This window comes from Quercus robur, chromosome 6 (genome assembly GCF_932294415.1).
Source record: "Quercus robur chromosome 6, dhQueRobu3.1, whole genome shotgun sequence".
In the NCBI taxonomy this organism is placed as follows: Eukaryota; Viridiplantae; Streptophyta; class Magnoliopsida; order Fagales; family Fagaceae; genus Quercus; species Quercus robur.
Window position 1 is genome coordinate 26932752 of NC_065539.1, and position 72089 is coordinate 27004840.

The window sequence follows — 72089 nt, forward strand, 5'->3', positions numbered from 1 at the left end:
TTTGTCGCAATAGTTTTGCTCTCATTGGTGGCACAGCTCATAGTCATAGTGGCTATCATCTCTCTCTCTCTCTCTCTCTCTCTCTCTCTCTCTCATAATTTTGGATTCTCTATCAATTTATTACTCTCATAACTCTCATTAGTCACTTTTTGCCTTTTTATTTTGTTAGTAGAAGAAATTGTAAATTTAATATATTTGTGTCTTTTTTTTATGTCGAAATATTCAAGTTTTCTTTTTGATCACTCTAAAAAAATTCCTGGAGCTACCACTAAAAGCGATGTTAGGTTCTAACTAGATTTTAATAACATGATAGCATGCTTTGAAATTCTCTATAAGTTTTTCTTTCTTTCTTTCTTTCTTAAAAAAAAAAATAAAATAAAAATTCTATTTTGTTTAAGTTAATTTGATTTTTTTTTTAAAGAAAAATTTTAGGACCACAACCAATTTAACACCAATTTTTACAACTATCCTATATGACAGACTATGACTGACTACCTATCACTTTAACTTGGATCCACCATTCATAGATAGCCATATCAAGATAGTTGTAAAACTTGATGAAGGTTTAGTTATGGTCCTAGAATGACTCTTTTTTTTTTTTTTTTTTTTTTAAAGCATAATTTTTTTTTATTATCATCATTAACCACATTAATATTTTTCATCCATTATTTAACAATAGTAACTATTTTGAAACAATATCAAAAGATTATAAACAAAATTGACACATTTAAAAGGTTAAGAAGTATTTTGAAAAAATATGACAAATTTATTTACAGTGTGTTTGAAAAGGGTGGAAAGGAAGAGAAAATATGGAAAAATGATGGAACAAGGATAAGAAATTACAAATGTTCTAATATATGAATTTCTCTATCATTAATAAGGGCACATAGGTAAAAATAATCATTTTTATTTTCTCTTCCTTTTGCAAACCAAATAAAAGAAATATAGGATTCTCACATTTCCTTCTTTTCTGTTTTACCTATATCCAAACACATCTCTGATGGTTGTATAAGAGATCTGGGGTTCAATCCCCGCCTACACCAAAAACTGATTGGTGTCTTGGTCTGATAATAAAGAGCTATTATCAGGAGCGGACGCCATAGGTTAAAACTCTCTCTCTCTCCCAAAAAAAAAAAAAAAAAAAAAAAAAAAACAACAAACATAGTATTAATGTCATCAGCCCGTGATTTGGGTGTACTGTTTCCCGTCCACCGACAAAGTCACACTATTTTCTGAATGCGGGACCTGCTTTTCTAAGTTAACGGGTTTTGGTAAACCGTGATGTAACATGCAGGAGCCGTAATTTAGATTTGTGCCACAATTTACGGACCTTGAATGGAAAGAGACACATTTCCTTCTGACTAAGCACTCTTGAAAAGAATAATTAGAAACATTTAATATAAATAAATAAATAGAAACAAATAAAAAACAAAACAGATAGAATTCTTTTTTTTTGGTAAAAAAACGATAGAATTCTGTAATAAAATATGGAAAATGTTCTGGAGTGTTTTTAGGGTATTATTAGTTAACAATCTATTTTAGAAAAATTTTGATATTATTTTTATAAAAAATGAAAAAAATCTATCAAAATATTAATTATTTTTTCTTTTTTTATAAATTTTTTTAACTGAATGGTTAATTAATACCTAACAAAACTCGTTCGAATAAAATATAATAAAAAAAAGTAATTCTGACACACAGTAATTTCTTTTCTTTTCTTTTTTGTACTTTTAGTTTCTCAAAAAAGTAACGGACGTTTGCTCCCTACTTTGCACAAATCCAAACCCAGTTCTCGTCATCCAACGGACGCCACTCAATCGATCATTAAATCATTACCCACAAAGTTAATTTTGTATTCTTTCCCCATTCAGCTTATCGCACGGCATCATTAGCGCAATCTCACCCTATGCCTATACACTTCTCAGCTATCAGAAAATCATAACATATTTTTTGGCAAGTGAATGAGAGTTAATTGATCTGCATTGATTTCCCTGGAAAATCCCTTCAAGAGGAGAGAGAGCATATGGAGAAATCAATGACCGGAAAATGCTCTCATCAACTCTGGTTAGTCATCCTAATTCTCTCTGTTCTATGCCTTATATTGTTCAGTTTCGATTATTCAATTATGATGGGTGCCAACAATGAGGTAGCCTTTTCAGTCAAACAACTAAACCCACTTACTATTGTCGAAAACCAAACCAATTCTGCCACCAATCAGTCTTTCACCGACCAAAGTTTAGGAACATACAGTGATATAGATCCCTGCTCGGGGAGATACATATATGTACATGATCTTCCTAGCCGATTCAACCATGACTTGCTCAAGAATTGTCGGTCACTTACCAGAGGAACCAACTCTAATATGTGTCCCTACATGGCAAACTTAGGTATTGGTCCAGAGATTGAGAATTCCCAAGGGGTATTATCAAGCAAGAATTGGTTTTCCACAAACCAATTCTTGTTAGAAGTCATTTTCCACAATAAGATGAAGAGGTACGAGTGCTTGACCAATGATTCATCACTAGCTTCTGCGATATTTGTACCATTCTATGCTGGTCTTGATATTAGTCAATACCTTTGGAATCCAAACATATCGGTGAGAGACTCTTCTGGGAAAGACCTTCTCAAGTGGCTAACAGAAAGACCTGAGTGGAAGAGGATGTGGGGCAGAGACCATTTCTTTGTTGCAGGGAGGATTTCATGGGACTTCAGAAGAAAAACAGACGAATCTTCAGACTGGGGTACCAAGCTTAGGTTTTTGCCTGAATCCAAGAACATGACAATGTTGTCAGTTGAAGCAAGCTCTTGGAACAATGATTATGCAATACCATACCCAACAAATTTCCATCCTTTAAAAGACAGTGAAGTGCTGGAGTGGCAAAGGCGTATGAGAAGCCAAAACCGGAGTTATTTGTTTACTTTTGCAGGTGCACCACGTCCTGATCTCGAAAATTCTATTCGGGGTGTGGCTATTGAACAATGTAGAGCTGCAAGAGCTTGCAAATTTATAGATTGTAATGTTACTAATGGGAACAAATGTGATGATCCGGTTAGTGTTATGAGGGTGTTTAAGAGCTCGGTTTTTTGCTTGCAGCCTCCAGGGGATTCCTACACTAGGCGATCAATTTTTGACTCTATTTTGGCAGGTTGTATTCCGGTGTTCTTTCATCCGGGTACTGCTTACGCACAATATTTATGGCATTTACCAAGGAATGGTACCAAGTATTCTGTGTATATACCAGTGAAGGATGTGAAACTTTGGAAAGGCAATGTGGAGGAGATATTGCTTGGGATTTCGAAGGATAAAGAATTAGCCATGAGAGAGGAGGTTATAGGGCTTATTCCAAGGATAGTATATGCAAATCCCAGGTCTAAATTAGAGATTTTTGGGGATGCATTTGATGTAACGGTGGATGGAGTTCTTGAGAGAGTAGAGAGTCTTAGGAGATTAATTAGGGAGGGGAGGGATCCTAGTGTTGGTTTTGCAGATGGGGATGATTATAAGTATACTTTTTCTCAGTGGGAGAGATTTGAATAGAATCTCCATTATGAGGAAACCTTGTAGTAGCAACTGTAAGAGAAAAAAAATTCAATGAGAACAGAGCAAATCTTATATTTACAATTATATCATTCAATGCAGTTATTCCTTCACTTCAGCTAGCTTTCTGTTTTTTCATATTTTTATTTTTGCTGAATTTCGCACAAGCTAAAAAACACAAGGTAATTCTACAGTATCCCGTACCCATTAGTAATAGTAGGTAACTCACCTTATCAAATTATTAAAATATAACATTTGATGGTTCTATCATCATATTGTACAATTTTAATACTATATGTGACAGTTCTTTTGTCACATTCGATAGTTTCTTTATTTTTTATCATATTTAATGGTTTCATTTTCACATTGTGTAGTTCTAACGTCATATGTAACAATTCTTTTGTCACATTTGGTGATTTTTTTTTTTTTTTAATCACATTTGACGGTTGTATCCTCACATTGTGCAGTTCCAACATCACATTTGACAGTACTTTTGTCACATTTGGTGGTTTTTTTTTTTTTTTTTTTTTTTTTTTTTTTTTTTTTTTTTTTTCTCACATTTGGCAGTTTCTTCCTCACATTATGCATTTTTAACATCACATGTAACAGTTTTTTTGTCACATTTGGTAGTTCCTTTATTTTTTCTCGCATTTGATGATTCCATCCTCATATTGTGCAATTCTAACATTACATTTGATAGTACTTTTTTTCACATTTGGTGGTTTTTTTTTTCTTATATTTGATGGTTCTATTCTCATATTGTGCAGTACCAACATCACATGTGATTGTATTTTTGTCACATTCGGTGATTCCTTTATTTTTTGCTCACATTTGATGATTTCATTGTCACATTAGGCAGTGAGAACATCACATTTGACCGTACTTTTGTCACATACAATGGTACCTTATTTGTTTCTCACATTTGATAGTTCCATTATTACATTGGGTTGTATCAACATTACTTTTGACCGTACTTTTGTCACATTCGTTAATACCCTATTTTTTTTTCTCACATTTGACCGTTCGTCATACTGGGCAATACAAATATCACATTTGACTATATTTTTACATTTGGGCATATCACTAAAGTCACTTTTTTACTTACTAATAATTGCTCATCACAATAACAATTTTTGAAAAAATTTGTAGCTCTAGCAAATACCGCTGAAACCCTCAACAATTTCTAGAATACTCTTATAACCTAAAAAATGACTGAAATAATCACGAAACTTAAAAAATGACCAAAATACCCTTAGAACAAGAAAATGACCATAATGCCCCTGATACCTAAAGAATGTCTGAAATACCCTTAGTACCTCAAAAATGACCAAAATGACCCCGGAACCTAAAAATGACCAAAATACTCTTGAAACATAAAAAATGACCAAAATACCCTGATTCCCTCTAAAATTACCGGAATACCCTTAAAATCTAAAAAATTATCAAAATACCCTTAGAACCTAAAAAATGATTGTAATACCATCAAAACCTAAAAAATGATTGAAAGATTCATAGACACTAAAAAATGACTATAATGCTCCTGAAACATAAAAATGACCAAAATACCCTCAAAACTAAAAAGAAAAAAGAAAAGAAAAGAGAGACCAAAAATTACCCCCCCCCCCCCCCCCCACCCCAAACTCTCTAAAATTACAAGAATAAGTTATATTTTTTGTATTCTTACTGAAATTTAAAAGATGATAAGTTATCTAAAAAAACTATCTAGCATGTATGGTTTTCAATAAGTTTGGTATGAGCTCATAATTTCAAAATAATATTATGTAAAAGTTCAATGTTACATTGATGGTTTCTCTTTCTTCTTCTTTTTCTTCTTCTACTTTTTTATTTTTTTATTTTTTTTTAAGGTTAAATGAAATTACTAAGTTAGTTAGCTTTAAATGAAACTTCAATACAGAACATTTCAATTAATTAAAAATTATCTTCTGTTAACACTACTAATATATCTTTTAAAAAACTAATAAAAGTTAGATTATTTACTTCTACTCATTTTTATTATTTTTTTTTTCATCCTCTTACTTCTACTAACTCCATCAACAACTTTTGACACCCCCAAATTTAATGTAATGAACGAAATTTTTTTGGAAGCCAACATTAAATCCCATGTTCACAACCACTGAATTTGCCAATTTGAACTCTAATCAAACCTTCACAAAATGAAATTTCAATATTCAAATAGATACATGTTTGTTAAGCACTAAGATTATACCATCAAAAAAAAAAAAAAAAAATTGATGGGAACAAAGAATTTTCACGAGTGATGGTTTCAATGGCACTTCTTTTGCATCCATATCATCTTATAAAACCAGATCAAATAATTTTGCATGTTCAAATGTAGGATTGTTTTGCCATTTAACATGATTTTCAAAACAATTTTGTTAGTTGGCATGTTTTTGAAACATATTTGTAAACTAGCATTTCAAGTTTTAAAGACTCGAGTACAGGATCGAGTTCTAATGATTCATCTATATATATATATATATATATTTATTTATTTATTTATTTATTATCCTTGTTGAACTCTAGTTTTATAGGCTCGAAAAATGAGGTGCTAAAAAGCCAAGATTTTAGGTCTACAACATATGAAATAGTAAGACTTCGAGGGAGATAATTGTAAGGTTGAATTTATTTAACCATGTATTAGCTTTATTCCGTGCTAAATTTGCTTGTAATTTAGCAATTAGTAACCATGTATTTAGGTGGGAATAATGTAAGGGTTGTGTGTGAGAGAGTGTGAAAAACTGATCAAATGTGTGCATTCAAGAGCATTCTCACGACTGGAACTTGCGACTAACTCGTGAGTGGTGACTCGTTAGAAGTGTCACACTTGTGAAGCATGCAAGAAGTTGAAGGATCAGTACAGTTGGATCACTACAAGACAAAAAGTACAATCTAACCATTCTGTTAGTTGGAGATTGGAACTTGCGACTCATCTCAGTCGTGAGTCACACGCCAAAGCCCCCCTATTTTGCAAAAAAAATGTCTTTTCACATTCCTTCTCATACCCTACTATAAATTCCTTTATACCCACGAAATGTAGAGAGATTTCAGAGAGAATTTTGAGAGAGAAACCCTAGAGAACAATAAGATTGATTCATCCACAATCTTATACATTTGACTCTATAAATTCCTCTCCTTACCTCACCATATTCATATCAGTGAGAATGTTATTTGGTACTTAGAAAGCAGTTCAGAGATGACCAATTCATTTGGTTGATGCAATGGGTTTATTGCGGGATCCAATAAACTAGAGAAGACAATGTTAGGCTTAACTCTGTTGGAGCAAGAAGCTTGGAGGGCTTAGGTGCATCGGGTAGATTAGGCTTGGAGAGTCTATTGCTATTCATGTATCCCAACTGATTTTCTAGTGGATCATTTCACCGCTTGGAGGGTGGCGGAGAGAGTTTTTGCCGAGTTCTTCGATTTCCTCTTCTATAACACATGCCGGTGTTATCTTGCATTTGCTTTTCTCTATCCTTTACTCTTTGCATTTAATTACTGTTGTGTTGTGATTAAATTGTGGCTTAGAGTAGTTTGATTGTTTGGGTATAGCTTATATTTATCATTCCACACATACATTGTTTGAATATAAGCTTGTGTTAGTTTTGTTTTAAATTGGGAGTCTAAATATTCACTAGTGTTTTACACACTAAGTGAACATTCAATAATAAATTTAGCAGATTATAAAGTTGGGGGTGAAATTTTTTTGATGAATTAACTTTCCCAAGACTACAAATCTAGGATAATAACCACGAAACATGAACCGGTGTATGACAAACTACAATTACAAGGGAAAAAAAAATCATTTGTAGATAGGACCATCAAAGTACTTACTAGTAAGCCCATGAAAGGCTCTATTCCAGACCTTCACTCATTTGATCATTCTCTCATCCTACCCATTAGCTCTAGACAACTTAATAAGTGTATTGGATAGGGGAAGAATGGTAAAATAAGAATTTAAGTTTACATAACATTGTACTATAGCTATAGTTAACCATCTTGACTACTCAAAAAAAAAAAAAAAAAAAAAAAAAAAAACTCAAGTTTCAACAAATAAATATAGAAGGAGAGACTCTTGATATGTAATCCTTGTTTTCAAGAGAATAAAAGTCACGTGAGCACTTTGATATAATTTATCTTTTTAATTCATCCTCAATTTTAGAACTTGCTCCAATCATATTCATACATAAAGAACAACATTTAGACTGAATAAAAATTTAATATGCAATAGGACTTAGAAGGCTAATTACAAAACTCATTCACAATATGTTATTTGCAAAATATATATATATATATATATATATATATATATACATTTTATATATTCATGAAGACAAGATTAACTACGACATAAAGATGCAACAACTTTGCTCAATGATTTGATTATACTATAGCAACAATAAAAGGCAAAAACAATGTCATAGCCATGACTCATGACAAGTCTATTCCATAGTCCATACTTCAACATTTTTTTTCCTAGAGCCAAAACTGATTCTTGCATTCCTTAAGGCCAAAACTACAATCGACCAGTTGGAATAAAAAAAGTGTTATTAATTAGACATGTAGGAGGTTTTGGCAGGGCACAATCCAAGAGCTCCCTGACTTATCATTCGAAGGGTCCAATAGGAGCATAGTAAACTTGAGAGAGCTCTTGCAATCTGGTGCATTTCTCAATCTAACGAATCACCTTCAAGACTGTATAACATGCATATAAAATAACTTAACATCATTTCAATGTTTTTAACAGATAATTTCACAATATTGCTAAAAGGCAGTGAAGGAACAATATTGCTAAAAGCCTTAAAGTAGAACTGTCAATAAGTTGAACCATAAAGAGATGGAAGAGATCCTATGATTTTACCCTTAGATGCAAATTGCATATGTTTTCAAAGCAATCCAGATGTAATCGGCATCAATTGGATATCTCCATATGTACGAGCTTCTCACCATAGCTTAAAATTGACTTGATTGTTCTTGTGCTGCAGGAACGAAGATATCAAAGTCACCACACCACTTCTTGATCAAGTGAAAACATTGATAGATAGAAGTATAGAACTACCATGCTCATCTTTGAGTTCAAAGAGCAAAATAGCATAGCAGTTTAAAAAAAAAAAAAAAAAAAAAAAAAAAATTCCTTTTTGAATTCAAAAAAACTATGTTGGAACAGTTGTTTCGTTCTTTTTCAGATATGGAGTTGCTTAGCAAAAACATACAGCGTTCAAGATCTTAGGCAATAGCAAGAACTGACAATACATTACACAAAGTTTAACAAGACTTATCTCTCAACAACAATAAACAATAACTTATCATTATTGTTAGAATAATGGTTATATGCTTAAATTCACCAGGTTTTTTTTACAGATTAAGCTTTTGGGACAAGTGGTAAATTATCAATTATTATACCTAAACCCTCTTAACAGACTAGTAGGACAATTAGGAAAACAAGATTACAGCCTAAGATTTCCTTTTGGGAAAGGACAGAGTAAATGGAATACTATGAAGAGTAAGAGTGTCTTGATATGAACAAAGTTCTCCACTCCGTCTGCATTTTTATCACTTACAAGGCCAATGAAAAATAAGACAGCTACAACCACATAACATACAACCTCATATTACATCCATGCAACAAGTTGTTAGAGGCCACTGTAAATCGGTAAGCATCTGGGTCATTAACCACTGTCAATTCTAATCCAAGAGAGAAGAGGTTTTACTTGTCAACTATAAACAGAGAGTATTTATCTTGCCAGCAGGGGCCGTGAACATGTTACACTTAGTGAACAAAAACCATAACTCCAAAAGGAACTTAAATACCAGTGAGGAACTAAAGCAACACAAAACACACAAATGAAGTGAGAGTATCATTCCTTACTAAATCAGACTGTTTCCCCAACTACCAAACAGACCAAAAATATTATTTTAATTTAAATATTATTTAAATGCTGATATGGCATTTAAAAAATGTTAAATATTTTTTTTTATTAGCTACATCAGCAAACAGTGTATTCCATTTGCCACCTCAGTATTTTCTGTCATTGGGTTGACGGCAGGGACTATTATAAAAACGATTTTTAAAAATCAGGGATTGACCTAGGAGCTAAATCAATTTAGGGATCAAATTGAAAATAGATCCAAAATGTTGGGACCAAAAATGCATTTCCGCCAAAGACAATCAACAATTCAATGGGGGAAACCCCAATGATAGTCCAGAACACTAAATTTTCTAAAGGTAGTGCCGTGGCTATGGCTGAATGCCCACTCAGTCAATCACATATCACAAAAGCCATCTAGAGTAAGCCTAAAAGCCGAAACAATAGTATAATTGTGTCTAAGTGCAGAACAAGTCCATCAAGAGCTCTAAAGAAGCGAAAAAAGAATACTTGAACTTGAATCATCCTCTCCATCACCTTGATTACCAATATACCATGTTCTTCAACTTGAATCAAACCATTTCTTCTCATAGATGCATTAACATTATTGGTACCTACATTTTTTATGTCTCGTCACTTGATTTACAAAGAGAATTATGGCCAATTTACTAGGGTGATCAACGAGTGATGAAAGCCACTAGAATAGTTACAAGAACTGGTGTTAACAACGGATAATTACAAGAGGTGAATCAATGAACTACAGTATGTTAGATCGCCTAAGTTTTTTTTTTTTTTTTGTTTGTTGAAGCCAATCGCCTAAGTTATTAAAAGACTTTCTTTCTGCATTCAGAACCTAGTAATCTCATTTTTTTCCTTCTACATAATTATATGGTACTCCTACATAAATAGTCACTGCATATAAAGAAACTTTCAATGTTAACACTTGGACCCCGTACAAAAGGCTATCACAATCCCACTATTGATATAAGAAACCACCAATAATCACCAAAGTAGGGATTCTCTTATACATTGCAGCTTCATTCTTCATCCTTCAGTTGGTGTCCATTAACGAGAGGAAAAAAAGAAAAACTCAAATCCAAAATTTAACCAAAACAGAACAGCATTTGAGTTCATCAATCTTTAGTCTGATCACCATTGAAATGCACTCCCCTTAAGTTAGGTGTTGTATCCCCCCTATGCCTAAGGTGAGACACCTTAAGGGCCTTAACTTGAAGCAGCTGCAGCAAAAGTTCCCTGCAACAAACAAATTTTAAAATCATAAGACCCCCAGGTTACATAAACCATTAATTTTCCATATTACATTCTACTACAATTATATACTACCAATTTCTTGAACAATTTCAAGCTAAACCCATGTACCCATTTCACATAAAAATATCATTTCACCTATCGCTTCCACCATCCCTCCATATAAAATATGAGGAAAATAGCATAAAAATTTCCAAATTTTAAGTATAGAAGCAACATACAATCCAGCATTGATAAAACCCACTTGCTGAAATGAGAATCACTTACTTTTCAGTTTACATGAACTAGCAAAAAAGAAAATGTTACTGTAATTTCAAGAAGAGTATCTGAGGAAGAGCGCTGCTGCTACAAATAGTGTGAGACTGGAGGCTAATGCAAGAGAACAAAATCACTTCACCTGATATATATACTTTAATTTCAAGTCCCAAATTTAATTTTTGTTTCATTTGTAATTTCCATTAATTTATATGAAACAATCAAGCTCACATAAATCCTTACCCCTAAAATTATCGTCAAAAAATTTAAAACCCATCAAAAATCCTACCAAACAACCAAAACCCATTAGAGCACTAGCCATATCTCTCTTAGGCATTTCAACAAACATCTGTACAGCATACTCAAGACTAGTTTGATCAAATCAAAATTTAATCTCAACCAACTCTACCATATCCACCACAGACATTGAAACATTTGGATAATTGTAACTAGCAAGCTTTATACATTGGGCAAGCCCGAAAATTAAGCCAAACCAAAAAATTGCAACAGAAAATGCACAGGGTGGATTGGAAAAATAGAGTAGAAAGAAAGAAAAGAAAAAACATACCGGCAGCAAGACGGCGGCGAGACAAAGACTCCGGTACCCGAAAGAAGGTTGCTGATGGTGGTTCTTTGATCGGCCCCCTCTCTCTCTCTCTCTCTCTCTCTCTCTCTCATCCTCAACCAAAAAAAAAATGTCAAGACTCGAGAGGGAGAGAAAAAGCTAGCTTTAGAAAGAGAGAGAGAGAGAGAAAGAGAGAGGGATCAGATGAGTTTGAGTAAAGTTTGATCGTTTTTGACGTACTTGTTCGTGAAAAAGTGCATAAGTATGTTTAAAATACTCAAAAGATTACTTGAAATACTCTACCAAATGGGCTGGTAGGCTAAAATTTAACCGGCTGTCTGATAGTGTATTTTAAACAACAATATTTAATATTTAAATAATATTATATACATTTTTACATAATTTTTTATTCATATGTATTTATAAAAAATATAAACAATATTACTACCATATTACCTCTTATAAAAGGGAAAAAAAAGCACAATATTACCTAAATCACGTGAGTTAACTATTAGTTTTTTAACACCAAACTAATAGAGAGATTGATTTGGTAGTCGTGTATGTAGGTTACGTAGTAAATTGATCAATATAAAAATTGGGGGTGTATGGGTTTTTATTATTTTTAATTTTTTTTGGGGTTAAATTCCAATTTTTGAGTTTAATTAACCGGTTCGGTCCTTTTTTTTTTTTTTTTTTTTTTATAAATTCGGTCCAATTTTTAAAAGAATTGTTGAAGGTTGAAAGTTGAAACACATCATTCTAGCTCTCTGCCTCTCAGAAGAAGCAAAAGCAATGGCGGCAAACTCTGAGAGTGAGGTGAGCTTAAACCAAATACGCAAATATGCCTAATTTCATTTCCAGCTATTTTCTGTGTTTTATTTATTAACTTTATAATGAAAACGTTGTTCTTCATTCAGAAACAAACGTTTCGCTTATTCTCAACCTCCACCAGTTTGGGTCTAGGGTTTCTTGATTCTTCAGAAAACCCTCTCCCTCCTACACCTCCACCTCCATACCTCGAAGTAATTTCCACTCAGGTACTATTACTAATTCTTATTTTATTTATTTATTTATTTATTTTGCTGTTTGATTGAGATTTTTTTTTTTTTTTTTTGGGTGTGAATTCAATAGATTTCTTCGTCTGTGAAATACACTGTGGAGCCAGTGAACTTGGGGGAACTTACTTTGCTCAAGGTAACTTTTTCCTTTCATCTGTTTGTTTACCGAGAAAATGTCATGCTTATGTGGTTTTTGTTTATGTGCCTTTGATTTCTGGCCAAGAATTAAAATGTTGAATCTTTTTATGTATCTGAAGAATCAATTTCTGAAATAACTAAAGACTCAGAATTTTTTTTTTTTTTTTCCTACTCTTCACATGTCCTTGGAAGCTTCATTAGAAATTATCTTAGAAATTAATAGTTTCTTGAATTTTAAGTTAGTTTAACTTAGATGACCAACCAATTCTTGTTTCTCTTTTAGGGCCGCGTTAATACGCAAGAGGTTTTTGGTTTATCAAACTCTGATTTAGTCCCAGGGAAATATGAAGGTGTGTAAGAATTCTCCTTTCTTTGCTTCTTTATATACCTTATTACATTAAATTCAGATATAGTTTTCATATTCCTATAAACTAAATGATGATTGTTTTGGTTATGTTGCAATGGTTGACAATTGACATAAATGTGAAATTGTGAATCCATATGCTTGCTTTTGGGGTTCAGGGGGACTGAAGTTATGGGAAGGTTCACTGGATCTTGTTAAAGCGCTTCACATGGAGATTAAAAATGGCAATTTGTCACTCAGGGGAAAGCGAGTTTTAGAGGTGGGCTCTTGATTTTCAGGTGATTCTATGCTACTTAAGAATGCATACTCATGTCCATACTTGGGATGATCATATCTCATTGGTTTTCATCTTTTATTGGAAAAGGAACAAGACTCTAGCTAATTAATGTTAGGGTTTATGTCCTAAAATCCAATTTATTGGCATGTTATAAATAATTAAATTGTTTAATTATATGAGACTGTCTGTAAATGAACTAATAGGACATTATCATAGTCTTTGAGTTGCATTGTTTGTGATTTAGTTACAGAAGATATAAATCATAAATTCCTTGTAAACTCAAAATGTAGTTCGTAGTTGGTGATGAAATTGGGCATTTCATCTGCGAAGACTACATATCAACTAAGATAGTTTGTCTTGATCATAGAAGTGTCTTAAGTGTGTAAGATATATTGAATCGGACCACTGTGAGATTAATTATTCAATTAACAACTATAATCTGAATAATAAATCTCACGACTTCTAATTTCATAGACTCTCAATCCTGAGAGTAATTTATTCATGAAATGTAGTTTACTTTGATATAGTGAGATCAAATTTAATGGTCAAAACCTCAGTATGTTGGGTAACCGCACATAGTGTTGAGGGAGCACATATTTTCAAAATAGAATCCATAATCTCTTTCTATAGAGACACGAAATATCTCATTGAGATAAGTTTAATGGGAATTAGTTATTTAGGGCTAGCCACTTTAGTAAAGAGTTACTAAAGTTTATATTTAATGAAATTAGGTTTCATAAATATGAATAAATAAAATATTAAACTGGAGACTTGAGGAATAAAATAGTTGTTTACAAAGTGACAGTTTAATTATGATTTTGTTCACTATGGATATTTCATGGGGGTCAAATGATATTATATTAGAGTCTTGGGATATAATTTATTAATAAGGCCTAGAGTGCAATTATATTTCCATAATGGTACTTGTTATATAATTAATGGTAATTTTGGGCTTGTTAAGAGTTAACGGATAAGTTTGAAACCCATAGCTAGAGCCTTATTAGTCATTTTGGTCCCATTCCAAGCCACATAAAGCCTAATTGGGTTGGCCCAAAAGACTAACCCAATTAGATAACCAGTTGTTAATTTAATAAGAGTTATTAAATAAAGTAACTGTCAAGGTTGTTAAAATGTACGTATGATTAAAAGAAGAGAAAAATAGTTTTTCTCTATAGTGTCTTTTATATACAATTCTTTTGAAAAACCAACGTACGTAAGAATTGATTGAGGGACCACTCATGTTGGGCACTATGTGGAATTGGGATGAAAATTGAAGGTATTCTCAAGTCTTGTCTTTGAATTTCACTGCATCAAGGTACACTTTTTGTTCTTTGTTCTAGAATTCAAGGTTATATGTTATCTCTCATAATTGAAGTAGATCTTTGTGTTGCTTCCGTTGCGGGTTTTGTATGAGATGCAAAACCAATTTTTCCAACAATTAACTCAACACTGTGATCAAACAAAACACAGATATAACCCAACCATAGCAAAAAAACACATATAACCTAAATCAAACCCATGCATGACTGACATGTGTGACCAATCCATATAAAAAATAATAGTAAACAACAAGATTAGATGAGATCTTTCATTTTCTTGTCAAGTCCATCAACTTAACATTATCTTCTCAGCCACACATTTCTCACATATTCCCAAACACAGTCATGTTGAGGATAAAAAGAATTGGCCACCTCAATAAGCTTAGGCTTGACGAACTTCTCCAACTTCTCTTTCACTTGTAAGATGAGTGATAAATCCATGAAGGGGAGCTAGTGCGTGATGGCCAAAGGACTTGGTGTTTGAGAAATGAGAGGATTAGAGTGAGATTTGAGACAGAGAGATTACAAGAGAGATGAGAAAAGGCACCAAAGAGAGGTTAACTGCATACCAGCCGAATCTTGCATTTCAACCGAAATTCACTGAAATGACCTGGAACATTTGAAACACACCGAAATAGTCTAAAATTTGATCCGAGGTGGAACATGGGGTTTCTCTTTCTGGTTTGCATACAGTACAAATTTTTCCAGCCGTCTCGGCTGGAATAGAACTGTATTCATAACGATGCCCCTCCCCAAACTCTTGAATTATCAAAAGTTTTGAGCACAATAATTATTTTTCATAAGTTTATTATATTGACGACAATGACAATTACTTTTATGGAAAACGGAGGGATGTGCATTAGTAGTATATGTGGTAAATACAGAGAAATGAATTAGCATGTTAATATTATGTAGGGTTTGTGAAATATCCTCAAGGCATTTGGCCATGCCAGCAATCAGTAAAAATAAGTTAAGTAACACAATTTTTGCTCTCTCTCTCTCTCCCTCTCTCAAACACACCCATATGTAACTACCAACACACTGCCGCACCAAACAGCTGAAACTTGTAAATTAGAATCCTAGAAATTGCAACTAGCTCTAGCTCAAATGGTGCCTCCTCTTGTAAGAGCAAGGTGGATGGTAATGTTTTGGGGTTCAAGATCCATCAGTTGCATTTGAAACTTACTGAAGAAAAAAAAAAAAAAAAAAGAAAAAAAAAAAAGGTAATTACCACAATCACCCTCAAGCGAGAAACCCACATCCTCTTAGTAGACACACCATTAAAACATCATCACAAACCTTTGTCATTCTCACCAGAAACCCATGGGTCCCTTATCATGATTGAAACTTCTGATGTCCCTAAGCTTCCAAATTCTTTTCACATCATCTTGACACTACCAGTTATACATACCAATCATGTGCAACTTGTTCTCAACTTCCTAACTTCAAATGAAAATTAAGAAACTTTGGTCCCCAATTGTGCAGCCTCAAAGGCCCCCCTTGAAATACTTGATTTTTGATCCCCTAATCACCAAAAAAATTACATTTGTTGTAGGGGAAATTAATTGCATGCCCATTTTTTACGGCAAAATGCACTTTTCCTATGGTACTCTGTACTTTTAGTGTGGATTTGTAGGAGTTTCATGTTGTCTAGATTATATCCTATAGGTGGAATATTCTCAAATCCATTTGAATTTTGTACACTAATAAAACTTGCTTTTGATTTTAACAACATAGGTATAGAAGTTCAATAAATCTTAAATTTGAATATAATATCTAATTATGTAATGATTAAATTCCAGAATTTGATTAAAATTTGGTGAACCAAAAGAATTGACTGCTGAGCCATATGAGGTAGGAAACTCTCAAGTACGGCTGGCTCAAAGGGAAGGAGTTTACTTGCTATTGTAGGTGTTGTTGCTTTGTGGTATTTTATGTACATTTTTGAAATCACGTTGGAGTAATTCCTTCAGAAAATTGAGACTAGAAATTAAGACACTATCTTTTATCTTTTGCCGTTTCCTTCCTCATTTCCCCTAACTGAGCTGCCTCTAATTTTTTCAGCTTGGATGTGGTCATGGACTTCCTGGGATCTTTGCATGCCTTGAGGTGAAGTTTTGCTTCAGTTGCTGTATATTAGTTTATCAAAAATCTACAGGTCTGTTAAGCTTCTCTGTTTTTTGTGTCAGGGTGCAGCTGCTGTGCATTTCCAGGACTTCAATGCTGAGGTCCTACGTTGTCTAACCATTCCCAATGTAAATGCCAATCTTTCAGAAAATATTCAACCCTTGGAAACAAATGAGATGAATGCTGGTGGTGAAGTTCGTTTCTTTGCTGGTGACTGGAGTGAAATCCATAAACTTCTTCCACGTGTACAAGGCAATGAGAAGAATCTAAACTGTAGCTCAGGGCACAGTCAAGTTGCTAGTTATGATATTATTTTAATGGCAGAGACGGTTTACTCAATCTCCACTCTCCAAAGCCTTTATGAACTTATAAAGATGGTATCTGTTTATAGAGCTGTTTATAGAGTTATTGAGCATCTATTTTTGGCATTTTGAATTCTGGCTTGAGCTCTAAAGGGTTTTTTTCATTTACAGTGCACAAGCAGTCCTCATGGAGTTGTTTACATGGCAGCAAAGAAGCATTATTTTGGGGTAGGTGGGGGAACCCGGCGGTTCCTATCTTTAGTAGAGAAAGATGGTGAGCTAGTCCTCCTGAATATGCTTACTGAAAATGCAAAGGAACTATGTCATACAAAAAGTTGCATGCTTTTTCTTTGTGCCTCTGAACTCTTTGGTTTCATATTTTTTGCTAATTAATTAATTGGAAGGAGGAACGGATGAAAGTCTAAAATTAATTATCCTTACCTCATTTTAAATCTTTGTTCTCCTTCTAGTAAGGATGGACCAATGGAGATTAACTCTGGGCTATTTATCACAACATACCACATTAATGCACATTAATGCATGGATAGGCTTTATCATTGTAAATTAAAGATCTCAAAAAATTTAGCATTTAGCATCTCAAAAACTTACTTTATCTGTTTTAACATCTCATTTTACAATATACTCAACATCAAAGGTTTTATATTTTTTATCACTTCATTAATATATATATATATATATATATTATTTTCAATCTCATCTCCCTCTCTCTCAAGCCGTTTATCTTTCTCTGCAAAACAGAGCTCTCTGTTTTTTACTCTGTCTCATAAGTTCATTCTGAGTTAAGACTAGGCTCTGTTCCAACGCAAACCCAGTCACCTTCAGCCAACCCAACCCACAACAAACCCAACCCAGCAAACCCACAGTCACCACTCACCACCAGCCACATTCACCCACCCACCTGCCACCACTGTACAACCCAACCCAAAATCAACCCACCACTAGCCACCACCACTACAAAACAACCACCAAATCACAAAACCCAGCCATCAAACAACCAATCACAAAGCAATTACCAAAACCCAGCCATCACAAATCACCAATTACAAAACAACCATCAAAACCCATCCATTACAAATCACCAAATCACCAATCACAAAACAAAAACCCAGCCACCAAATCACAAAAACAACCACCATCACAAACACAAAATCAAGACATCACAAAATTTCACCCACCACCAAATCCGATCCACCACCAAAGTGTGACCCACAGTGACCACCGAAGCACTGTAACTTGCACCCATGGGAAACCAGTGAGAGAGTGAGGGACGAGCAAGAGAGGGCAAGGGCGAGAGGGTTGGAGAGAGGAAGAAATAGAAAGAACCAATGAGAAAGAAAGAAAAAAGATAGAGAAGAAAGAAACTGGTGAAAGAGTGAAGAAAATGAGAAAGAAGACAGAGAATATAAAAGGATTTTTTTTTTTTTTACAATCTTGCTACAGTGGGCTGCTAGAGATAGCATTCCACTGTAGCTAGATTGCAAAATTAATAGGATTTAAGAGCATTGATGGAGTATGCTTTATAGCATTTATAGCATTTAGCATGCTAAAATTTAGCATTTATACCATTTAGCATTCTTAATGAGAATGCTCTAATAAGGCTTGTATGCTTCAATTTATTATGAATGTATTTAGCAAAAATAAAAAAATTATTATGAATGTATTGTTTATTGTACAAAAATTGTATACAGGCCAAGAGCATGAAAACTAGGACATTCTTCTGGTTACATAATCTTTATGTTGGTTACGTCCTCTGGCCAATAGGTACATAGTATTTCTATTCATGATATGTAACTTTGAGAAGAAACTCGTGTTATGCAGTACATGCTTAATGTGTCAACCTTGTCTTGGTTGGTCTACAAGCATTTATTTCATATTGGATATTTTTAGTCATATTAACTCACATTGTAAATAATACTGGTTAAATGGACCTCTTTTCCCCGCTCAGGTGTTATGGCTTCTAACCTGGTTGCTGAAGTTGCAGATGGTTCGTCCAATGTCCGAGAGGTATGGAAGCTTTCATTTAGGTAGATCTGGATTTTCAGATTTGTGGACTGAAAATTATTATCACATGTTACATCTTTTTCAATGTTCCTTTATTTCTTTCCTGAGCCATGTATGGGCTCAAGCCCAAAAAAATGTATGGACTCACAGCCCACCATACAAGGGACCAATTTCAACTGATATTACTTTGTGACAAAATGAATGTTTAGGTTATTGTCAATTCCCCACCCCACCTCCGCCTTTTTGTTTGTTTGTTATTTTTTATTTTTATTTTTAGCATATCTTTTGGTTCCTTCTGTGTTTTGGAATTGTGCAACTGGACTCCGGTAGTTGACCTTGAGATGATCTCTGGTAATCTTTATCGGTCATTATGGCTCTTGTTTTCTTTTGTTATTATTGTTATTATTTTCTCTTATGTTTCAGAATCAGCCGAAATACTGGCATGTTTACCAAAAATTCAAAATTTGAAAATTAGAACCGAAGTATTAGCATTGCTTTTCCAACCATTCAAACGAACTGGTATTTCATTTTTGGAAAAGTTCCGAGACAAGGTAATTTCATAAAGGGATTCTCTACAATATATAAATGATATTATTTAAAATAAAAAAGCCTCCATCACACCAAGCAATCTCTTCCCATTTTATTTATTTCCTTTTTCTTCTTCATCAAGACGGTTATTGAACCTGGGATGTTATAGGCACCCCAGAAGATGCCAATCAGTGAGCTAAAAGTAATCCTAAAATATTAGTATCTCCCTGGTTAACCAAGTAATTCTAGATTTAGTTGCTAATAGAGAAATTCTTGGCGATAAATCATATTATATTCTTAATAAATTTATCTTCAAGCTCGTATAGAAAAGGATTAGGTTGTTATAGCGATTTGAGTACCTCCAAGACAGGCTAGTAAGCATTTTGGGCCTGGTAAATTATTTCATTTTACTACGGGCAGCATGCTCAGTTTTACCATGCCTGCTGTGATGTGCTAATATGTAGTCCAAAATTATGCTATATATCTCAAAATAATTAAGAATACATGAACATGATGGTGCAAACCGTGCAATAGCTCCCTCTCTAATCAAATTGTGGATGGTAAGATTTTATTTATTTTCAGATTTAAAGCAAAAAATACATTGATAGTAACTTTGTATGTTGAATTATCACGTAAATTATGAATTCATTAATAAAAAATAAAGATAAAGAAAATATGCGTCATATGATATAACTCGTATGTCATACATCGCTGTATTTATACTAACGAAACAAATGTATTAAATTTTGACCCAATGTATCTAAAAAATTCAATAAATGCTTAATTAGCAACCAAGTACCAAAAATATATATCAACTCATATGGAAAGTATTTTCTAAGTTCCAAGTTCTAAGTTTAAAATTCAAAATAAGTTAGCAAATGGAAATTAGCTAATTATAATATAAAATTCAAAAGTATGATGAATATTAAGGTGAAGCGAATATTTTAATCATTCACATTCTAAAGTTCTTATAATCATCGTCTTAATCATCATCATCTATGTAGGCATTGTATATTTTTGTATACTAGAGCTGCAAAAGATATCAAAATACAGCTTCACACTCAACTATTCAAGTTATACCACACAACAACAATTACAAAGCATGCTAAAAAAAAAAAAAAAATCAATATACAAATACAAGCATAATTGATAAAATTATATATAAATTTTTTTTTTAGTAATATCAGGACACAAATTAGTATACTAATCAAAAAAATTTAACAATATTTTAACTTAAAAAGCAGCAAAGCCAACATCGAATTCTTCATTTAGAAATGATGAAGCATTCTCTCATTTTAATAAAAAGTGAATTAGAAACTAGAAAGCATTTGCCTACATTAACATAATTAAAAAAAAAAAAAAAGTCATTCCATCACAACATAGAAAAAAAAAACCCTTAAAGTTTCACCAAAACAAAAAATTTATCGCATAAAAAAAAAAAAAAAAACCCAAAAATTTATGTTTTGGTAGAATTGGTAGGATCCTATACAATCCTATCCTACATGATCCTACAATTTTTATAATCCTAGTGCAATCCTAAACGTTTTGGTGAGGTGAGATTGTAAAATCATGCAATTCTACGCTCTAAATTGCGATTTTTACAGCTACAGTCTTAGCTGTTGCCTGAGAGGTTGAAATAGTTTCAGGTAGTCGACATTTTTGAGTATTTTATCAGATATAAATATTAGAATATATGCATCCAATTAGTGCGCTTGAGCATTCAACGTCTATGCCATAATAGTTCATACATTTTGCAAAATTCATCATTTTATTTGACTTTTGTAATAATTTAATAATGAATAAATATAACATTATTTTTTTCTCTATCATATCATCATCATTATTCATCAAATAAATAAATAAAACATTTCTTACCCCCTTTAAAAAAATATAAATAAAAAATTATTGGATTTATCGGCAATGTTCATCTTACCCTCACATGAGGATGGACTTCAAGTTCTACTCATTTGATCCACCTTCATAAGTGGGTGGACAGCTTTTGAGACAACATGACAAAATACAAGCACAAATAGAGAAAACTCAAAAGAACTAAAGAAATGTTTCTATTATTAATCGATGCCCTCATATAATTGAATGACATCTTATGGGGCCCAATAATTTGTGACCCTGGCCAATTTTTACATTGGGGCCCAAGGCCTGAGCCGAGGAGGGACATAGCCGAGGACGTATAATAAAAGTCCAAGTAATCTTGAGACATAGCCGAGGATGATTCTGTCCTCGGCATCCCCAAGGCCCACTTGAAAGAAAGGGCAAGAACGATATAGGAACAGTTTTGGGAAAAACCTAAAATATCTATGTTGATAGAGAAAGGACCGCTGGACAGTATGACGACCAAGGACAAAGGAAAAGCTGCCATTACTGCCATTGAATACTCTGCACCTGACAGAACCATGCTCTTCAGCTTTTACAACCACCCCCAACCACTTTGGGTATGGGCTGATGGGACAAGTATCAGTCCTGGAAAGTCGAACCTACACGTGGACGTTGGATAGGGGATACAAGCTAATATAAAAAGAGAAGGAAGCAATCCAAAAAAGGGGCTGGGAAAAAAGGCTAAAAGCCAGAGCCTCCCAGACCGTATCAAGGAGAATGACTCCTCGAGCGAACATGGCTTATTGTTGTATGAACACCACGACTAACCATCGTCCGGTGACCAAGGCCTAGCCTTTCAAACTCACGCTCTACAAATTATATTGTTTGGGCCTTTTTACGTGCGAACCCAATACTATTTTGCGGTCGTTACAAATTGAGTCCTTACAATTGGCGCCGTTTGTGGGAAAGACTTGTGTGTTGGCACAGGCGGTGGGTCGAGAAGGTTCCCCCCATCATTTCCAACAGCCCGTTGTGGTGGCCTAACATAAAGTTCCATTAGGGGCTACACTTCGAAGCGCCAGTAGCGCAGATGGTTCTAGGGGCTTGGCCGAGGGGCTAATCCCCCCAAACCAATGTCCCATACCTTGGCCGAGGGGTTAATCTCCCCAAACTTAAAAACCAAGTTTTGGACAGAACCAAGATATTGCATGGTCCTTGGACTCAAACCTATGGGGAAACCAACTACTTAAAAATCAAGTTTTGGATAGAACCAAGGTATTGCATGGTCCTCGGATTCAAACCTATGGGGAAACCAACTACTTAAAAATCAAGTTTTGGACAAAACCAAGGTATTGCATGGTCCTCGGACTCAAACCAATGGGGAGACCAACTACTTAAAAATCAAGTTTTGGACAGAACCAAGGTATTGCATGGTCCTCGGACTCAAACCAATGGGGAAACCAACTACTTAAAAATCAAGTTTTGGACAGAACCAAGGTATTGCATGGTCCTCGGACTGAAACCTATGGGGAAACCAACTATTTAAAAATCAAGTTTTGGACAGAACCAAAGTATTTCATGGTCCTCGGACTCAAACCTATGGGGAAACTAACTACTTAAAAATCAAGTTTTGGACAGAATCAAGGTATTGCATGGTCCTCAGACTCAAACCTATGGGGAAACCAACTACTTAAAAATCAAGTTTTGGACAGAACCAAGGTATTGCATGGTCCTCGGACTCAAACCTATGGGGAAACCAACTACTTAAAAATCAAGTTTTGGACAGAACCAAGGTATTGCATGGTCCTCGGACTCAAACCTATGGGGAAACCAACTACTTAAAAATCAAGTTTTGAACAGAACCAAGTTATTGCATGGTCCTCGGACTCAAAGCTATGGGGAAATCAACTACTTAAAAATCAAGTTTTGGACAGAACTAAGGTATTGCATGGTCCTCGGACTCAAGCCTATGGGGAAACCAACTACTTAAAAATCAAGTTTTGGATAGAATCAAGGTATTGCATGGTCCTCGGACTCAAACCTATGGGGAAACCAACTACTTAAAAATCAAGTTTTGGACAGAACCAAGGTATTGCATGGTCCTTGGACTCAAACCTACGAAGAAACCAACCAATTGAGGAGAGTTCTAGATTGCTCAGACCTACGGGATGATTATATACTAAAAGTCGGATTAAATCCTAGACGGAATGAAGATTCCGACCTGTCCTCGGACCTTCAGTTCTAAAGGAACTGATGCAAATGAGCGTTTAAGTTCGGTACGATCATACTTCAATCCTCGGACCCGATGCCAAAAATGGCTAAGGCTATGAAGGATATCAAGAAAGTGGCAACGTACCCTAGTACTTGGCGACTCGCATGGGCAGCTCATTGTGGGTTACCCCTCCTCGGATGATTACCTCTTACACAGTACCGAGCATTTAGCTGTCATCTTGTTTAGCCTTGGGTATGTAACCTTTTCCAGGTCGGCATTATTGTGCCGTATAGTTTCAGTAACCTCGGAATAATGTCTTTTTCTTAACAAGGGCCTCGGCCCTAAGTATCGTTTTTTCAGGTCGGCATTATTGCGCCGAATAGTTTCAATAAGTTCATAAAGATATCTTTTTCGTAACAGGGATTTCGGCCCTAAGTATCGTTCTGAATAAAAAAAAAAAAAGAGTCACATAATGGCACATCCATTCATAGCATAACTATTGCAGAAAAGAAAGAATACATAGAATAAAATAATGTCAACTTTTATTAATATAAAGAAGTAGTACAGCGTACAATGCGGGGCTCAAACAAGCCTATACAGGAAGCTAATTACAGAAGCAAAAATAAAAATAAAAAAGAAAAAATACAATGAAACGAAAAATCTTTCTAAACTCTGCTCAAGTAGCAATCGTGTATGAGAGGGAGACCCCATTTGATGGATGAGGAGAAGAAGAGGAAGAAGTAAAAGCACCAGGATGGATCTGGTGATGGGAAAGAAGAAGAAGGGGAGGCAAAAGGAGGCACCAGTGAAGGAAGAGAGGAAGAAGCAGGGATACTTAGTCCTTGCGTCAGCCCTGACTCCTAACACGCTGGTGCCATATTAGATATGCTCGAAGGAGAGCGGATGGTACTGATGGTGAGCAACCCTAGCTCAGTTGCACCAAAAGCTTGATGCGATTAACACCTGCTTCGGATTTTGGCTGAAAGAAGATGAGAAATATCTTGAGTCTCTGCCTACCCTGCCCTGACTGAGCCATCTTAAGCTTCGTAGGGACACGGTGCTTCTGGAGAGGATGTGGTTCTTTCACCCCCACTTTTACCCCAGACATGTCACACTCTAAGTTTTGATTGTGCTGGTAAGGAAAACTTTGAGCGTAGCTTGAGGTTTAAGGCTTTAGAAAAGTTAAAGGGTCACTATGCAAAGGAAGTACTCTCTTGTCTTGCTTCTTATATGGAAGGTAAGTTCAGTGGCATTTAATCTGTACAGATTTCCAAGAAGAGCTGCAAACGAGATAATGTCCATTTAACTCCCCAACGTTATCTACTACCATCAGATTTGATTGGCCCGTAAAGGAAAGTTATTAAAGACACGCCTCGTACACGGGAACGGCAGGAGCGTATCGTGAGTAAATCTAAAAGAATGTCTCGTAACCCGACGCATTTTTTAGGCAGATGAAGAGACACCGACATTAATGAGGGACAAAGCTGGGTAAGCCACGATACAGGCCCGACATCAGCAAAATCTTCCTCCCCGACCAAGAGGTGGGGCAGCAGGATTTTGAGGGGCTATTGTGGGGCCCAATAATTTGTGACCCTGGCCAATTTTTACATTGGGGCCCAAGGCCCGAGCCAAGGAGGGACATAGCCGAGGACGTATAATAAAAGTCCAAGTAATCTTGAGACATAGCCGATGATGATTCTGTCCTCGGCATCCCCAAGGCCCACTTGAAAGAAAGGGCAAGAACGATATAGGAACAGTTTTGGGAAAAACCTAAAATATCTATGTTGATAGAGAAAGGACCGCTGGACAGTATGACGACCAAGGACAAAGGAAAAGCTGCCATTACTGCCATTGAATACTCTGCACCTGACAGAACCATGCTCTTCAGCTTTTACAACCACCCCCAACCACTTTGGGTATGGGCTGATGGGACAAGTATCAGTCCTGGAAAGTCGAACCTACACGTGGACGTTGGATAGGGGATACAAGCTAATATAAAAAGAGAAGGAAGCAATCCAAAAAAGGGGCTGGGAAAAAAGGCCAAAAGCCAGAGCCTCCCAGACCGTATCAAGGAGAATGACTCATCGAGCGAACATGGCTTATTGTTGTATGAACACCACGACTAACCACCGTTCGGTGACCAAGGCCTAGCCTTTCAAACTCACGCTCTACAAATTATATTGTTTGGGCCTTTTTACGTGCGAATCCAATACTATTTTGTGGTCGTTACAAATTGAGTCCTTACACATCTCATTTACAAAAAGAGGAAATGCAATTAGACAAAAATGGAATGATACAACTTTCTATTCAAGGAACATACTTGTCAGGTAGAACTAGCAATTTTGCGAGGAATTCATTGATTATCTCTATATATTAAGAGGATCCGGAAAGTTAGTTATTGTCATTTGGATTTCCAAAAATAGGCATAATTTAATTAACTGATCCTTATTCCTTAAAAAAAGAAATGATGTTAAAACTGTAAATCGACAAAAATTATAAACAAAAAATCTACGTAGTAACAACTTCTCTCTCGATAGTAGATAGATATAAAGTTCCTACCCAACATTTATTACCCAAAATAAATAAATAAATAAAAATTAACTTCCCACTACCCCCATGTTCTATCAAGAAAAAAAAAATCTTACCCCATATTCCTATCAAGAAAATGAAAAAAAAAAAAAAAATTATCCTATACGTAGGCAGAGGAAGGGGTTGGGGGGGGGTTGGGGGAGGCCCCCTTGGATTTTCCAAAAATGCCCTTTCTCCCCTTTTATTTAATGTTAAAAATTTTAAATATTAAGTAAATTTTAGGTGATGACTCCCTTCATTTTTTTTTTAAGTATAAATGTTCTTTCATTTATTATGGTAACAACTACAACTATAGCACTTAATGCGTACTTTCCCAATGCCCTCAAGTTTATGGGCCACAGTATGAATATAAAACTTCTATAGTTCTGGTAAAGTTCACATACTTTTTGATAACTTAATCTATATGTAAAGTTGTAATTTACAACTATGTGTTTTGTTGGCTTTTATTTCATGTCAAATTTGATTGTAATTATGTTCAATCTTTTGTACCCTGTATTTCATGTGAGATTTATTTGTAAGGGTTGTGTGTGAGAGAGAGAGAGAGAGTGTGAAGACTCAAGGCATTGAAGACTGAAGTGTTTTCACGGGTATCTCATGAGTAAGCATCCTGCAAAGTGATGCATGTGCCCTGCACATGATTGAAATGCGAAGAGTTAGGATAGGATGGAGACAGTTGGTTTTCACGAGTATCTCATGGGTAAGGCCTTCCCACGAGACACCTGCGAAACATTCCAGACTGTCATTTCTGATATACACTTTCTGTACCTACACTATTTATACCCATATTACCCACAGATGTTGAGGAGTACTTCTGAGAGAAAACCCTAGCCACAAACCTTGAGAGTTAGAGATTGTTATACCCAAAATTCTCAACACAATTGCTTGTGGATTTTCCTCAACTCCTACCTCTCCATTTCCATACCATTAAGAGGTTGATAGTCCAAACACTTACCACACCCTTTCAGAGTGTTTAGTGAGGTTTTGGTGTTGATGGGAAGCATTGGAAGAAGCCAGGCTTTGGTGGATGCAATCGGGCGTATTGCGGGATCTAGAGAGCTAGACAAGACATGGTTCTGAAAAGCCTTGTTGGAGTAGGAGCTTGGAGGGCTTAGAGGCATTGGGTAGATTAGGTTTGGAGGGTCTTTTGCTAACCCATGTATCCCAACTGATTGTCTAGAGGATTGATTACCACTTGGAGGGCAACAGAGAGGTTTTACACCGAGTACTTCAGTTTTCTCTTCGATAACACATCGGCGTGTTATCTTGTGTTTGCATTCTTCTTCCCTACTCTTTTAGCTTTCATATTACTACTGTGTTATATTGTTTATGGCTTAGAGTAATTTGTTTGTTTATCTGCTTGCATTTACTCTATTCTGCACTTAGTATAAGTTAGAGTAAAATCTATCGAGCCATAATTTTTAATTTGGGGGTCTAAACAACTCTTGTGTCTAAACAGCTCTTATGTTGAAAAACATATCACTGTGCCTTGCTAGCTTCGCTTCGAGGTTTGAAAGTTATGTTGGTCATATCCCACCATCTAAGGCTCTCACCTAACATACTCGTAAAGAGTGGATGAAGAAGGGTACTTATGCATGATCACTCTCTATGCTCATGCATCAATACTTCCAATGTTTAGGGTCATAGGTTCATGCATCATGACATGCATAATTCATTTTGTGTCATTGCTTCCGGTTTATAGCATGTTTCTTTTACAAGTTTTGTTTTGTACTTGTTGATTTGTTGATTTTACTTTACTTGTTCTATTTTTAAGTGTGTTCAAAAATTCAAAAACTCATAAAAATTGAAAAATCTCCAAAAAGTTTGATCGCTTGTGTTGTATATATCACATGTGAGTTTGGCTTAGTACCTTCGTACTAATGGCGTAATGCATTTACGAGCTTAGCTTGTTATGTATGCACATTTATCTGTGTGGGAGAAATCTTGAAAACTATGTGTGATTATTGTAAATAGATCTTCAAGCTTGTCATGAATGATTGGTCAATAGTCTTAATGGTCTTGATACTTGCATAGACTTGTGCCTATATATCTTTCCACATTTATTTTTATGTTTTTGCAGTAGAGCTCTCCAAATGTAAATCTCAAAATGAAAAAGAGATTCTGAGTTGCAAAAGTCGTCGCACATACTAGTATTTAACTAGGAAAAAGGGAAAGCGACATTTTAAAATTGAAATGTATGGTGCTCAAAAAGCCAAAGGCTAACTCTCAATGTTAAAATATCAAAAATTTCAAGCACCGATCTCAAAAATGAGATGTATTTTTCAAAAATATCAAATGTTATGATTTGTACAAAAGCCAAATGAAAAGCTTCTAAGATTTGTAATCATTTTCTTGTAGGAAGTCATATATGTTCATTTCTATAATTGAGATAGACCACTTGATTTAGTACCAGTTGTGTATGACTTAATTGAATTGATTATTGAAGCTTCACTCTGGTCTAAGGACTATTCCACATTTGATACTCACCCACAACACACAAGACTTTGTTCAAATAATGCTTATCTCATTTGTGTGATTGTACATGTTCAAATGTGATGCATATGCTTAATTACTTGTTGATCAAACCCAAAAAGATTTTTGAGTATTTTATATGTTTTTGAAAGTGATTCTATACTTTCGTGTTTTTAAGTTTTTGTTTAAAATGCCTTTTTGTGTTTTTCTTCTAAAACTAGTACAGAGGCAATTTCGCGAGAAGCTCCCAACTTAGAGCTTCCCGCGAAAAGTGTTTAAGGGAATTCTAAAAAATTTCAAATTTCATACAAAGAGTATAGCAACTGCCTCATGACTATTTCGTGACTAAACCCTTCTCGTGAAATGATTTTTAGGAAAAAATTGGAAGAACACAAGTTTCATACAAAGGCTATCGCGATTGTCTCGCAACTGTTTCGTGACTAAAATCTTCTCACGAAAGCTTCTATGCTTCAGTGGTGTTTTTCGCGACTAATTTCACGACTGACTAACCCACAAAATACACGTGTTTTTAGTTTTATAAGGCAAATGTGGCAGTTTTTCAAACACTCTCTATTTTCCCCTGCCTTGCCTCTCTCGAACCCCTCTCAACCCAAAACTGTTTCTTCCTCAAAACCCCATAACTTTCAAGCAAATCTCTGCAAAATCAATCTCAAAGGTATGTTCTTAACATTTTTTTTCATCTTTTCCACCTAGATTTTACAGAAATTAACTTAGGTTTTAAAATTGGGGATTTTTTTTTCAGAAAAAAAAGTTGGGATTCTTGATTTTCAGCAAATTTTTTTTTTTTTTCAAAATTTTGATTGGGTTGTATCCCATTTGGTTTGTGTGTATCTGTACTGGCCCCTTGTGGCATTTTAATCATGTATTAAGGTATTTTTACATGTGTTCATGCAGTGTCCATTCATGTAGTGTAGTGTTGCATGCTAAGTGTTTAACAAAATGCTCAAGTGGCATTTTTGTGTTGAATTGGACTCAAATGAGTTCCATTGCTTGGTTTACTCTTGATTGAACATGTTTGACATGTTTTGGTCAATGGGCGTGTGTTTTACACACTTTTCCCATTTTGTGCCTCAATGCCATGCCATGCACACACTAGGCACTCACTAACTATGCATCACCTCTTGCACACACATGCACAACACATGCACACACATGCATAGTTGCTATTGTTCTTGTAGTTTTCTCATGTTTACACAATTTAGCACTTATAGCATGTTGTTTTAACTTTGTTATGTTCTGTTTTAAGTTTTTATACTTATGTTTTGGACTAACATGAAACTAATCATGTTTGTGTTATGTTTTTTGTGTTTTTGCACATGTTTTCCTTTTTTGTTCTCTGTGTACATGTGCAGATGTCTCCAACCAAACATTCAGCAACCAAGAAATCCTCCAAGCATGCTCGCACGGATTCTGACAATTTCAAGTCTGTTGAGGCAGATTTGGCTTACAATGATTGCTACAAAAGAGCCATGATTATCATGGAAAGGGTTGTGAAATTGGATACCTTTGAGGGCACTTGCATACCTGAAGTGTTCAAAGAAAGGACGTGGACGAAGCTGCTGAATCCGACTGGAGTTGTGTACTCGAAAATCATTAAAGAATTCTTCTCAAATGCTAATGTGGATGGATACAACATTAATTGTTGAGGGAGACACACAAGGGAAAGCATTCAAGAGTTTTTGGAAGTTCGTCCTTCCCCACAGCCAATCACAGTTCAATATGATGATCGCTTGGAATCCATTAAGGACATGGTGACAATTCTTGGTGGTACACTTAAGAAGTCCTCCATGAACACAATTCCGTTTAGTCCAGAGATGAGGACTTTAGCTTATGTGATGATTCATAATCTATATCCGATCACCAACCTGACAATGTTGTCCGCTCCAAGGACAATTTCCTTGTATGATCTCTTTACTCACAAGGAGATTGATATTTGTGGACACATCTTCCACCTCTTGACCAAGAGCATTGAGAAGTAGAACTCCAGAATAGTCATGCCATTCCCCTCTGTTATTATGGGCCTTATTACAAAGACAAGGCTCAAACTTCTGAGTGGTCTTACTGTGGTACAAAGAGACTATCCTATTGGAGCACACACAATGACTCGGAGCACAGCTCACATCAAAGGCTCCAAAACAGGTGTGTCTTCAATACCACGAGATTGTGTTAAGGAAAAGGGTGGAGATACAGAGGAGGAGATTGAGCGATTCACCTCTGCACCAGAGACTTCTGCTTAGCCATCATCTTCAGCACCAGCACGGGGACCCGATAGACTTGATCGCCTCCTTGCTAGAGTAGAGCAGATGTATATTATGCTAGACTCCTATGTGCAGCACATTGCGGACCAGTTTGCATACATCTAAGGTCAGATTACCGCATTATCCTTACAGATTGATGACATGTTAATGGCACAAGGATCCGATTAAGATTCAAATCAATTCTAGCCTCTTTAGCCGATCCAATCAAAAAGGGGGAGAAAATTTTGAGGGGGAGCTGGGGGAGCTTGCATAGTTGAGGGGGAGCATAGCTTAGACCTTAGATGCATTGGTTCATTCAGGTAGTTTAGCATTACTTTTGTTTGGTTTGAACTATTTTAGTGTTTATAACTCTTGGATAGTTGTTTTTATTGCTTTTCTTTAAGCTTTAGTACTCTGTTTTTAATTTCAGTTTAATACTCTATACTTGTGTTTATCTCAATGCTTTGTAGCATTTTTTTGTACTTTTAAGATAATGCTAATATGTCTTAAGTACCTTACACTTGTACCCTAGTAGGATTTTGTATCCTAGATGCAAATACTTCATGTATTTTGCATTGGTTGTGTGTTGGACATGCAATTGATCATTGTGATTGGTCTTTATTGCATTGCATGTCTGGATGAGCATTTACTTGCTAAATGTTCATTGTAGTCATTCTTTAATGACTGACCTTGTTTGATCAAGATATGCTTGCATGTTATATAGTGTTTACAAACTTGATCACACTTTACTTGCTCATGTACGTACCAAGTATTCAACTTGTCATAAGCTTAATGAAAGTTTTGTTTGTGTGCGAGTGTTTCAGGTTACAGGTATATATGTGTAAGTACTTCATAGCTTCTAGATTAGGTGTGAGTGAGTTTTGCCGTTGTTCCCAAACTCACGTTTAAGTCTAGAGTTTGTTTTAGGGGTTTTGTCACGGAATAGCCAAAGGGGAGATTGTAAAGTTGTAATTTACAACTATGTGTTTTGTTGGCTTTTATTCCGTACCAAGTTTGATTGTAATTATGTTCAATCCTTTGTACCCTATATTTCATGTGGGATTTATTTGTAAAGGTTGTGTGTGAGAGAGAGAGAGGGTGAAGACTCTAGGCATTGAAGACCGAAGTGTTTTCGCGGATATCTCGTGAGTAAGCATCTCACGAAGCGATGCATGTGCCCTGCACATGATTGGAATGCGAAGAGTCAGGATGGGATGGAGACAGTTGGTTTTCACGAGTATCACGCGGGTAAGGCCTTCTCGCGAGACACCCGCGAAACATTCTGTTTTGCCAGACTATTATTTCTGATACACACTTTCTGTACCTCCACTATTTATACCCACATTACCCACAGATGTTGAGGAGTGCTTCTGAGAGAAAACCCTAGCCACAAACCTTGAGAGTGGGAGATTGTTATACCCACAATTCTCTACATAATTGCTTGTGGATTTTCCTCAACTCCTACCTCTCCATTTCCATACCATTGAGAGGTTGATAGCCCAAACACTTACCACACCCTTTCAAAGTGTTCAGTGAGATTTTGGTGCTGCTAGGAAGTATTGGAAGAAGCCAGGCTTTGGCGGATGCAATCGGGCGTATTGCGGGATCAGGAGAGCTAGACAAGACACGGTTTCGAGAAGCCTTGTTGGAGTAGGAGCTTGGAAGGCTTAGGTGCATTAGGTAGATTAGGCTTAGAGGGTCTCTTGCTAACCCATGTATCCCAACTAATTTTCTAGTGAATTGATTACCGCTTAAAGGACGGCGGAGTGGTTTTATGTTGAGTACTTCGGTTTCCTCTTCGATAACACATCGGCGTGTTATTTTGTATTTGCATTCTTCTTCTCTACTTTTTTAGCTTTCATATTACTGCTATGTTATATTGTTTATGGCTTAGAGTAGTTTGTTTGTTTATCCACTTGCATTTACTCTATTCCGCACTTAGTATAAGTTGGAGTAAAATATATCGAGCCATAATTTTTAATTTGGGGGTCTAAAAAGCTCTTGTGTTTTTAACACATTTTTGAGTATTCACTATAGGTATAACTATGGGTTGAAGTTGGTTTTATAGAACTTAATCTACCTTGGAAGTTAAGTATTCTTTTTAGGGTGGGCTTAGGGTTTACTTTACACCTATAAAGACTTCTTTTACTTTTCTCACACTCCTTATTTACTTAGGAACATAGGCGGAGGAAGGGGGTCTAGGAAGGGCATGGCCCCCCCAGATTTTCCAAAAATGCCCTCTCTCCCTTTATTTAATTATAAAATTTTTAAATATTGAGTAAATTTTAGGTGATCGTCCCCTTTTATTTTTTAAGAAAGTATAAATGCTCTTTAATTTATTGTTCTCCTTTATTTTCTTTTTAATATTGATTTTTTTTTGTCATATATAAGTCATTAATTTTAGGAGCATTTAAAAAATATAAGTTAATAAAAATATATAAGTAAATCTCTTTAGCAAAATATTTTTGTTGTTTTCCAAAAATAAAGTCTCACACACACACACACACACACTCATATATATATATATATATATATATAGAGAGAGAGAGAGAGAGAGAGAGAGAGAGAGAGAGAGAGAGAGAGAGAGAGAATTAAAGCTACTAGAATACAATGATACATTTGACTTGGCTCCCATTGAGAAAATTTTCTAGCTTTGCCACTGATCCTATGTTCTATTAAAAAAATACCCCACGTCTAGGGACGGAGCTAGGACTTGGAATTTCAGGGGGGCGACTTTGCTGTTGGCTACGTGTAGAGCTTTGACTGTTGACTTTGCTGCTTAATTGTTAAGGGGTTTTATTTATTTATTTTTGTGTGTTTTTGATGTTTGCCTTGCTTCCAAGTAAGGACAAAATTATTTCATTTAAATTTTTTTAAAGGATCAGGCTGTTTATTGGGTAAAATTGGTTGATTAAGCTTAATTATTTTTAGCTTTTCTATTGATAATTTTGTTGTTGGGCTAATTTTTTGGGCTTATATGTTTTGTTTTAGATTTTAGATCAAGTTTTTTTACGGCCTTTAAAAGGAGAAAAATGCTAGAGCTACAAACTTTTTTTACAAATTACTAAGCTTAATTGTATTTAGCTTTTCTATTGGTAATTTTGTTGTTGGGCTAATTTTTTTGGGCTTGTATATTTTATTTTAGATTTTAGATCAAGTTTTATTTTATTTTATTTATTTATTTATGGCTTTTAAAAGGAGAAAAATGCTAGAGCTACAAACTTTTTCTACAAATTGCTAATGTGGTGAGTGATTATTGGTAAGTTAAAAAGTGATGTAAATGGCAGGCCTAGATGTGAACCAATAAGAGTTTACTACCCCAATAGTTTGTAAAAATGTTGTAAAATTTTTTGTGGTTATAGCATTACTAGTAAAAGAATCAATGATATTGTTAAGGGTGGCAAAGTGTAATTTTATAGAACAAAATTGTTAAAATTAGTGCACATATAATACTAGTATTTTTTTTTTAAGAGGGGGCCATTGGCCCCTTGGTCCAACTATGCCTCCATCCTTGTTCATGTCCCATAAAATGAAAAGGGAAAAAAAAAAAAAAAAACCACTTAGAAATTAATTGCAACGTCCTGGGAAAAAAAACACTTCACCTTTCATTTGTTATTCTCTTCCCCTTCCCAACGTTGTGGAATACATAAAGAAAAAAAACTATAATAACATTAAATCCCTTATTAAACTCCTGTTTGCGTTTGTAGTTTGCAAATATTTAATATTAAATATGTAAATCTTAAATGGGAATGAGCGAAAAATTATAACATTAAACCTAAAAATAAAAAGCCTCATGCACATATAATGAGGCTAGAGGCTAGTATGTCTTAAAGCTCATTGAACTATATCCCATTATTATATGGATGCAAATTTCCGGCAAACCAGGACAATAATATGTGAACGGCTGCTAGGAAATAAATATCTTTTTTTTTTTTTTTTTTTTTTGAGGAACAAGACCGATCTTTTATTTAAATAAGACTAAGGAAAGTCAGATGCTACAAAACGAAAAATGTCTGGTTGAACATCCTCCATCCAAACTAACAAAGGAAAAGAAGACCTAGCTCTCTTAGCTAAGACATGAGCCACAGAGTTGCCTCGCTTTTTAGTATGAGAGAAGGAGTAAGTTCTTAGGGAACTCGCAATAGACAAAGTGTCTTTAATAATATGTTCAATACTTGACTGAGGAGAGGAATACGAAATGAGGGCCTTGTAGACCAGCTCTGAATCTCCTTCAAAAATGGACTGATGTAAGCCAAGTTCAACCACGAATTGAGCAGCCCGCGGTGCTACTAGAGCCTTCAGCACAACTACTGAAGAAGGTAAGGCAATTTTCTCCGAGAGAGCTGCTAACACTTCGCCACTATCCAACCTTACAACCACACCAATCCCAGCTTCACCCGAATCACCAAAGGTAGCCCCATCATATTTAGTTTTAATCCCACCACAGGATGGAGGAAGCCATTTTGTCTCTTTTACCTGAGGACTTGCTGCAACAGATATGGACTGAGACCGGTTTTGAAACTCCAATAAATAAGCTCGTGTGTTCAAAAACTTTTGTATCAGGTATGAAACATTCCTTCCTTCTCAATTTATTTCTACGACACCACACGAACCAGGCCACCATGGCAAATAAGTCAAGCCTTTGTGAATGCTGTCCCACCACCTCCACTACATCCATGAACTTGTGAACTCTTGGGTAATCTTTTGTGACCCAACTAAAGCTTGAATCCCACACCTGACGAAGGGATAAACACTCTTGGGTAAACACTCTTGGGTAAACATTATTATTATTATTATTATTATTATTTTTTTTAAAAAAAAAAAAATTTATTTTCAGATTTTGTAAAGTAGGTAGAACATCAAAGCACGCCTTCCAGAGAAAAGTTCTAACCTTGTGGGGCACTTTAAGCTTCCAAATCTGAGACCAAAATTTTCTTCTTCTTGTTACATCTGAACTGGATGCTACCACTGCATTATCTTCCTCATATAACAGTTGGTATCCAGTTTTTACTGAATACTCCCTTCCCCTGGTGCGAGACCAAGTCAGACAGTCTTCTTGCGTCGATGCACATAATGGGGTTGCTTTAATACGCTGAGCTTCAAAAGGCAAAAAATATTGATCAATCAGAAGGTTGTTTCGTCCTCTTGATGTGGGATCTATCAAGCACGCCACCGTAGAATTTTCTAACTCATTAACCTGTGGAGACAATATCCTTGGAGAGGCACCACCTAGAAGCCAATTTTTATCATAAATACGGATACTCTCGCCACTCCCAACCCTCCATAACATACCAGCAGCCACCACTTTCCTAGCTTTGAGTATGCTGTGCCACACATATGACCCCACAAATGATTTTGCATAAAAAACAGACCTTGTTGGGAAGTACTTTGCCTTGAACACGCGAAAGAACAGAGAATTGTGATCGTGCAGCAGCCTCCACACCTGTTTTGCAAGGAGCACTTCATTAAATTTCACCAAATCCTTAAAACCCAGCCCTCCCTTTGTTTTTGGTTTGCAAAGAGTTTCCCATTTTTTCCAATGGATTTTTCTTTGCTCACCTTTTTGGCCCCAAAAAAATTTCCTAATCAAAGATTCAATCTCATTACATAGCCCCACTGGCAATTTAAAACAGCTCATGGTGAAAGTTGAAATAGCTTGAACCACGGCTTTTAGTAAAATCTCCCTACCTGCTTGCAACAATAATTTTTCCTTCCATCCTTGAAGTTTACTCCAAACTCTCTTCTTGATATAAATCAGACTTGCTTTTTTATTTCTACCTACCACCGCTAGAAGACCAAGATATTTCTCGTATTCCTTGGCTTCTGGCACTCCCAAAAAACTCGTAATCCGAGATTTTGTGTCCTCAGATACTGCCTTGTTGAAGAATAACGTGGTCTTCTCTCTTTTAAGGTTGCTGACTGGACGCTTGTTCATATAGAGCTAATATATTATGGATAGTGGTCAGTTCAGCCATATTAGCACGACAAAACAGCAAGCTATCGTCAGCAAAAAATAGATGAGACACCTTTGGACCCGATTTGCATAGAGAGAAGCCCCTTATTGAATCCTCACTTGTTGCCCTCTGCAATAATCTGTTTAGCCCTTCCGAACAAAGCAAAAAGAGGTACAGGGATAAAGGATCACCCTGGCGAATACCCCTTGAAGGCTTGATGTCTCCCGTTGGCTGTCCATTCACTAGAATCAAGTAAGAGACAGTGCTTATGCATTCAAAAATAAGGGATACCCACTTGTCACAAAAACCCATTTTCTCCTTAATTTTTACCAGAAAATTCCACTCTGCTCTATCGTAGGCTTTACTCATGTTTAGTTTCATCACCATGAACCCCGCTTTCTTCGACTTCTGATTCTTCATATGGTGCAAGGTCTTGAAAGCCACCAAAATATTATCTGAAATAGCTTTGCTAGGCTGAAAAGCACTTTGAGATTCAGAGATTAAATCAGGTAATATTTTCTTAAGCCTATTTGCTAACACTTTTGATATAAGCTTATAGAGAATATTACACAAAGCAATGGGATGGTATTTAGAGACTTTAGTGGGACTTTTAACCTTTGGAATCAATGTAATAAAAGTTAAATTTAAGGATGGGGAAATAGAACCTGAATTAAGGCACTCCAGTACAACATCAGAAACTTCCTCACCAATGGTAGGCCAAAATTGTTGATAAAATAGGGGTGGCATGCCATCTGGCCTCGGGGCTTTTAGTGGCTCTATTTTCTTCAAAGCAATATCAACTTCTGACCTCAAAAAAGTAGCTATCAACTTTTCATTCATCTCTTCAGTAACCAAACTTGGAGTGGCAGCTAATACTTCCTCAATATGCATTGGGTGTGATGAATCAAATAAATTCTGATAATAAGCAACCAAAATGCTTGCAATCTCCTTCTCATCAATACTTAATTTCCCCGCTACATTCTCAAGACTATCAATTTTATTTCTTCGATATCTATGTGTAGCTCTACTATGAAAGTACCGAGTGTTACTATCGCCCTCATGAAGCCATAGAGCGCGTGACCTTTGCTTCCACATTTTTTCCTCCTTTCTTAATAGCCCATTTATTTCCTCTTTTAATTCTAAAATTTGGAGCACACTACTGCCTTTCATAGCGGCTTCTTCAGCTTTCCGGAGTTGTTGTTTTTTTTCCTTCAACAGCCTTGTGATATTCCCTACTGCCATCGAGCTCCACCACCTCAGTTTCTTTTGACAACACATAATTTTTTGTTCAACCCGATTCATGGGCTGACCTGGGAATTCTTGGCTCCACGCATCCTTAACTGTGACCTTACAGCTCGCCTCCTCAAGCCACATATGCTCAAACCTCCAAGGTTTGCGGCTATTTTTTGGGATACCGTTAGTATAGATAGCAACCGGTTTATGATCAGATGAACCACAATCCATGTTAACTACTTTGGTAGCTGGGAAAAGAGCTAGCCAATTCGTTGTTGCTACCGCTCTGTCCAATCTTTCCCACACCGAAAATCCATCACCTTGCCAATTCCACCAAGTGAACTTACCACCTTTGTAACCTAAATCCCGAAAACCACATTCATCCAAAGCATCTCTGAACTCTTGCATTTGTCTCTCTGGCTGCAACCTACCACCCAACTTCTCATGACTTCTGACAATCTCATTGAAGTCCCCCACACAAAGCCAAGGGACCGAATTTCTGGCTTTCAAATTTCTCAAGCATGACCAAATGGTGATTATTTGTATCTGACTCACCATAAAATCCCGTGAAGCGCCATTTATTTTCTTTTCCCTTATTAATAAACCCGTTTATATGATTCGAAGAAAAAGTATCCAACTACTTCGCCCTTCTCTACATACTTTGATCAGACCACCAATCTTAAAACGTACCTAAATATCCTCTAGCCTTGCTTTATCCAACCATGTTTCGGCTAAGAATACGATTGAGGGATCTTGTGCCCGGATCATATCTCCAAGCTCTTGTTTTGTCTGAGGGTTCTCAAGCCCCCAACAGTTCTAGCACAAGAGAGTCATTGCTCTTGGCGGCACTGGGATGCAATTGTCGCCAATATATCATTATTAATCCCAGAGTAAGATGCTAACCTTTTTTTTTTGTGAGTGGTAAGTCACCTAGGTCCAATTCTATTGAGGAACGTTTTTGGGAGGAAGGTAATCTGACTGATGAACTCCCTTCAGCATCTGACTTGATAACTCTCTTCCAAGAAGCTATTTTCTGCATTGGTTTTAATTCTGCCTATGCATTGCCAGGCGTGTTATCGGGTGCCCCTAAAGATATTTTGTGATAAGTCATGGCATACCCCCCATCACGTGCCTTTATCACACACTCCTTAATTAAGTTAACCACGTTTTCCTTAATTAAAGGAAAATTGATGTCTCCTCCTTTATTTAGAATATTATCCTCCTCATAATTCCCGTCTCCCAAATTTTCACCCCTCCTTAACTCCCTATCAAGTTCAAAAAATTGATTATTTAATACCTCTTTTTGTAACGTACAACTCTCTTCTCCAACGGGTGTCGGTTTCAATGAAATTGATTTTATGAGCATTAAATTTTTCGTGATATCTGTCCCAGACCTGCGCTATCCATATTGGCTGATTGCCCTCCCTCGGATTCAACCTCTGTGTTGGCCGTGTACAGCGGACCTGACTTCTTCCCCCCTCCCCCCTGACTAAAATGGCTGCTCTTTTTCTTTGCCGCATGGTACCCAGGAACTACCACCACCAGACTTTCAATCCAGAGTTCACAATCTCTATCTACATGATTAAGGCACCCACACTAATAACAAATGTTAGGAAGGCGTTCATATTTGAAAGAGACCCAACCTTCTTTACTACCTTCGATAGAAAATACACGCCCTCGACAGAGAGGCAAATTTACATCAACCTTCACTCGAACACGAATAAAGTTACCTCCTTCCATTTTTGAGGTCTTTGGAGACCGATTTACCTCACCCACCACTTCACATAATTTTTCTGCAACTTCTCTGTTCAAGAATTGTGGCGGGATACCATGAACTTGTACCCAAATAGATACGTAATCAAATGGCAGCTCGATTACAGGTGTATCCATATCATACCATTAAAGGATGACAAGGTGTCTGTCAAAACTCCATGGCTCACCACGAAGGATTTTGTCCACCTCTTCCTTATTATCCAACACAAATAGAAGTATATGATCCCTTGCACTCCTCACTTTGAATCCATTACGACACTGCCAAAGAGGGCTGAAAGTTCAGACTATTGCATCTATACTTAAAGCCCTTTTTGTTTGAAATTTCGCTGCAATGATAAACTCATTAGAACCCAGTTCTTTAGACAAACAAGCTCTCCCCCCTTCTCTATCGTTCAAGGACATCTTGCCCCATCGCTTTGTCAACCCTTCCATAGAACAACCCGAGTAGACTAACCTCTCAATGTTTCCTCAACCCCAAGAAAGAATAAACTCAAATAAACCCACAAACCCCTTGAAAGACACAACACTCACAAACCTACGAGTAAAAATAATTACTCGAAGGACCATTCTCCTTACTAGAACGGACAGCCAGTTCTACAGCCTAAGAAAAGAGGAATTACCCACTTTCCTAGCAACAGAGAAACCTCCTAAATAATTTGGTTTTAAGTTAAATATCTTAATATCTTGTTTTCAAAAAAAAAAAAAAATCTTAATATCTTATAATTTCTATCAATTGTCAACTCCTTGCTTCGAACCGCATCTATAGACAAATAGGAGAGAGATGCAAGCTAACGCAATAGTGCATTTCATTTATTAATAACTGAAGGGGCAAAATTTAGCACAATGGACTTTCACCACATTGGGCCTGACAGATCCGAGCCCATGGGCTGGCAACAGTAAAGCCCAGGGGCCTAGAGTAGTTCCATTTTCTTGTTGCACACGTAGAGTCTCCAAGGAAATCAGAAACCTAGCGCAAAGAGCATTCCGGAAGATACGCGCGTTAATCCCCTCTACAAGGAAATGTCTTGTCCATCACGTTTGGGATTACTCAAGAGGATTCCTATAAGGAAAAGACTTCCACATCAAGGAGGAGAGGTCAACCTACTACTATAAAAGCCTTAATACCCTCACAAATCAAGGTACGCATAATTTACCCTCTCTAGCACTCTAGAGTTGAGAACAATTCTAACTTGACCGTCAGAGGGTATTTGGCCAACACCACACCGGTGCCCTCGGCGAGATCACATCTTTCTTCTTGCAGGTTGTTAGTTTGAGCGAGCTTGGATCGTGTAGCTCACTGGTGATTTTACGGCATCATCAGTTGGCGCTATCTGTGGGAACGCGAAGAGTTTAAGCCAGACTATCGCCTCCCGGACATAAGAGTCGCATGGTACTCACTCGCTCGATGGCTACCACCAACAACGTTCAAGAAGATGAGCCACCGAGATCTACTGCATTAGAAAGGCAAGTCCAGACTCTCATGGCAGCCGTAGAACGACTCACAAAGCAGAACCATGATCTGGAGAAGTAGCTACGCCAAAGGGATGCAGGACCTAACCTTCAGGAGGAAAACCAGGAAGGTAACAGTGCCGAACGAAGGGAGCAGGAGAGGCTAGAGGGCAGCAACGCCCCAAGCCGACCGGAGCGGCAAAACATAAGCCTTCCGTCTCTCATGGATTTTGCCCCTCCGCCTATCATCGCAGAGATGCAGGCAATGAAGGAGCAGATGGAGGTCATGATGAATGCCCTCAAGGGACGAGTATCTTTCGATCTCGACGATTTAGTGAACAGAACCGACTCACCATTCACCACGTCCGTCAACTCATTCCCCCTACCACCGAAGTTCCGGATGCCCCAGATTGAAAGCTACGACAGGGTCAAGGACCCCCTCGATCGTCTAGAGACCTTTAAGACCCTGATGCACCTTCAGGGGGTACCAGAAGAGATCATGTGTAGGGCGTTCCCGACCACGCTGAAGGGGCCTGCGAGGGTTTTGTTCAGTAGGTTGACACCAAACTCCATCAATACTTTCAAGGAGTTGAGCGCCCAGTTCACCTCGCACTTCATAGGCGGACATCGGTACAAAAGGTCCATCGCTGCGGGCCTACATAACTCATTTCAACAAAGCAGCCCTTTCGATTGACGAAACTGACGATAAGATACTCGTAGCCGCGTTTACTAGCGGGCTACGGAAGGGTAAGCTTGTTTTCCTTGTACAAGAATGACTCGAAGACCATGACGGACGTTCTCTACAGGGCTACCAAGTACATGAATGCAGAGGATGCATTGTTAGCCCGCGAGGAAAAGCCTAAGAAGAGGGAAAGGTAGGAGGACATGTGACAAGATAGGGGGCGAAAGGTCGCTAGAACTGGGGATCAACGTGATGAAAAGCGCCCTAGACCCCCCATTGGAAGAATCACCAATTTCACCCCATTAACCGCCCCGATCGACCAAGTATTGATGCAAATCAAAGATGATGGAGTATTGACTTTCCCTGGAAAGTTGAAGGGAGACCCCAACAAAAGACCAAGAGACAAGTATTGTCACTTTCATTGAGACCACGGGCACGACACAGCCAACTGCTACGACCTGAAGCAGCAGATTGAGGCCCTAATCAGGCAGGGGAAGCTACAGAGGTTTGTCAGTAGGGAAAGAATTGATACACCGGAGGAACAGGCCCCACGACGGGAGAACGAGCGCCCTAGACCACCCATTGGGGACATAAGGATGATCGTAGGGGGCACAGCCGCAGCCGGATCTTCCAAGAAAGCCCGTAAAACCTACCTCAGGATGGTCCATAGCGTCCAACTCACAGGATCCGTACTAAAGATGCCGTGAATAGATAACCCCGTCATAAAATTTTCAGAGGATGACGCTCGAAGACTTCACCATCCTCATGATGACGCGCTAGTGGTCAGCTTGCAGATAGGGGATTATAACATGCACCGGGTCCTCGTTGACAACGGTAGCTCAGCAGACATCCTGTACTATCCAGCATTCCAGCAAATGAGGATCGACAGGGAACGGTTGACCCCAACGAACGCCCCACTCGTGGGATTTGGGGGTACGAAGGTGTTCCCTTTGGGCGCAATAACACTAGCTGTGATGGCGGGTGACTATCCTCAGCAGATCACTAAGGAGATAACGTTTCTCGTGGTCGACTGCTCGTCCGCCTACAACGCCATCCTCGGGCGACCCACTCTCAATTCCTGGAAGGCGGTAACTTCAACATACCACCTGATGATCAAATTCCCGACGGAATATGGGGTGGGAGAACTGCGGGGAAATCAAGTAGCAGCGTGAGAATGCTATATTGCCATGTTAGAGATGGAGGATCAGCAGCAAACTATGTGTATCGGGAAGCAGCGAGCATTAACAGAGCCATTTGAAGAGCTAGAAGAAGCAAGACTTGACGACACGCGGCCTGAACGAACGACTAAAATTGGCACACTAGCCAGTTGGCCAGTACGCCAGACGATCATGACTTTCCTAAGAAATAACCGAGACGTTTTCGCCTGGAGTCATGAAGACATGCTAGGAATCGACCCCTCGGTCATGGTCCACAAGTTGAATGTGTCTCCCTCCTTCCCTCCAATCCGGCAAAAGAAACGAGTCTTTGCCCAGGAGCGGGACAAGGCCATAGCCGACGAGGTTCGGAAGTTACTGGAGGCAGGTTTCATCCGGGAAGTATACTATCCCGACTGGTTGGCGAACGTCGTTATAGTTAAAAGGGCTAACGGAAACTGGAGGATGTGCATAGATTTTACAGACCTCAACAAGGCTTGCCCCAAAGACAGCTACCCGCTCCCACGGATAGATACCCTGGTGGATTCAACTGCAAGACACCAGCTCCTAAGCTTCATGGACACTTTCTCTGGCTACAACTAGATCAAAATGGACGAATCTGATCAGGAGAAGACCTCCTTCGTCACAAGCCAGGGATTAGTCTGCTACAAGGTGATGCCTTTTGGACTCAAAAATGCTGGAGCAACATACCAAAGGCTAATGAACAAGATGTTTGCACATCAGATCGGTAGGAATGTTCAGGTTTATGTTGATGACATGTTGGTAAAAAGCCTGCACGAAGAAGATCACCTAGACGACCTCAGAGAAACATTCGATACGCTCCGATTGTTCAACATGAAGCTGAATCCGAACAAATGCGCATTCGGAGTAACGGCGGGAAAATTCTTGGATTTCACGGTATCCCAAAGAGGAATAGAGGTCAACCCGGAGAAGGTGCGGGCCATAATGGAGTTAGAACCACCAAGGACGGTTAAGGAGGTCCAAAGTCTAAATGGAAAGATCGCAGCTCTAAACAAGTTCGTCTCAAGGGCGACAGATAGGTGTTTACCATTCTTCCGCACTCTAAGAAAATCATTTGAGTGGACGGATGAATGCCAAACGGCCTTCAACAACTTGAAGATGTATCTCTCGTCTCCACTGCTACTCAGTCCATCCGTGCAAGGCGAAGAACTCTACCTTTATTTGGCCGTCTCACAAGTCGCAGTAAGCGCAGCTTTGGTGAGAGAGGAGGACGGAACACAGAAACCCGTCTACTTTACCAACCGTGCACTTCGTAGAGTAGAAGAGAGGTACCCTCAGATGGAGAAGTTGGCTTTTGCGTTGGTAATCGCCGTGCGAAGACTTAAGCCATACGTCTAAGCGCATACAATCGTTGTCTTAACGGATAAGCCACTGAGAAAAGCCATGAATAGCCCAGAAGCAGCAGGAAGAATGGCTTTATGGGCAATAGAGCTAAGTGAATTCGACATCCAATACCGCTCGCAGACAGCCATAAAAGGGCAGGCAGTAGCTGACTTCATCGCCAGTTCACTCTCGGGGAAGGCTAGTTGGTAGAAGAGAAAGAACAGTGGAATATCTATACGGACGGATCCTCAAACAGACGAGCCGGAGGAGCCGGAGTAGTGATCCAAACTCCGCAGGGGGACAAGATACAATGTATGATCCGACTGGATTTCCCAACAACCAACAACGAGGCAGAGTATGAAGCCTTGGTCGTAGGGCTAGACCTTGCAAAGGCCGCGGGAGTAGAAAACATAATTGTCCACTACGATTCACAAGTGGTGACCAGTCAGATCAATGGCGACTACGAGTGCAAGAACGATAGAATGAAGAGGTATTTAGAAGAAGTGAAATACCGAATTAGCAACCTCGAAGTTGAATTCATTCAGATCCCAAGGCAAGAGAACGAATGGGCTGACCACCTAGCAAACGCTGTGTCAGCCGAATTCATGTTGGTTCTCAAACAGGTATTATCATTCGGCCAAATCTCCTCACTTATCGATGACGGAACAAATATGCAAGTGGTAAACTCTGAATATAACTGGACCACGCCATTGATCTCCTACCTAAAGGCTGGGGTGTTACCAGACGAGAAGGGTGCCGCAAGAAAGCTGAAAGTCCAGGCATTACGGTTCATGCTGATAAAGGATGTCTTATATAAAAGGGGTTTCTCTCGACCGTACCTGAGGTGTTTGTGCCAAGAGGAAGAAGATTACGTGATGAGAGAAGTACATGAGGGTATCTGTGGGAACCACTCGGGCGCACGATCACTTGTACACAAGCTGATCCAAGCAGGATACTACTGGTCTACAATGATGAAGGATGCGCAAGCCTATGTCCAGTCCTGCGACAAATTCCAAAGGTTCAGCAATCTCATCAGGCAGCCGTCCAAAGAACTGACACCTATGACGGCACCCTGGCCGTTCGCACAATGGGGACTTGATATCATGGGCCCATTCCCGACGGCGATCCGACAACTGAAATTTTTGGTTGTCGGCATATACTACTTCACTAAGTGGGTCGAGGCGGATGCCTTAGCCACCATCACGGAGAAAAACATCCAGAGTTTTGTCTGGAGAAATATCGTATGCAGGTACGGGATACCCAGGGTACTGGTCTTTGACAACGGTAAGCAATTCGACAACAGCGTGTTCAGAGACTTCTACTCGGAGCTAGGGATCAAAAATCACTACTCATCACCCGCACACCCACAGGCAAACGGGCAAGTCGAAGTCACGAACCGGTTCTTGCTCAAAATAATCAAGACCCGTCTCGAGGGGGCAAAGGGTATCTGGCCGGACGAACTACCTAGCGTCCTATGTGCATATCGGACCACAACAAGACACCCACTGGAGAAACACCATTCAGACTTGCATATGGAACCGAAGTTGTCATTCTCGCAGAAGTGGGGCTCACGAGTTACCGGGTGGAGAGCTACGACGAAGATAAGAACAAAGAGGCTATATGCCTCCAGCTTGATCTAGTGGACGAAGTCAGAGCGGCAGCAGAGCAGAGGTTGGCGCACTATCAGAATCTCATGGCGAAACACTACAACAACAAAGTAAGGCGTAGGGACTTCCAGGTCGGGAATCTTGTACTACGGAAAGTAATGGGTGCCGCTAGAGATCCTTCACAAGGAAAACTCGGCCCAACTGGGAAGGACCCTACAAGATCGCATCATGGCAAAGGAAGGGCACCTACCACCTCGAGACAATGGACGGACAAAAGCTGCAGCACCCTTGGAACACAGAGCATCTTCGAAAATACTACTAGTAGAGAGAATATGAGAAACCAGCAATTTCCCAGTTTATTTTATTTTATTTTTTTTAGCTACAATTTACTAGTTTTTCTTTGACTTTTGCTACAATCTTTTTGTGCCTTTTTAAGCCCAAGGGGGCAGGTACTTTTTTTACAAATGCATTTTCTTTAAAGAAGAATATTCAGACACAGCTTTGATTTTCCACATGGATGTTTATTACAAATGGATATGCTACACAAAGTAGATGGATAGGCAACAAAGTCCACAAAGTGGACAAATCACCCAAAGGGTGAAATAACTATCCACAAAGTGGACGGATCACCAAAAGGGTGAAATAATTTAGTCCACAAAATGGACGGATCACCCAAAGGGTGACATAATTTACAGTCCACAAAGTGGACGGATCACCCAAAGGGTGTCATAATTTACAGTCCACAAAGTGGTCGGATCACCAAAATGGTGAAATAATTTAGTCCACAAAATGGATGGATCACTCAAAGGGCGAAATAACTTAGTCCACAAAGTGGACGGATCACCAAAATGGTGAAATAATTTACAGTCCACAAAGTGGACGGATCACCCAAAGGGTGACATAATTTACAGTCCACAAAGTGGACGGACCACCCAAAGGGTGACATAATTTAGTCCACAAAGTGGATGGATCACCCAAGGGTGAAGACTTTTTACAGTCCACTGAGTGGACGGATCAATCAAAGGTTGAAATAATTTAGCCCATAGTGGATGGATCACAAAAAAGGGTGAAAATAATTTAAACTCCACAAAGTGGACGGATCGCGCGTTGGCTGGAAATACTCGTGTTAGACGGATAATGGATAGACGGGTATTTTCTCAATCTCCCCTTCATAAAGAGGACGGATATTTAAGAAAGTTTCAAAAAAAAAGTATTAGAAAGCATAAAAATAAGATAAAGCATTAATGACGGATAAAACCCCCAGGGGGCAACTGTTTAATACAAAAATAAAGGACGGATTGTTCTCAAAATAAATACAAAAAAAGAGATGTAATATCGATCTACATTTTTGGGTCGGCATCTTGGATATCCTTCATTGGAACTGATTCTCCGTCACCCTGAACCGCATCTTCACCAAAGAGGTCGTCTGTATTCTCTGAAGCGACGGGCAAAGCAGACGTCTGGTCTTGATCATTGACATTTATGATTGACACGTCCAGTTCAGGGTAGGCTTTCTTAAGTTGATGGAGTGCATCATCAAAGCCTTGAAGGAACGATCCCCCCAGCTCTCCCAACAAAGCGTCGGAATCACGGTATTCACGGACCTCAACCTCCTTAGCTTGACGGAGCTGTTCCTTCAAGTCTTGGACTTCCTTTTCTTTGGCTTCCAAGGCCTTCCCAGCTTCCTCCGTCCTCTGCTCAAGCTCTTTTCTCGCCTGTTCTGAAAGGTCGAACTTCTTCTCCATTGTAGACTTCCACTTATGAAGTTGACCAAGTTCATCCTTCGTCTGCTCTGCCTTTGCTTGTACACTTTCCAGAGCTGCCTCACGGTTTAGACACCGGTCCATTAGGCCCTTCATCATAACCAAGGACTGAAATAAACAAGTTAAAAGGTGTTAAACAAAAAGCTAAGCAAAATAGACGGACTCAAATCGACGGATAAAAGTTACCTGTGCAACGGCAAAGAGACCCGTCTCCCTCATCGCCTCCGTCGAATGATTGCCCAAGTCCTCGTAGTCCTCCAAGGAAATAATTGATGAAAGTTTCTCCAAGGTAAATTTGGAGTCGTCACGGAGAAGAGGAGGAGGCTTCTCCTGGCTAGTGGACGGGGCCTTCATTAAGCCCTTACCAGACCCTTTTTTTGCTGGGGTGACGGTCTTCGCACCCTTAGCCATCAACCCTACGACAGGTTCCAAAGGGACCTTCTGCTGCTTATGTGGACGGTCAGATTTGGACGGCTGTTTCCTCTTTACCGACGACACCGTCCCCTTAGGAACCACAACCTCGCCCGACTCCTTCTGCTTGGCAGCCTGTGATTTTATCAGTGCCCTCCTCTTTGCGTCGTCCATCTCTATAATATAGGACGGATGAAGTTATTTACAAAAATTAAAACTATTTATGCAAAGTTAAAGATGATGGACTTACGTCTGTGAACTCTTTCGTCATATCTGATGGCTTCACGGGTAGGTTCGGGACCGTCACAATACCAATGGATTGTTTTTGGATTTACCAACTTCGCCCAAGTCCTTTCTTCCGGCTTCGTCTTCTGAAATATCCTTTCTAGGAAACTAAACTCCTCAATACTGACTTGGGGGTGTCGTCTACCTGCAAAGGAAATAGACGGTTAAAGAAAATGATTATAGCTGACGAATGTAAAATATTAAGCAAATGTGACGGATTCATACGAGATGAATATAAAACTCCCCAAGTTTTGTCGACGGGCATAAACTTCGTCTCTCCTGGACGGCTCATCCATCCGTTACCCTCTAGGAAGAAATAACGACTCTTCCAGTCTCTATTTGAATCAGGTGTTTCAAAAATGACCTTCAGTAACGGGCTCCTACTGGCAAAACTATAAATTCCCCTTGACCTGTCAATCTCGTCTGGACGGTAGCAATGAAGGAATTCATGCACCGTCAACCTCCATGCACCGTCTGTCATTGCACCATAGAGAATCTCCATGGCTATGAAGACCCTCTAGGCATTTGGGGATATCTAGTTGACGGACAGACCCAGATATTTTAAAAGTTCTCTATGCAATGTACTTAGCGGAAACCTAAGTCCCGCCTTCAGCATCTGTTCATACACTCCGACACCTTCTACTCCGTCGTAATTGCATTTCTCTGATATGTAAGGTAGACGGATTGGAATGTAGTCTAGAATTTGAAAGTTAACCCTAAATGTGTTGAAATGTTTCTCCATAATGATGGAATTGAATTTATGCATCGTCCACTCTGGTAGCATGATGAACTCCTTAAGTCCATCAGCACAGACGACGGGTCCCGACGGTAGATCCTCGCCGTCATTAGACATTTCTTTTACTTCAACCATCTCCATATCCTCATTTATTGAGGACGAGGAAGAGGCGGACAGACTCCTCTCTTCGCCGGGACTCTCTTGGTCTTTATGACCGAACGGGTATACTTCCTCGTATTCCGTCCCGTCACAAACCACTGACTGATTACTTGACGCACTAGACATTTCCTACAATTGACGGTAAAACCTAAGACTGACGGGTCTAAGAGTATTGACGGTTGTGTAGATCTAGCTAAATATAATTGCAAATACAAGACTTGTAAATGAGAATAGCGATACTCACTGTTCTTTGAAGTAACTGAAGGTCGACGGTTGTATAGTCGACGGGTTTGTATGTACGATGGATTGCTCTGACAAGGCTGACGATGGCGCTCTGACAATGTGTTTTGGCTGTAAAATGAAGAAATGAGGATTGAGAAGTGTTATATATATACCTGAAGTGCACAGAAGACGAAGCGATGCTTCGATCCGATAGAAAATCCAATCGAAAAGCGACACGTGGCATGCTCATAAATGCTTGACAACTTGTCATCAAATAGTCGCAATCCGTCTCCTCCTAGAGAACCGTCAACTTCAGTAATCTTAAGCTGCCGTCCTAAATTTTCTTTGACCATCAACCCCAACTAATACCAAACTGTCACCCTAAGGGTCCGTCCATATAAGTAATGACGGACCCATAGGGTGAAGGGGGCAGCTGAAGGGGCAAAATTTAGCATAATGGACTTTCACCACATTGGGCCTGACGGATTCGAGCCCATAGGCTGGCAACAATAGAGCCCAGGGGCCTAGAGCAGTTCCATATTCTTGTCGCACACGTAGAGTCTCCAAGGAAATCAGAAACCTAGCGCAAAGAGCATTCCGAAAGATACGCGCGTTAATCCCCTCTACAAGGAAATGTCTTGTCCATCACGTTTGGGATTACTTAAGAGGATTCCTATAAGGAAAAGACTTCCACATCAAGGAAGAGAGGTCAACCTACTACTATAAAAGCCTCAATACCCTCGCAAATCAAGGTACGCATAATTTACCCTCTCTAGCACTCTAGAGTTGAGAACAATTCTAACTTGACCGTCGGAGGGTATTTGGCCGACACCACACCGGTACCCTCGGCGAGATCACATCTTTCTTCTTGCAGGTTGTTAGTTTGAGCGAGCGTGGATCGTGTAGCTCATTGGTGATTTTACGGCATCATCAATAACCTTTTTAGATGGTCAGGTTTTTGGGGGGATTCTAGCATTTTGCCCTTATTTTTTAAAAAATTTAGCAATATGTCCATGTTTTGAAACTATTTAGGTATATGCCCCTGTTTTGAAACTCGATTTTAGTAAAATCGAGTTTCAATTGGTTTAAACTCAAGTTATGCCTATCAAACTTTAAAAAAAAAATTAATAATAATAATAATTTGCATGGAACTCGAATTCATGGAGCTCGAGTTCCACACCTATAGCTACGTTTTGATTGTCCTCTAGTGGCGTTTTAAATGGAACTCGAGCTCTATGAACTCGAGTTCCATGCAATTTTTTTTTTTTTTTTTTTAAAGTTTGATCGCCCCAAGCCTATAGCTGCGTTCAGAAAGTGCTATAGTTGCGTTTTAAATGGAACTCGAGCTTAATGAACTCGAGTTTCATGCAAATTTATTTTATTTTTTTATTATTATTATTTTATTTTTTAAAGTTTGATCGTCCCATACTTGATTTTCTACAAATTGAGTTTTTCATTGAAACTTGATTTTCTTTTTTTCAGTGAAACTTGATTTTGAGAAAATCGAGTTTCAAAACAGGGGCGTGAACCTAAATAGTTTCAAAATAGGGATATTGCTAAATTTTTAAAAAAATAAGGGCAAAATGCTAGAATCCCCAAGTTTTGGTTAATTATTAATATTATTAATATTATTATTATTATTATTTTAATTTTAAGTTTTAGGAATCAGTCAGGTATAAATAGGTTCGATTTGATAAAAAAGAAAAAAAAAAAGTATCGGTTATAGCATCATTGCATGGTCCAGAGCGGATGGGAATATTGAAGCCGAGTGGAGGCCAGCTACGAATTCTATGGCTATTAATTTGCAGTAAAACGACAGGTAAAAAATGAATAAAAATTTGAAGTATGAAAAATAATGTATAAAAACAAACAAAATCATAAAGTTGCTCAAAAGAAAAATGAACAGAATTAGCATGATGGAAATTAAAAGCTAATTATTGAATTTGACTGTAAATTTGATAAAAAGAAATAGTTGAAAATAATATGAAAGCAATTGAGTTGTTAATTCACAAATGAAAACATAGAACATATATCAAAATTATGGCAAATAAATTATAGAGTTACTTAAAAAGTGAAATACACATTAATATGAAATAGAAGTCATAAATTATAGAGTTACTTATAAGTGAAATTCACAATAATGTGAAATAGAAGTAATTAAGTGCAATATAAATTGAGACAATTTAGGTGTTATGGAATTTTGAGGAATTAAGAAAATCACTACAGGTTACAAATAGGGACAAATAGAGAGACGATTATTATAATTAAAAATTTGGAGTAGAAGAATATATATTTGAAGCTTGGATCATTATGTCAGATAACATAGAAGAAGTTTAGATCAGGAGCCAGTCCTACAGCGATAATATTTAGAGCACCCTCTAGTTTGAGGGTTGGATGGAGGAGGCAGACAACCACCACTTTTGCTGTAAGCTTCACCACTAGACCCTCCATTGCAGACTGGTTGGTTTTTGTTTAGGGCTCCATATGATATGGATTTCTTTTGTGCAAGAAATCTTTGACTTATCTCTGACCCCATCAACTTCTCATCTTCTTCGTTGCACTCTGCAATCGAACCGTTGCATGGTGTATAGTCATCGTTTGCTGATGAAGCAGGGTGGATGAAATAGACAAGGCCAAGGAGAAAAAGGAAGCAGCAGAAATATTGGAGAGATTTCATGTTAGAGCTTGTTTCCAATTCTAATGCGGTTTCTACTCTTCCCACTTTTTTAAGCTGAAAAAAAGGATCTATCTCATTCATAAGGTAATTGACGTTTTGCACTTCATACATCATAGTATCTCATAGTGGAAGCCGCACTAGCGAGTAGCTGAGGGACCGCACTTCACCAAACCTTTTGATGTTACCGCTTTCATTTTGTTAGTTATGTGCTATTTTGTATTTTTCCATTAAAATTAAAAAAAAATTGGGGGACATGAGATTTGACTCTTGAATATTTTTGTTAAAAATATTAAGAAGTGCCAACTAATTTAATTATTAGATTTTCGGTAGGTTATGTTGATATTAAAATTAGAAGTTGGAGATCGTAACTTATTACTCTCAGAGCAAATAAAGATGCCTCAACCTTGAAAATATACCCAACAGAATTGTGAAGATGCAGATACTATAATAGGCCAAGGAAAATAAAACAGGCCTATTTTTTACTCTCTACTTTCTGTAACACCTTTTCTCTGACCTTCCCCAGAGCTAGTCTCCCTACATACCTCATTTCATCCTTGTTTTCTTCTGCCCACTGTCCTTGTTTTCGAGGTGGAATATGGTGTTTTCGGTTAATACATCCTCCCTCTCACATGAGGGTAGACCCCACAAGTGAGGGAAGATGCATGCATCGGAAACACAATGTTTTTTTTTTTTTTTTTTTTTTTTTTTTTTTTCTGCCCACCTACCCTAATAACCATTTTCCAATTTTTTTTCCTACTTTCTCCTTTCCCTTAATTTGTGGTCCTCTCTGTACCTATTTTTGTTTTGAAAATTTGTCTTGCCTGCCCACATCTCTATGGAGGTCTACGACCTCATCACTCAGACTAAAAGATGTGTCCGACTTGAGCTCCCTCCAAACCAAGTCCAACCTTTCTTAGGCCTCAACCTCTCTTGGGAAAGCTCATCTCCTTTAGTTTGATAGGGCTAACTATAGTCGAGGATTTGGTCCACAAAGCCTAGAGACCATTTACCCTCTTGAGGTCATTTGACTAGAAAGCAATGTGTTCATGTTTAGTTTTAGGCACGAAGTAGACCACCATAGAGCTTTCTAGAGGCGAGCATGGTCCATCCATGGTGGGCATCTTATCTTGAAACAATGGAAGCCAAAGTATTTTTGATAATCAATGGAACCCAAAGTTAGACTGGCGTGAAGTGGATTTCTGTACGTCCATGTTTAGGGTTCAAGTCCACAGTCTCCCAACTCTATGAAAATCAGAGGAAAATCTAAGGAAGATTGGCTCCCACGCCAGTATAGTTTCAGAGGTGGATGTTGTTGGAGATGGTGGAAGTGTTTGGAAAAAGTTCATTCGGGTTAAAGTTGAAGTAGATCTATCCTAGCCTTTACTTCCAGGAAATTTTCTACCTTGTTCCAATCAAAATTACCTCTGGATTAATCTAAAGTATGAGAAGCTTGTTGACATTTTCTATAACTATAGACTTACTAGTCATGATGAGCCTAGTTGTTTCGAAAATGTTGTGCTTATTCGCAACTCATATTGGACATCGATTCAAAGCTGATTGCATTGATGCTTGTTGAGGTCTAAAAAGTTATAATGCTGTATCAAGGCCCGGAGTGGCACAGTAAGTTAAACTCCATGAAAAAAAGGGCTTGAGCTCACAACAAGGAAAAAAGGATGATGGGCCCAAATCCATTAAAAAAGATTTAAGCCCAAGACCCACGAAGGGATAGGCCTTACAAATGAAGGGAAGAAAGGAAGAAACCCCGCCTGCCAAAATCAGAAAATCAAAAGGGAGTCCAGTGATAAGAACTGGGTCGGGATACCTAGGGATTGCTAGGAGCTTGGGGTCCTTAGGACATGTAGCGAAGCAAGGACGAGATTAAGACAGCTCAAAAGGAGTGCCCAGAAACATAAGGAACAAAGCACATATATGTCCTTATCAGCCACCCAATGATGCAGAAAGGAATCAGAGAGCTTGGGGACTAACAATTCATGAACAAAGGACTGGTACCTCGGGGAACCCAGAAAGAAGAACCACGAAAGGAAGTAGTTGGGAAAACTTTCAACCTGGCAGAGATGGAATCAGCTCACTCGAGAAAAATGACAAAAGAAAGGTAACCAAAAAGCTGAATTTGAAAAGGTGAGATGTAGAAGCCTTGAAGGAAGAGAGATTAGAGGTCAGCTCTCTTAGGGACACCCCAGAATGGAAAGGCAGCAAGAGGCTTTTGGGGAAAAAGCACCAAAAGAAGAAAACTATGAGAAACAAGGAAGGGACCAGCCACCAAAGTTGCTGGCACAACATGGGCTCTAGTACCTAGGGGAGCAAAGAAGGGGAATCAGTGGTACCCCGGAACCTTAGGATGACACTATAAAAGGGGAAGCATCCAACAGTGAAAGGGCATTCAACAATAGTGAATCAGAATAGAATCGCTGAGAAAACTTTGTCAAAAAACTCAAAGAAAGTAGTAAAAGAAAGAGAAATATCGCCCGGTATCCTAAAAACAGTCACTATAGAACATACTTGGATTTAAAGGGATTCAAATTTTGCAAGTCTTAGAGGCTTGGAGAGCCATCTAAGTCTGTAATTTTTGAGCTTATTTGGACCTTGTAACATGTCTTAGTGAGCACATTGTAATTCACAATTAAGAAAAGTAATGAAATATCTCACATAATTTTAAGGATCCCTAGCATTTATTTTGCATCTTTCTTTATTGCATTGCTCCTTTGCTGTTTCTTGTTATTCCATACATATATATTTATTGTTTGCTAGTATGTATGTATTGTAGGATTCTTGCTTTGTGCACCACTTGGTTTGTAATTGGCTCATTTAGCCACGGTGAACCAAGCTCAGTCCCTTGAAAACAACTAAGGCCCAGGGTCCTTGCTTCTACTTGGACCTAGACACTGTCCGAAAAGGAGAGGGAAGAAGCAGTCCCTTCGCAGAGCATGGCTCTAAGACCAAGGAACAGCAAAGGTACCAGTGTGGCACCTGCGGCCTCTGAGCCTATAGGAGAAAATGAAGTGGCCTCTAGATAGAGGAACGAGGTACCTCTGGTAGAACAGGAGGTCGTATCAAGATAGAGGCACACAGGACAGAAGTCAGACCCTGTGGCTCGAATGATAGAAATGCAGCAAGAGATTCGCCTCCTCAAAGAGGGCAGGACCCAGGAAATTAGGGATAATGTCCTCCTTGTGCTCAACCAGGATAGAGCCCAACTAGAGAGAAGGTGAGCAGTAGGAGGGGGAGCCAACCCCTAGTATCTAACGCTAGCAGATGTCAATACCCTTTTGGAGCAAGAAAGGAAAAAACTCTTGGGGATCCCCAAGCAATTTTCTCAGGATCCCTCATTCCCGCCGGAGCTCCTTGGCAAGCCATATCCCAAAGGATATGAACCCCTGAAGTTCCATCCTTTTGATGGAAGAAATGGAAGTGCTATGGAACATATGAGTAGGTTTATTCACACTATGGGCCCTTATGCAAGGGACTGGGAGATGTGTCTAAGGGAGTTTGCTAAGTCCCTAGTGGACAGAGCATATACATGGTACACCACCCTAAGGCTTGGGTCCATCAAGACCTGGGATGAAATAATGGAGGGGTTTTGTGCAAAATATTATCTAGGTGAGGACAAGGTCACCTTCCAAAGCCTTCAGATGGTGAGACAAAGACCTGGAGAGGATCCTGTCCAGTTCATTAAAAGGTTTGAAGACGTTTCTCTGGACTGTTATGGAGACCATGAAGAAAAAGAGCTCGTGGAGACCTGCATATCCAATGTGCTCTTTGATTACAGTCTTAACCTCAAAAACTTATGCATAACCCAGTTTGTTGACCTGCTGCAGAGAACTAGAAGGACAGCGTAGACCATGAGAACAAAGAGGGTGCCAGTACCCCAAGCCATAACAGCGTCAGTTGGAGAAAAAAGGAAGAGGCCTAAAGGAAAAATGGCCGAGGAGCCATTCGTGATCCCATGTACTACAGAAGAATTGAATCATGTCTTGGAAAAATGGATTGGAGATGGAATTGTCAAGCCATTTACTATATCCAGGCCACCAATTGAGGAAGAAAGGAAGAATCCCCTGTTTTGCAGGATTCATTACTATGTCAAGCATTCTACCAAGGACTATTGGACCCTTCGTAGGCTTTTTCACAAGAAACTTAGGGAGGGAACCCTGGAGCTCACTCAAAAGGAATTCGAAGTGCAAAGGAGCCCTCTACCTAACCACAAGGGAAAAGGAGTGGTGGTTGTAGTGATCCATGCGAACCCAGCGAAAGCAGAAGAATTTGAAGCATCCTTCCATCCAAGCACATTCAAGACCCTTTAGAAGAACTCCAAGTTCAAATCGCTATTCAACCAGTTGGGATTTGGGCCAGAAGCAAGAAGGGTGGCCACAAAGTCCCTCATTAGTATAGCAGCAGATTCGGGGATGGAATGTTTCACAGCAGAATCCCATGCTAGTCAAGCTTACTTGGAGACAACTAATGCAATAACCTTCATTGATGAGGACATGGAGATTGAGCATCCAGGCCATTGCAAACCCCTTTATCTAATGGCCACCATAAACAATGTTCAAGTCAGAAAAGTATTAGTAGATACAGGGGCATCACTTAACCTCATAGCCTTGAGTACCCTGGAAGTCATGGGCCTGATTGGCAGAAGGATCCTGGGGGCTCCTATGGGGATAACAGGATTTGGAGGATCAGCAGAATCAACTGAGGGATATGTGCAGCTGGCCTTAAGGGTAGGCCCAATAGTAGCCTTGACCAGATTTCATGTGATCAACTCAAAAGTTTCTTACCATGTGTTATTGGGACGCCCATGGCTCCATAAGCACCGCCTTATTCCTTCCACGTACCATTAATGTGTTAAAGGGAGATTGAATGGGAGGCTCGTAAGGATCCCTATTAACCACAACCCTTTCAGCCAAGGAGAAGTGAACTTTTCGGAAACAATGTTTTACAATGAGTTGGAACCAGATGATGAGAGCCCCACGCTGGGGACCCCAAGAGCACCTATCTTGGAAGAAGAAGAAGGAGGGGGTACCCATGACCGGAGAAGCCTCCTAGAGAGAAAAAGGCAAAAGAGGGAGCCCGACTCCTCAAGATCCCGGAAATGCGTGGTAGTACGAGAATCTGGAGGAAGGTTAATTTATCATTTATGAAGGTGTGCTGGACTTGAATGCATCATGCAAGAGGGTCCCAGACCACCAGATTGTATGATGGCTCAAGAAGAAATCCTAGAGGACCCAGTTAAGGAAGCGCAAATTTAGCTTGAGGAAGATTTGGGATAGATAAATTTGAGGGCTGAGCTAGGATCCCAGAAGCTTGTTTTCATTAGTAGTCAGTTGACAGCACAAGAGAAGGAGCAATTAGTGGCCTTACTCAAGAAATATGTGGATGTGATCGCATGGACCTATGATGAGATGCTTGGTCTGGATCCAGGGCTGGTGGTCCATTCTCTCAACGAAGACCCAGGAGTCAAGCCAGTAGTTCAGCCAACCATGGTCTTTCACATTGATGTGGAAGCTCAAATAACTCAAAAAGTCAAGAAGCTGCTAGCAGCTAGTTTATCAAGCCCATCTAGCACCCTAAGTGGCTTTCCAATATAGTACTTGTGAAGAAAAAGAATGGCCAAATCTAGTGTTGTGTGGACTTTTGCAATCTGAACAAGGCATGTCCAAAAGATGAGTTTCCCCTGCCCAATGTTGACCTCCTCGTAGATTCAACTGTAGGAAGCTCTATGTTTTCATTTATGGATGGGTATAGTGGGTGCAACCAAATCCACATGGCTGTTAAAGATGCAAAGAAGACGGCATTCAAGACTCCAATTGAAAACTTTTATTACACTGTGATGCCCTTTGGCCTTAAAAATGCAGGGGCCATGTACTAGCGAACCATGATGGCTATCTTACATGATATGATGCACAAGGAAATGGAAGATTATGTGGATGATATTGTGGTAAAATCAAAGACCAAGGCAGGACACTTCCAGATACTTGAACAGGTTTTTGAAAGGTGTAGGAAGTACAAACTACGCATGAACCCCATGAAGTGTGCCTTCGGAGTATCTACTGGAAATTTTCTTGGGTTCCTAGTACATCACAGAGACATAAGTGTGGATCCAGCTAAAGCCACAACCATTGCAACAATGGAAAGGCCTACAATGGTAAGAGAGTTCAAAAGTTTTCTAGGGAGGGTCTCCTACATCAGGAGGTTTGTACCGAGATTAGCTTTGGTCACAAGTAGTTTATCCAAACTGTTGAAAACGAGGGCTGAGTTCACTTGGGGAACTGAGCAGTAGGAAGCCTTTCAAAGGATCCAGCAGATCATGAATCATCTTCCCACCCTACAAGCACCAATACGTGGGCGACCCCTGTTGCTATTTTTAGCATTAAATTCCTAGGCTATAGGAGCCCTGCTAGCATAGGAAGACAATGATAGGAATGAGCAACCCATTTATTACGTAAGCAGGACACTTAAGGATACTGAAACCAGGTACCTTAGGATAGAAAGAGCATGTTTGGTGGTTATCTATGCATCCCAAAGGCTAAAACGATACTTCTCAGCCTACTAGATGCTCTTGGTGACTAAGTCATGTTAGGACATATGTGATTCACTTGTTAGGAACATTTGTCACTATTTTATGTAATTGGCTAATCCTTTGACAAAATGCATTTTACTTGTATTTGGGTAGATCTAGGATGTGTTTAATACTTTAAGAAACTGTGTTTCAAGATCAGGTGTTGAAGCCATGCAAGTCTGTCCAAGGTTCAAGCTTAAAAGTGCAAGTTCATTAAAGCTCGACAGTTAGCATCTATCGAGCTTGAAGAGCTGTTCCTGCCCCGTGGCTCGACAGTTGCTCGACAGTTGACTATCTGTCGAGGTTTAAGAAAAACAAATTTTCAATTCTATTTTGACTTTAATTCGTGATTATGTATTTGGGCTTTATTTTCTCACAACCCTAAAGATATAAAAGGATTATTTGAAGGGCCGTCAAAGGTGACACAAGTTGCACAAGTGTTGAGCAAAGTTTGTTCAAGCAAATTGTGACCGGAGACAAAATTTTCCCTAGTTCAACGTTCTTGTGAAGAAGTTGTTGTGTTTGTACACCATAGGGTTTTGTGACCAAGCATCTTCTGGATCTTCATCATGTGATGAACTGAAGAACTTTGCAGCCAATAACCTTCTCTAGTTGGTGATTGAAGTCACGTATTGGGATTTACGCAATTGGTTAGTTACGTACTGGGAGCCGTACATTACAAGGAGAGATTGTCACTACAGAATAAGTCCAATTGGATATTGGGGTAAGGGTTCAACTGTAGGTTGGTATAAGGTACTAGGATTTCTTTACTTGTAACCGCTTGTTTTGATAATAGTGGATTCTTGGGAGTGGTGACCTTAAAATCACCCGGTGGGGTTTTTGTTGTGTTGGTTTTCCCCATTTGTAAACAAATCACCGTGTCAATTTAATTTTCGCTGCACTTAGTTTAATTGGTGATTTGTTTGTGCTATAACGTGCTTTGCATGTAATTAACTTAATTAATTCACTTGGCTAAATTAATTGGTTAATTTATCACAAGGGGTCAATTCGTTTTTGGCCTATCAAGTGGTATCAAAGCAGACACACTCTGATTAGGTTTTAATCTTTGCTGTGTTGATCCATTGACCCCTGTTTGTCATGGATAGAGGAAAGTCTTTAATTATACCTCATTTATTTGATGACACTAACTATGCATACTGGAAAGTACGCATGAGAGTTTTCTTGCAATCTCTAGATGAGAAGGTGTGGCAAGCTATTGAGATAGGCTGGACCAAGCCAAAGGAAGCGCCGGCCGATTGGGATGAAGCCAAGATCAAGGCGATAAACTTCAACAGCAGGGCATTGAATGCTTTGTTCAGTGCAGTCACTAATGAGGAATTCAAGAAGATATCCTCCATTGAAACTGCAAAGGAAGCATGGACCATTCTCCAGACAACCTATGAAGGAACTAAGGCTATCAAGGATTTGAAACTTCAGAGGCTCACTACAAGCTTCGAAAAGATCAAGATGGAGGAGGAGGAGTCATTCGATGAGTTCTATGTCAAGCTCAAGGACATAGCGAACTCTACTGATAGGCCACAAACTGAATGATCCCTTGTGATAGAAATTAATTAATTAATTAGCCAAGTTATTAATTAATCAATTTATCATGCAAACGCGTGGTAGCACAAACAAATTACCAATAAACTAAACATGTAGCGGAAAATAAAAGACACGATGATTTATTTACGAATGGGGAAAACCTAACGGCAAAAACCCCACCAGGTGATTTTCAGGTCACCACCCCCGAAACTCCACTATTATCACAACAAGCGATTACAAGTAAAGGAATCCAAGTACCTTACCAACCTACAATTGAACCCTTACCCCAATACCCAATTGGACTTGTTCTGTAGTGACAATTCCCCTTTCAGATGCACAACTCCCAGTACGTGTCTAACCAATTGCGCGGATCCTAGTACGCGACTTCAATCACCAACTAAGAAGGTTGTTGGTTGCAAAGTTCTTCAGTTCATCCACACGATGAAGATCAAGAAGATGCTTGGTCACAAAACCCTATGGTGCACATACACAACAAATTCTTCAAGAGAAAGAGATGAACTAGGGCAAGAACTTCGTCTTCGGTCACAATTTGCTTAAACAGAGTTTGTTCAAAACTTGTGCAACTTGTGAACACTTTGACGGCCCTTAAACTGATCATTTTATATGTCTAGCGTTAGGAGAAAAGAAAGCCCAAAGACACATTCACGGATCCCAAGAAAATCATATTGAAATTCTGAAAATCTTAAACCTCAACAGATAGCAGGTGTCAAGTAGCTGTCGAGCAAGTGTCAAGCACACCGAATGTAGAATAGCTTCCTTAAGCTCGATAGATGCAGTTGTCGAGCCAGCTGTCGAGCTTTAATGATTTTGCACTCTGAATTTGTTTTCTTGAGCAGACTTGAAGACTTCAATACTTGATCTTGAAACAAGGTTTCTTGAAGTATTTAAAGACATCCTAAATCTACCCAAATATAAGTAAAGTGCGTTTTGTCAAAGAATAAGCCAATTACATAAAATCATGACATATGCTCTTAACACATGAAACACATATGTCCTAACAATCTCCCTCTTTGGCAATCCGTGACAAAACCACAACAAACAAATGAACATATGAGAGAAGTCATAAATCACTCAACTCATATTCACTTATTGAATACAATAAAATCTATCCTAACACAAACTCTTCAAAAACTTTGCAAGAAGAGAGTTTATGGCAAGTAGACTTTGACAACCTGTATTTCTGAAACACTTTAAACAAAACTCATCAAGGCATCTTTGTGTGAAACAGAAATAATAGATTGCATACAAGTATAAGAAACATGTGTATAAAGGGAGAAAAGAAACAACACATGAAGGGGTAGGTGAAAGAAAAACATACATCAATATAAAGAGAGAGATAATTACAATGTATGTCAATAAATGGTCACAAGACCTCATGTACAAGAGTAATGTATCTAAAAAGAAAGAAAAGAAAATATACATATTATCCTCACTACATCCCTCAAAAAGTATCAACACTCCCCCTAACAAAATGGTCCTATACTAACTCTCCCCATAAGATGGACTACTCTCATACCAAAACTACTCCCCTTTTTGTCATGAATGACAAAGGGTAAGAGTGTCAAGTAGACATCTCATCAGTAGAGCTAGCATCTCCATCAGCATCATCCGAAGCATCATCGTCATCACCATCATCATCATCCTTATCCTCAGAATTAGAAGCCATGGGAGAAGGTGGTGAAGGAGTAGCCTCAAGAGCAAAACCACCCATGGACGCCTGTCGTCGAGCAATACGACCGACATGAACGTTCGCCTGATACAACTCCGTAGAGAGTGTATCAAGGCAAGCATCCATGCACTGCAGCTATGCCATGATGTCTCCTAAAGACACATCGCCCGAAGAAGAAGGAGGAGCCGATGTGGATGGAGCCGAATGGGATGGAGCTGAACGGGAGGAAGGAGCTATTGAATCCGACTGCCGTGACGGAAGCTAGGCCTCGCTACGTTTAACGGTAGCGTAATCTATGGCACACATGACGGTAAAATGGTCGGAAAAGGGAAAAGGAACGGAAAAATGACGTAAAATCCTCGTGATAGCGGAAGGAAAGATGAGCTTATCACGGGACACCGAATCTAGATGACTATCTATAATAGAAAAAATGAAATGAGAAGGAAAATCTATGGTAAGATGCAAAAGAAGTGATAACAAAAATCGAGCAAGAGGCTCTGTGATGGAGTTATATTGAGAGAGGGGATGCAAAACAAAAGTCATCACCATGTTCATGAATCTAGGACCTTTAGCAAAAGGTCAACATGGTATAAAAAGACGCTCACCCCAAGCAGAAGAGCGCTCACAAAATGCAGACATGAGCTTATCCCTGGACACAGTCCTCAGACGCTCACAACTAGGATAGTCAAGAAACTCTATCCTCGGGACCCGAAGTACATCCGCAACAAGCTGCGGTGTGATAGGAATGCGCGTACCTCAAACGCGAGTTAAGAAAAGAGGTATTGACTGATCAATCCCGTGCATGTTGGAGTAGAACTCCTGGATAAGCACGAGAGGACAGGTGACCGGGACATCACATAGTGACTCCCATCCCCTACTGTGAATGACAGAGGGAAGGTCGGTGTCGGCAAAATCTGTCAAAATGACTTGGCATTCCGAATGAATGCCTTGTCTAGAAAAGTTCTCTGAAAATGCCTTAAAGGCATCATCATCACATAACCGAATATGAGATAGAGTAGGATCAGACGAAGAAGAAGCACCGGAACGAAGAGGGTTCCGGGCTGGAGTGGATTTACACTTAGGTGCCATAGACACGACTAACGTAAACTAATAGAGAGGGAGAGAAAGAATGATAATCAGAAAAGTCCCAAACAGTTTCAAATATATCAAGTATATTGAAATGAAGTACGTATGCATGAGAAATGCATGAACATGTGACATGTAAAAGAAATTGCATCATGAGCTCAGCTCAATCCAAAACCTATCAGCACATAAACATAGCACACATCTAAATGCATGGCAATACCATTATAATGCTAATGTGATGCAATGTATGAAGTTTTAAACATATTTAAGTGAAAACCCAACCCAAAATTTCAATGAAAGCTCATCAATTTTGAAAAGCCCCAAAAATTTTCAAAAACCCCGAATCCTAGGTTTCAAAACATGAAATACATGAATGAGAAAGGATTAGAAGCTTACCAAGTGAAGAAAAACTTGAAAAATCCTTGAGAACCAAGATTGGAGTGAGATTGGAGTGTTTTTGGGAGAGAAACAGAGAAGTATCGAGAAAGAGAGATCGATGGAAATGAGAACCGAATCGCACAGGCGCCTTATATAGAGAAGCCAGTAAATCTTGACAGATGCAGGTATCGAGAGGTATCGAGCGATCTATCGAGGAGGTGTCGAGGAATTGTTCGTCGACAGCTGAGGTGTCAAGGAGGTATCGAGGATCAACTTATCAGAATCAAGAATAAAAGCTCGATCGATCCACCAGGTGTCGAGAAGCTATTAAGCATACAGACCCAAACTCGATCGATCCACCAGGTATCGAGGTGTAGGCGAGATTGCGATAAGAAAAAGCTTTAAGAAGCTCGACAAATAGCTAGCTATTGAGGAGGTATTGAGGAGGTGTCGAGCCAGCTTTTAAAAAAATAGTTTTTCAAGATGTGAAAAACACAGACATGAATGCAATCCAACATGCAACTCAACCAACGATCCAATCAACATATTAAGCTCTCAAAATAATCTCTCAAATGAAAATTTAAACACATGGATCTCCAAAAACATACACACACACTAAACAAGTCTAACCAATTTTATATTTCAAAAAAAAGTCAAGACAGTTTAGTGAGCATACATTACTACATGTAAAACCTCGTGATGGCCAAATCTCATTGTACCTGCACATGTATCAAGAATAACAAAGAATATTGCGTGTTGTGTGTGAAAAATATCACAAGATTGCATAAGTGTATGCATGTTATGACGAATTGAGATATAAGAAAATCACTTTTAACTCACACACAATCATAACTGCTTGATGGGGACTATCACCTTTGAGGTACATCCTATAACTCCCACAACTCCTAGAATACACGCTTGCAATCATTTTTAAAGCATTTTGATCTTTTTGCTTTTGATTTTTCTTTGCATATTTTTCTTTTAAACATATCATGCATGGGCTTATTAGAGAGAGAAAAGAAATACCCAATGATATTTGAAATTCAAATTTTGCTATGCCTAAGCACACAAATGTCATTGACACTGTACTTTTGTTATGTCGAAGCATACAGGTGTCTTATTATGATTGGTGGGCAACAGTGATGAGATGGTTATTTATGCCTTTCTCTCAGGATTTTTTAATCCTTCTCGTCAAAAAGAGTAATATGCGTGTTAAGTTTAAGAGGCAACTTAATCGTACTCATCACAAACACGAGCCACAAAGTTCACTTGCTTAGTTGTGCATAGAGATGCTCATCTAAGTTACAAATGATACAAAGTTTAGAAGACTTTATTTCAATGGCCATCCAAGGTACACAAGTACCAATGTACACAAAACACACACTGTTTTTGTATTTTTCTGATTTTTCAATTTTTTATTATTTTTATATGAAAATCAAAACAAAGCAAAAACTGAAAAATAACCAAACAAAAACATCTTAAACAATTAAAGCATAAAAACTAGACTGACTCAAAACGTGAAATAAAAGCACCTAAGAAATGCATGCACAAAAACAAGAAGAGAGAGAGAAAAGTGACAGAATCACTTGGAGCCCTTTTCCTTCCACACCTTGGAAGAACCTCTCTGTCTAGCAAACCCTTGAACCAGCAGCGAAGGGGAAGAATTAAAACCGTTCAAGTTCGAAAGGAACATGGGGGCTTTGAGAAGATCACCAAGGGGAGCAAGAGAGGATTGAAGCTGATTCTGGTTCCCAGATGCTATCATGCCGTTGCTCTGTTGAGTGGCAAGCCACTTGTAGCAATTTGGTCAAGTATGACCGGTAGCTCCACAATATGTTGCTTCTTTTGTTTAGGCTTTTGAGAGTTAGCCTTCTTAGCCCTAGGGTTTTTAACATCTTTCTTCTCAAGCTTAGGGGGTGCTCCTATGATAGATTTACCCTTGTCTAAGTTCTCACTAGCTAATTCAGTTTTAATCTCATTGTTCTCAGTTTTAACATTATTAGCAGGAGAAATGAAAACAGTAGCACTAGAAGAAGGAGTATTAGAGGAAGAAAGACCATACCCTAAGCCTGTTCGATCCGAAACAGATTTCTGAATGCTTAGCATCTCATCCAGCTTTGCGCTTGAAGTCCTTTCCAGTCGAGCTTTGACTTGACATAGCTCTGCTTCAAGCTTTTTGGTCTTCTCAGCCAAGAAATTGTTCTCAAACCTCAGCACCTCAATAGTCTAATTAGCCTCATCAAACTTTGTGGAAAGCTCCTCACGGTCAAGTTCCACATCACTGAGCATCTTGGTGGTTAGCATATACAGTTTCTCATGCTTCTCAGAAAGCTTATACAGTTTCTCATAGGCTGTATGGATGTCGTCTTGATCATCCATCTTCTCAAATTTGGATTCCACCAGTTCCTCTTCTTCAACTACATCTTCAACAATCCTATCAGTAGGATTGACCGTGGCCGAGAAGGCATTTAAGATTCCGTCATCCTCATTGTTAGAATCATTCTCAGGCTCAGTGTCGCTCAAGGTAATAGCAAGTGCCTTGCTCTTCCCAATGCTCTTGAGGTATGTAGGACACTCATGCTTCATGTGACTGAAGTCTTGACACCGAAACCCTTTCCATTGGCGTTCTTCATAAACTTTTTGAACTACTTGGTGATGTAGGACTTCATCTTGGAATCTTCATCATCAGAAGATTCATCTATTTCACTGCTCTTGGCCTTCAGTAAAATACTCTTGCTTTTACCCGACTTGCCTATTCTTATCAACCCTAGCTCGTAGGTCTGCAAGTTTCCAATCAGCTCAGTCAGAGGAACCTTGTCAATATCCTTTGATTCCTCTATTGCCGTAATCTTATGATGAAATCTCTCAGGCAGAGATCTGAGCACTTTCCTCACAATCTTGGGTTCAGGAATGGTTTCCCAAGATTGAAGGCTGAGTTCACTATGTCCTTTAGCTTGGCATAGAACTTATCGAAAGACTCATCCTCCATCTTTATCTCCTTAAAGCTTGTAGTGAGCTTTTAAAGCTTTGAGTACTTGACAGCCTTAGTACCCTCATAGGTTGTCTGGAGAATGGTCCAAGCCTCCTTGGCAGTTTCAGTTGAGGATATCTTCTTGAACTCCTCATTGGTGACAGCACTGAACAATGCATTCAATGCTCTGCTGTTGAAGTTTGCCACCTTAATCTTGGCGTCATCCCAATCGGCTGGTGCTTCTGTAGGCTTAGTCCAGCCTATCTCCATAGCTTGCTATACTTTCTCATCTAAAGACTGCAAGAAGGCTCTCATGCGTACTTCCCAGTATGCATAGTTAGTGCCATCAAATAAAGGAGGTATGATTGATGACTATCCTCTATCCATGACAAATAGGGGTCAATGGATCAACACAGCAAAGATTAAACCCTAATCAGAGTGTGCCTGCTCTGATACCACTTGATAGGCCATAAACTGAACGAGAATGAGAGAAAAAAGTTTTAATCTTGAATTTCATTCCTACCAGACTTGGGCAAGAAAATTAAAAAAATAATAGCAAAAAAATTCAGAAAATTAAAAAACATCATTCCGGCATTATTTATATCCAAACCAAGATGAGATAGGCGGAGAGAGAAAGAAAAATATTTTAGTCCCGAATTCCGTTCCTACCTAACCCGGGCTAGAAAATTCCAAAAAAAATAGCAAAAAAATTCAAAAAATTAAAAAACATCATTTTGGCATTATTTCTATCCATATCGGGATGAGATAGGCCGAGAAAGAGAAAAAAAAAAAAATTAGTCCCGAATTTCGTTCCTACCTGACCCAGGCTAGAAAATTCCAAAAAAAATAGCAAAAAAATTCAAAAAATTAAAAAACATCATTCCGGCGTTATTTCTATCCAAACCATGATGAGCTAGGCCAAGAAAGAGAAAAAAAAATTTTAGTCCCGAATTTCGTTCCTACCCAACCCAGGTTAGAAAATGCCAAAAAGAAAAAGCAAAAAAAATTCAAAAACATCATTCTGGCATTATTTCTATCCAAACCGTGATGAGATAGGCCGAGAAAGAAAAAAAAAAAAATTTAAGTCCCGAATTTCGATCCTACCTGACCCGGGATAAAAAATTCCAAAAAAAATAGCAAAAAAAATTCAAAAACATCATTCCGGCAATATTTCAATCCAAACCGTGATGAGATAGGCCGAGGAAGAGAAAAAAAAAATTTAGTCCCGAATTCCATTCCTACCCGACCCGGGCTAGAAAATTCCAAAAAAAAAAGAAAAAAATTCAAAAAATTAAAAAACATCATTCTGGTATTATATCTATCCAAACAAGATGAGATAGGCCGAGAAAGAGAAAAAAAATTTAGTCCCGAATTCCGTTCCTACCCAACACGGGCAAGAAAATTCCAAAGAAAGTAGCAAAAAAATTCAAAAAATTACAAAACATCATTCTGACAGTATTTCAGACCAAATTGCGTTGAGATAGGCTGAGAAACAGAGAACACAATTTTAGTCTTGAATTCCGTTCCTACCCGACCCGGGCAAGAAAATTTCAAAAAAAAATAACAAAAATTCAAAAAATTAGAAAACATCATTCCGGCATTATTTCTATCCAAACCATGAAGAGCTAGGCCAAGAAAGAGAAAAAAAAAAAATTTTAGTCCCGAATTCTGTTCCTACCCGACTCGGGCTATTATATGCCAAAAAGAAAAAGCAAAAAAATTCAAAAACATCATTCTGACATTATTTCCATCCAAACCGTGATGAGATAGGCTGAGAAAGAGAAAAAAAAAAAAATTTAAGTCCCAAATTTCGATCCTACCTGACCTGGGATAAAAAATTCCAAATAAAATAGAAAAAAAAATTCAAAAACATCATTCCGGCAATATTTAATCCAAACCGTGATGAGATAGGCCGAGAAAGAGAGAAAAAAAATTTAGTCCCGAATTCCATTCCTACCCGACCCGGGCTAGAAAATTCCAAAAAAAAAAGAAAAAAAATATAAGATTCTGGCAAGGTTTAGCATGCAAAACTCCCAAGAAAGGATTGCTTACTTTCAGATATGGAGTTCCTTTGTCTGATGACCAAAGGCTTAAGACTATTGAAGAGGAAAAGACAATGAGACAAGTTCCTTATGCTTTTGCAGTGAGAAGTCTTATGTATACCATGCTATGTACTAGGCCAGATATTTGTTATTCAGTTGGCATAGTCAGCCGATATCAATCAAATCCAGGACCAAAACATTGGGAAGCTATAAAGCATATTCTCAAGTATCTAAGGAGAATGAGAGAATATATGCTAGTTTATCGATGTGAGGATTTGATACCTATTGGTTACATAGATTCTGATTTTTAGTCAAATCTTGATTTTAGAAAGTCCACTTCAGGTTGTGTGTTCACCTTGGGAGGTGGAGCCATAAGTTGGAGTAGTGTTAAGAAATCTTGTATTGTCAACTCCACCATGGAAGCTGAATATGTTACTGCTTGTGAAGTGGCAAAGGAAGCTGCTTGGCTCAAGAAATTCCTTTCTGATCTTGGTTTTTTGAGAATGGAACAAGTTCCTATCACATTGTTCTGTGACAATAGTGGAGCAGTTTCACACTCCAATGATCTAAGAAATCACAAGAAAGGAAAGCATATTGAAAGAAAGTACCACATCATTCGAGACATTGTTGCTAAAGGAGATGTAGTAGTAGCAAAGATTGATAGTGCAAATAATCTAGCAGATCCATTTACCAAAACCTTGCCCCAAAGGACTTTTGAGTCACATTTGGAGGGAATGGGAGTTAGATTAGTGCACAATAGTCTTTAGGGCAAGTAGGAGATTGATAGGATATATGCCCTTTAAATCCTATTGTATGATGCTATGTATGATATTATGTTGTGATTAATACAGCTTTGTTACTATTATCTAAAATAATAGTAACATGAATATTTGGACACTATTATATCGTCCATGAGATGCATAGTATGTGATTTTTGTGATTTAGTTACAGAAGATATAAATCACAAATTCTTTGTAAACTCAGAATTTTAGTTCATAGTCGGTGATGAAATTGGGCATTTCATCTGTGAAGACTATAACATATCAACTAAGATGATTTGTCTTGATCATGGAAGTGGAGACTTCAAAACATTTATCATCTCTTATCCAAGCTGCTTCAAAGCGAAAGGGTCTATGTGCGAATGAGTCCTTAGGATTGGTGTCCAGTAGGATTAAGGCATGATCAGATTTAATTGCACCCAAATGAGTGACATTGGCCTTAGGAAAAGCTAACCTCCATGAGATCCTAGAAAGACCTCTATCCAGCGTTGTTTACCCTATCTTCCTCTAGCCCAAGTAAATTTGTTTATGGAATAGCCTAATCAATAGCTGAAAAATCAAAGAGTAGCTCTTTTAGATAGTTAGGTGTTGATGAATTTCATTCTTTACTGCCTATGTAAGTTTCGTGATCCATACCCCCTTTAGATGACATATCAACATGTCAGTTCCTTCTTGCGAAGGTGAGGTACGAGGTACTTAACCTCCTAAGAACCAAAAAAATGACTCCATGAAAGTTTTCCCATGAAACAAGGTCTGGAATTAGGGTATAGGATGGGAACAATTTAGGAACCCTAAGCCTGCCCAATCATAGCTGGCCTTCATATATCACTACTGGATAGTGGATAAATGGTGCCTATCTAATGAACCTATGTGAACACGCTCATGCATCTAAGCCCTAGAATTCATCTACAGGTCATGTGAAACAGATATGGAAGCAAAGTAGACATGTGAAGGGCAATCAAGCATGAAGGTCAAAGGAAGGTATGAGCATATGACAACTAATCATGTGAACATGGAAGCATATGAACATCTAAATATGTGAATATCCAAGTATGTGAAGATTTGAGCATGCAAGCATGTGAGCATGAGAACAAACAAGTATGTGAACATGTGAGCATTTAGGTCTGAAGACATGTGAACAAGTGAGCATACAAACATGTGAACATGAGAGCATACAAGCATGTGAGTATACGTGCATATAAACATGGGAGCATTCAAGCGTGTGAATATAAGAGCATATGAACATAAGAGCATTCAAGCATGTGAGCATTTGAGCATTTAAGCATGTGAGCCTGTAAGAATATATAAGCATGTGAACATCTAAACACGTACCTTTTACCGCCCAATCACCTTAGTATTTAGGCACAATCATCAATACGTATGAGTGCATGACCATTTAAGAGCATGAGCACATAAGTATCCAAGCACATAGGCATATAATCCAATTGTGTGCAAATGTGGACACAAACAAAGGGTTGATCATAATGAGAATTAATGATTAAGTCTTAAGTGTCTTTCCTTTAATAAACTTAACATCAATTATTAAATGTGCTCTTGTCTTTTAATATTTCTTTAATCAATTGACTTCTATTGCATTAAATATCACATTAGTTTGAATTCAAAGATCCAAGTATTTTAGAAAGGATCATGTAGATACCATATTTTGTCCACCCTTGATTTGCATGTCGGGCCCCTAAAATTTCAAAAATTTTAAATTTTCATCGTGAGACTGTGCAAACATCTAGATTGACGTGTCACAACCCGTTTGAGCATTGGAGCACTCAAAGTGCCTTTTCAAGTTAAAATGACCAAAATGCCCCCGATCAACCATAGGTTAACCAAAAGTCAAAATTGGTCAAAATCACCCAAAACTTCATTTTTCATGTTTTTATATCAAACTCGAGCTATTTGGAGATTTTTGTCAACTTTGACCAACTTTGACCTGGAGTTGACTCTTGAGGACACCGGAAACTCTAATTTTGATCCAACCGCCAGAATGGGTTGAAACCAATGCCATTGCCAAGATTATTGAATTTCCTTTCCAATGACTATGCATGAGTCGAAATCGGAGTTAAAACAGTTGAGATATCTTGAAAATCATGTTGGGCATATCAGCTTTCTTCTTGAGGCCATAACTTTCAATCTGACTATTGGATTTTCAATTTCTTTAGTGTTCTGGAAACTAGACATCCGTACCTTTCTAGGGACACTAAGATCAGCTCAATCAGAGTCCTATAAAGCCTTTAAATACGTGTTCAAAGTCAAGCAAGAACAGGATGGGACTACTGATGTTAGCAGTTAGCCCAAGCACACCCTAAAGGGCCATTGGAGTTGGCTGGCAGCCCCTAAGGGTGTGCCAGCATCTGAAAAGTCATATTTTGACTATAAATACCCCCATACCCCCCCCCCCCCCCAAAAACTTTAAAAAAAAATAAAAATAAAAACAAAATGAATTTTGGGCATTTAGGAGCATTTTCTGGGCAGATTCTCTCTTTCTCTCTCTCTCTCTCTCCCTTTCTCTCTAAATTCTCTCCAAAAACATTAAAAAA

At 38.4% G+C, this 72089-nt stretch overlaps 2 protein-coding genes and 2 long non-coding RNA genes across 5 annotated transcripts; 2 read left to right on the forward strand and 2 right to left on the reverse strand.

The window, feature by feature from the left end:
* The first annotated feature begins 1783 nt into the window (after window positions 1-1783).
* On the forward strand, window positions 1784-3656 carry LOC126733415 (probable xyloglucan galactosyltransferase GT14). Its single transcript, XM_050436725.1, has one exon. The coding sequence runs from the start codon at window positions 2024-2026 to the stop codon at window positions 3536-3538; it is 1515 nt and encodes a 504-aa protein (XP_050292682.1). The 5' UTR covers window positions 1784-2023; the 3' UTR covers window positions 3539-3656.
* Window positions 3657-7922: 4266 nt separating this feature from the next.
* LOC126689688 (uncharacterized) lies at window positions 7923-8648 on the reverse strand. The gene is made up of 2 exons (XR_007644579.1): window positions 8418-8648; window positions 7923-8251 (listed from the first exon to the last, which is right to left on the reverse strand). It is a non-coding gene; the product is annotated as an uncharacterized LOC126689688 (long non-coding RNA).
* A 1673-nt stretch (window positions 8649-10321) lies between these two features.
* Window positions 10322-11776, reverse strand: LOC126733416 (uncharacterized). The gene is made up of 2 exons (XR_007659699.1): window positions 11516-11776; window positions 10322-10677 (listed from the first exon to the last, which is right to left on the reverse strand). It is a non-coding gene; the product is annotated as an uncharacterized LOC126733416 (long non-coding RNA).
* A 405-nt stretch (window positions 11777-12181) lies between these two features.
* Window positions 12182-19351, forward strand: LOC126733418 (uncharacterized). Of its 2 annotated transcripts, XR_007659700.1 has the most exons (10): window positions 12182-12328; window positions 12430-12549; window positions 12644-12706; window positions 12992-13058; window positions 13231-13331; window positions 16733-16777; window positions 16858-17172; window positions 17269-17371; window positions 18807-18879; window positions 19064-19351. XR_007659700.1 is itself a non-coding variant. In XM_050436726.1 (9 exons), the coding sequence occupies exons 1-9, from the start codon at window positions 12305-12307 to the stop codon at window positions 19144-19146; spliced, it is 921 nt and encodes a 306-aa protein (XP_050292683.1). In that variant the 5' UTR covers window positions 12182-12304; the 3' UTR covers window positions 19147-19351. The 2 variants fall into 2 exon arrangements, 1 of the variants encoding a protein (XP_050292683.1); XM_050436726.1 differs by lacking the exon at window positions 18807-18879.
* The last annotated feature ends 52738 nt before the right edge of the window (window positions 19352-72089 follow it).

Excerpts from the sequence above, each read along its gene's own strand:
- LOC126733415 (XM_050436725.1), top strand. The coding sequence starts at position 2,024 with ATGGAGAAATCAATGACCGGAAAATGCTCTCATCAACTCTGGTTAGTC.
- LOC126733418 (XM_050436726.1), top strand. The coding sequence starts at position 12,305 with ATGGCGGCAAACTCTGAGAGTGAG. Across the intron at positions 12,550-12,643 it reads TCGAAGTAATTTCCACTCAG|ATTTCTTCGTCTGTGAAATA; the intron begins GTACTATTACTA and ends TGAATTCAATAG. Across the intron at positions 16,778-16,857 it reads GGATCTTTGCATGCCTTGAG|GGTGCAGCTGCTGTGCATTT; the intron begins GTGAAGTTTTGC and ends TTTTTGTGTCAG.